Source organism: Amborella trichopoda, chromosome 10, assembly GCF_054954075.1.
Source record: "Amborella trichopoda isolate Santa Cruz 75 chromosome 10, AtrichopodaSantaCruz75HAP2 v2.0, whole genome shotgun sequence".
Classification (NCBI taxonomy): domain Eukaryota; kingdom Viridiplantae; phylum Streptophyta; class Magnoliopsida; order Amborellales; family Amborellaceae; genus Amborella; species Amborella trichopoda.
This window is the reverse complement of record NC_142345.1, coordinates 34958729-35030817: the sequence shown is the minus strand read 5'-3', so window position 1 is coordinate 35030817 and position 72089 is coordinate 34958729. Positions and strand designations below refer to the sequence as shown.

General features: G+C 34.8%; 2 protein-coding genes and 1 long non-coding RNA gene across 3 annotated transcripts; 2 read left to right on the top strand and 1 right to left on the bottom strand.

The window, feature by feature from the left end:
* Window positions 1-29310: 29310 nt before the first annotated feature.
* LOC148780176 (WAT1-related protein At4g08300-like) lies at window positions 29311-33348 on the top strand. Its single transcript, XM_088850382.1, has 6 exons — window positions 29311-29701; window positions 29912-30178; window positions 30299-30554; window positions 30981-31136; window positions 32422-32573; window positions 32782-33348. The coding sequence occupies exons 3-6, from the start codon at window positions 30300-30302 to the stop codon at window positions 33014-33016; spliced, it is 798 nt and encodes a 265-aa protein (XP_088706508.1). The 5' UTR covers window positions 29311-29701; window positions 29912-30178; window position 30299; the 3' UTR covers window positions 33017-33348.
* Window positions 33349-55821: 22473 nt separating this feature from the next.
* Window positions 55822-59001, bottom strand: LOC148780175 (WAT1-related protein At2g37460-like). Its single transcript, XM_088850562.1, has 3 exons — window positions 58825-59001; window positions 56292-56443; window positions 55822-56050 (listed from the first exon to the last, which is right to left on the bottom strand). The coding sequence occupies exons 1-3, from the start codon at window positions 58999-59001 to the stop codon at window positions 55822-55824; spliced, it is 558 nt and encodes a 185-aa protein (XP_088706688.1).
* A 97-nt stretch (window positions 59002-59098) lies between these two features.
* LOC148780174 (uncharacterized) lies at window positions 59099-61921 on the top strand. The gene is made up of 2 exons (XR_016041933.1): window positions 59099-59211; window positions 61744-61921. It is a non-coding gene; the product is annotated as an uncharacterized LOC148780174 (long non-coding RNA).
* The last annotated feature ends 10168 nt before the right edge of the window (window positions 61922-72089 follow it).

Genomic DNA, 72089 nt, shown 5'->3' with positions numbered 1-72089 from the left:
GAAATTTTATAAATCTTTTCCTTTTAAGATCTTTTAAGTGTAGGCCTCACAGGAGATGGATACCCCCTTTGATTGGGGTTTTTAAACTTAATTTTGATGTGATCTCTTTACGAAATCTGGGTCCTACTGGCTTTGGAGGAGTGGTGAGGGATGGAATGGATCAGTTGTCTTTTCTTATGCAGACCCACTGGGAGACAAAACTGCAAATGATGCAGAATTATTGGCTCTCTTATATGGTTTAAAACTCTTTGTGGCAAGGAATTTAGGGTCTTATTGTGTGGTGAAAAGTGATTTTTTGAATGTCATAAAGTGGAGTAAAAAGGAGCAGAAACCACATTGGGAACTTGGGTCCATCTTGTTACAAATTTGGGATATATCTAGACCTTTCATTTTCTCCTTCGTGCATGTCTTCTGTGAGGCCAATGTTGTAGCAGACTTCCTTGCCAAAGGAGGAACTTTTTTAATTGAGACTATCGTCTTAGAGTCAATAATTTCTTTTAATCGTTGATTAATAAAGTTCTGACTTTGTATCAAAAGAAAAAAAACATTTGCAGTTGGTAAGATCAATGTATTGGAAGCGATTTCGTGACACACAACGCAGTCATGTTCGGCCACTGAGCTTCGGCACACTATGTGTATATCGCCATGCATAGAAAATAAAAAAAGTTATTATCACTTGAGTAATTTACGTACGAACATGGTTTGGGGGACTTCATTACTATTTGACGATGTTTTTCTCATAAATTACGAAAAACACTGCCCATTCCCCGTGGTTTTGTTTTTACTTAAGTAGCCCTCTCGTATGGCAATAACATCGCTGGACAAGAGAGCCTCTTTAATAGGCTACGTAGTATCACGTGTGAGTTCGTTGAAGCACCTAACCAAAGTGTTTTTATTTTGTTCGGTCATCCATTGGTTTAATGGGGACTAAGTTGTACAGTAGGACCTCTTTGTTTGAAGGATTGTTATAACATGAAGTTTCTAAACATTCCATATCGAAGGATCCCATTATTAAGGCATTGTTTATTAGAAATTTTTTTCTTTTCCCTTTTTTATTCTTTTTTTTTAAGGTGAAATACGAATCCATGACTCACTTTTTGCATGGTACTAAAGTTTATTATTGAAAGTTCGAAACCATCAAGATCATGCAATAAAAATACGCATAATCAAGACAATCATTTCAAATAAAAACAAGTCAAGGTAGTGCTTAGACTTTACGGAGAGAGGCAATTGGTAAGATGGTCACGTTGTTCCGTACTACCGAACTGAAGAACCATCAGAGTACACACGGAACGCTCCCAGATGAAAAGAAATGGTTCTCTCTCTCTCAAGAATCCACCACTCTCAGCGTCCCTTCACCTCTGCCTCAAACCCATCTATCGGGCCTTGACATGAAACCATAATCATGTTATAACACCCCTTCCAAAGGTGTGCTATTACTCTTTTGCTCACATCATATATGGCCCAACAAAATAGAAACATTTTCATGCGCATAAACGAACTCACATGTAATAGTACGTGGCCTATTAAAGAGGAAGCTTTCTGTCTATTGTTATTATAGGATAGAAAAACAATATCCAAAACAAAAATTGAAAATCTTCTTGGGAGAAGAGTGATTCTTGTAATTTATGAGAAAAATATCACCAAATGATGCCCGTCATACCTAGAAAAGCAACAAAACCATGTTTCTCTTTATCAAGTAATTTATACCATAAAAATAACTTTCACATGAGAAAGTAATTCACATGACAACAGGAAATGGCTTATCGGATTGGGAATTTAGTTCATATATTAGTTCTAGATTTTAGTCTATCTAGAACTAAAATTTTTCTTTTTCTTTTAATTTATCTAATTTTTTTTTTTTCCTTTTTCTTTTAGTACATCTAAAAAGAATTAAGGCCACCAAAAATCACCCCCTCCCCAATTTTTTATTTTTTTAATATTTTCCTGATTTCTTTTAGGTTATTTTTTTAGTTTGTTTTTTCTTTTAGTTTATTTTTATTTTAATTTATTTTATTTTTATATTTTCTAGATCAGCAATCAAAACTAATCACGATAGTATGCCGACATGTGGGGTTAAATGAACCCCACCACATAGCCTTTCATGGGAATTTGGTTTAATCCCCTCTCTATATAGCTAACCCTTCATGGGAATTTGGGTTAATCCCCCCTCTATATTGTAATGATGGTGAGCTTGCTTTTGGAGTACCACATACCATGCACCCATTTAAATGCTTATTTGTCGGAATTCGGAGCACTCACCTTTTTACCTTAGGAGTTTGGGTGAATTTCCTATTATTTTTTTTGTTTTCTTTATTGACACTTGCAACAGTCAAAGTGGGCTCACTTCCTTTTAACTTTCCTTTTTTATGATTTTTTCCTTTGTTTGGATGAGTTTATAACAAAAGAGAAAATAAAAATGAAAAAGGTGGCGGCGTGGTAGGGTTCGTGGTCTAGATAAGGTCCTTTTTCTAGTCTCATTCCAGTAAAATAAAAGAAAGTTCCTCTGCTTTTGTGACTATGGGCCGGGCTTTAGGTAAGCCAGGATTAGGGCAAGAGCTGCCCTGTACTTCCTCAATTTTTTTTTACACGAAAGAGCAAATTAAACAAGAGTAGTAGAAATAGAAGAAGAAGAGGAGGAATTATAGAGAAATTTGTTGACAAGTGAAGCTTCCATGTAAGGCATGCAACCACCCTCGTAAGCACTGACGTTCTCTCGCTTGCATAAGCACCTTCATAGGGAATGACCTCTTCCCGATTCGGTGGAGGGGACCACCTTACACTATGTCTCCTCTCTTCCCTCCGTCCCATAATTATTCACTTACCCTCTTATCTGATTTCTTTTTTTCTTTCTTTTTTTTCCACTAAAGTACGTAGAGCCTGAAGACACTATTCCGTGGACCTAGCCTACAAGTAAAGGTGTGCATGATGGCCTTGATCCACATATATGAAACACACAAGCTCAACAAGGGCTGGGACCGTCACTCCTAAATACACATGAGGGGTAGGGCCATAGTCCTGTGCCCCAAAAAAAAAATTTGAAGCTCGGCCAAGTTCCGGCAATCTTGTCTACAAGGTTCGAAACAAAAAATTGGGCCAGGCAAAGCCAGGCCTTTTATAAATGCAGGTAAATTTTTATTTTAAGAAACATATGAAAAAATTTAGGTATGGAAAGTACACCAGGCCTACCAAAGTCTGGACCGTACCCTCAATCCAAAAACCCTACAGGCCGTGCTGGCCTGTTAACACACGACGCCTCGAGAGGGCCTTATGGGCCCACATGGTGGGGCTTGGACACCCCGTGAGGCCAGGTTGTGGTGGGCTGGGGGGATTGTTCACTTCAGTTGTCATTTTGTCATTTTGTGCATAAAATCAACTGATAATGTAGAGACCCCCCAAGAATACTCTCCAATGTGAATATCGTACGAACCACTATTGACAACGGAGAAAACAAAAAAGCTATTGATTTTTTCATGGGGAGGGGATTATTGTTCACTTTAGTTATCATTTCGTACATAAAATCGGCCCAATAATGCAGAGACGCACCAAGAATGCTCTCCCATGTGAATGTCGCACGAACCACTGTGGATAATGGAGAACGAAAAGCTGTTGATTCGGAAAAAGCATTCACAAAGACGTACTTTCTTTTTACTTAAATGAGAGTAGAAAGCAAGGAACCTGATGTGTACTGTGAAGCCCACCCAGCCGCCACCTTTTTTTACTTTTAATTCTTCTCTTTTGTTATAAAGTCATCCAAACATTGAAAAAAAAAAACGAGAAAAGGGAGACAAAGGAAATTAGCCCACTTTGTCTGTCGCGCATGTCAATAAGAAAACTACCCCGAAATAATAGGAAATTCACCCAAAATCCTAAGGTAAGGGTGAGTGCCCCAAATTCCGACAAAGAAGCACTTAAAGGGATCTAATAGTGTGCATAATATATGGTACTCCCCAAGGAAGCCCACCATCAATACAATATAGAGGGGGCATTAAGCCATATTCCCAAGAAAGACTATGTAGAGGGGCTCATTTAACCGCACATTTCGGCATATTATCGTGATCAATTTGAATTGGTGATTTAAAAAATATATATAAATAATAATAATAATAAATAGGGTAGGAGGGATGACTTTTAGTGGCTTAAAAAAAAATTAGATAAACTAATAAAAAAAATATGAAGGGGGAAGACCAAGCCAGTACTAATTAACTTTTAAAACTAATTTGGTCCCTGCTAATTCCCTCCAAGATACAATTTCCAATTCAGAGTGGAATTATTTTTTCATGTGAAAATTACTTGCATGATGTAAATTGAAACGTGGCTTTGTTGCTTTCTAAGGTATGAAATTGACTAACTTTTTCGCTTTTTCAATCCATGGCCAAATACATGTAGTGCGCTGACGCTGAGTTGCCAAACAATATTGCGGTGTGTCTCACGAAATCGCCTTCAATACATGGCTCTTGCCGACTGCAATTATTCTTGTAGCATTAGGGGTGGCAATGGACCCGTCCATAGTCGGGACCCGACGGGTAGACCCAACGTCGGATTCGCGCATGGGTTCAATTTTTAGATCAGATGGGTCAGATCTGGAATGCTATTTGGATCCGGGTTTGGATCCTTCTCTCACCCGTATCTGTAAATTGTTGGAGATAAACCACTTTACTTTAAACCTATTCGTTTAGGAGTATTAAGGATCGTATACGATAAGAACTCGTAGTCATCTTTGGCTATTAAATGACAAATCATACGCCTTGAAATCTGATGGGGGGTTTTTTGACCTTGTTGTCAATAATATGGGTAAAAGATGGTAAGAAAAAGGGCAAAGAAAAAAAAACTCATAGTCATAGGGTGGCAATGGACCTGACTAGAGCCGAGACCCAATGCGTACGGGTATGGGTCCAATTTTTTGACCCGACAGGTGTTTTGGAACATAATAATATTCGGGTGTTTTGGAACAAAATAATATTCGGGCCTAGGTCTGGGTCCGACCGGACTTGATCTATTGCCACTCCTATGTAGGAACGTCTTTTGAACCTTTCAATTCATGGTTTAGAAATAGGGGTAGCAATGGGTCGGGTCAGACCTAGGTCTGACTCCAGTCCTAGACCCAAAAAATTATTACAGAACCCAGATCCAGATCCAAACCCATACTCGACTAGATCTGAAGTCCTAAGACTCGGACCTGAAGACAAACATATAAGACCCGGACCTTGTTTACGATGTAGATCAAGATGATATTAGACAAGATCCGAACCACAAACTGATTTCAAAAGTGAGTAATAGAGAGTGGGCGTAATATGAGGCCAGATCAACTAAAAAATGAGTATATCTACTCTTAGATCAGTGGCAGTGCCAGCATCAATCAAAAGTGTGAAATACTAAGTAAAATGCAATAAAACTAATTTAATTCTAATAAAATAAACAAACTAAAAAGAAACATACGAAAGAGTAAAAATGTATCGGACCGAGCCAGTTGGCCCGGGGCTCTTGAGGTTTCGAGGTCTCGCCTGTATCAGGACCGGCTGAATTTATGTCATGCGTCCTCTTTGTTTCTCTTCACATTTTGACCACACCTTGGCTTGGTTGGATGGATCTCTTAATCTAAAGGGTAAGTGGCCTAAAGCTAAGGTTTCCTAGGTTTAGGTTTTTCTTAGTTCTCACAATCTCAAAGGTTTCTTTGCGCACAAAAGCTAATACGATCTAAAGAGTCTAACCTAAAATGATCCCGAAATGACATTTTTATAAGGTGAAAATAATCTGAAATGGGTAACAAACCATAACCAAAAGATTTCCTAGTCTGGACTGTTGTTTTGGTGGTCCGAGGCATGGACGACACTAGTAGTGGGACCAAAATAGTCCCAAAAATGATTCAGGATGGCAAGCAGAAACTGCCAATTTGGGGTAGTCGGAGTTGGGTACCCAAAATCTGTTAAAAAATTGGTAGATTCTAGTGGTGTCACCCATGCAAAATATGCTCAAAATTGGCAGACTCCAATCTAGGGTAATTTTTGGGCTGTTGAGATGCTGCTTGCAAAAAATAAGTCGGTTTGGGTCAATTTTGGTTGGGAGACATACGCCACATCTACCCAAAATTTGTAGATTCTTGTTTGGGCTGATTTTGGGGCTGTCGGGATGTTGCTTGCCAAAAATCGATAGATTTGGGTTAGTCTAGGTTGGGCAACACTGGTGGTGTCGCTCATACCAAATCTACTCAGAATCGGTAGATTCTAGTTATGGGAGGATCTACGAGCTCTTGTGATATTGCCTACAAAAATTTGGGTCAAAACGAGATGTTTTGTTATTTTTAATGATTTTTTTTTTCTAAAACAGTGTGTTCTACATGATTCTGGATCATATGGCAGGCATTACAAACTATGGTGGTCTATGGTCTAGGGATCTATGGGGATAGTGTGGTCCTAAAGCTATCCATGGTTTAGAAAACCATTGAATTTACCTGTTTTCCCGATGGGGTGTTTACAGTTGCCCCTTTTTGGGGTTCCCTGTCCTTCGAGGGACAAGTGAGTGTCAAATAAGTAGACACTGCTGACATTTTAATTTACCTGATGTCACGTGAATAGAGGGCACATCAACTTTCCCTCCAAGACAATGCGCTCCCCATTCACCTACCTAGGGCAATTTCATCCTAGGGTTTCGGTGTGAGATATTCTGAAGATTTAAGCAAGTTTGGAACTCTAGATCGATTTTCTGGCCCTATAACTTAAATTCAAAGTTTTTCAATTTTAAATTCTTGAACCTGACATTTTCTTTAATTTCCTTAGGGCTTCTTAAGGTCTTCTATAGGTTTTACTAGTTTAGGAATCAATTCTAAAGAGAGATATGAGGCAACACACGGTAATCGTCATATATAGGTGTCCAAGCACCTTTGTTTTATAAGACGTTTTAGAAAATTTTGAAAATAGGCAGAGTTTTGAAATAGAACCAAGAACGTTTGACGGGTTACTATTTTAACAAAGAAACTAAGGATTTTGAAAACAAAAGACATATAGTGAATCATTTCGAAAAGAAAAAGATATTTTGAAAAACAAACTTTTAGTTAGCAGTTTTAGCTCCTAAGAAATTAAAGACATTTAACATCATGCAGCGATGGATAGATACACCTGACCTTTTACGTCATACAGGGCTAGACAGATACACCGGACCTTTTATGTCATATGGGGCTAGGCCAATCATCAATAAAAGTAGCAAAAAAATTAAAGCCAACATAAGAATGAAATAAGTGTGGTCCCCACATTTTAGAACGTATCAAATAAAAGGGTTCTTTTGAAACATGCATAGAACACTGAAAATGAAGTCTTATCTGTTTTGAAAATTCACAAACTTCACAAGAATGAGAGTTAAGATAGGAAGGGCATTAAAATTTCAGAAACTTTATATGAAGAGATTATAAAGTTTATAAAATTTCCAAATCTCTGATGCCACAATTTATCAATATTGAAATTATCTTGATTAATGACCAAAGTCGTATTTTTCTGATTAAATAAATATAGCCTATGAGACAACCTTCCTTCACCGATCTTCCTTCCCATGGCCCGGTCCTGGAAAATTATAAAGTTGGGAGAAAAAATAATATTGCAATTCTTGCTCTGAGTAATTTTACTAACATATAACAAGTTAGAGAAAAATGATGACATAAACAGAATTTCAGAGTTATGAGACTTAGAGAAGATCTTGGTCGTACCAACACTTTCGACAAGAATCAAGGAACCATTAGCAATGGACACATGGTTTACATTTTCGTTATTTTGGATGTTGGATACACACTGTAAGTTACCAGTCATATAATTTGTAGCTCTTTAGTCTACTATCCAAGAAAAAGTGTCACAGGAAGATATGAAAGCATAAGAGTTACTTGTGTCTGATAATGGTTATAAATGATCCTGCATGGAAGAAAAACCATTGTTGTTACTTGGTTACTGATAATGATTACAACTGTTGTCATGTATTTGAGTGGGTGTGGTCAGAGTGATAGATCTATTGATTGTCCTGCAATTAATGGGCTTTTAAGTGTGGATATAATACTCAAACACCTATCGTTCACATGTCTTATATTGTTGCAGTGATCACATCTAGGATGCTTTCTATTACTATGACCCCTTCCATTATCGCGATAATTGTTAGGGACTCTACCTCCACCACTATTTTGAGGCCTTTTTATTTCATATTTCTCATTATTGACAAAGATGGAAGATTTCTCAACACTTTTTTCAGAGGTTTTGAAATCAAGATTCATGATTTTCTTCCTAGTTATATGTCCAAGTTTAGATTTTCCAAAGCGAGAATGAGAAACAACTTTCGATCAAGCAAGATAATTAAGTCCATTCAAAGGAATAATAGAAATTTCATGATGGAGTTGTTTGAAGAATCTACCATTATAAACAGATAACAAAAAAATAAGATTGAGCTAATTGATAGCAAGGGAAATTAAATAATAGAAGACACCCCAATGAAAACCGATCGAAGATCCCAATGAGAATGACAATTTCTCTTTCTAGAAATTGCCGAGGGTGCATCAATATCACGATCAACTTGAGGGTGCACAGAATGCAACCTTTTGCATCTCAAAGAAAATATTGTTAACTTGAAGGTTCACAAGATGCAACGGATGAGCTACCAAAGACAACTCCACATCAACAAAAAGGTCAACTTGAAGGTGCACAAGACCCAACCTTTTGCATTCCAAAAGAAATCAATTTGCAAATCTCTTTCATTACGTCATGAAGAAGGTAGTTTGCAAAACCTTGTGCTTTTCAAAAGTAATCTTTTGCATTACGTGAGGAAGAAAGCAATTACCAAAACCTTGTGCATTCCAAAAGTCCACATCAAATCAACGTGCTCAAGGTGCACAGCAGTTTGGCAAGTTATTTTCATAAGGTTTCCTTTGGCTTTTGGAAATAATAGTCACGGAAAAATAAATGACCGTAGAAAAAGAGAGAAAGATCCACGATCACCACAAAAAAAAAATCAGAGTATATCGATAGTAGTGATTTCTATATAGGCGTCAAACTCTAATATCATGTTGAAGTTGCAATAAAAGAAATAGAGAAGAGAAGGGAAACATATCAACACAGCATAATGCCCACAAACTCGGACGGTAAATCAGTATTTCATTAATAGGGATTACTCTAGTTTATCAGATATTTATAGAGTTATAATTTTTATTCTTTTAATAAAAAAATCTCATTACAATTTTAATCCCACAAAATAAGAAACTCTCAATATAGGAAACTTTATATCTTGATGCTATAAGCTTCAAGAGAGTAACTACTTACTCACAAGGGAGTTTACTGTATATTTATTAGCTCATTTAAAAACATGCTAGTGATACTTTTTAGATATCAACTTTTGAAGATATAATCTCTACAAAACCATAGAACAATCTCAGCAAAAAACAAAAAAAAAAAAAGTTCTGAAATAAAATCTCTATATACTAGAAAAAAATATTGCTATAAGATTGAATAAAGACAGTCCGATTTTTGAAGGGTTAAATCTAAATGTCACAACTGAATATTCAAAATTTTATTTAAATAATAATGATCTAGTAATTACTATATGGCTCCCAAAATTTTAGACTAAAAAATCAACGTTGCCAAGTGTTTTGGCCGAGGGGGTCGATGTAGATTGTGTTGTATGTGCTCTATAATAAAACTTTGAAGACATGTTTGATTATCCTCTTGTAAAGGAGCACAATGTATGTGCTCTACAATAAAAATTTGAAGACATGTTTGATTATCCTCTTATCCTACCCTGTTAAAAATATAACTAGCATCCTTTCCTCATGACTACCAGCTTTCCTGCAATATGATCATAATATGAACAGTAACATTCGACATCGCCTCAAATGAATTCGAAGATATAGCCAATATTAAGAGAACACAAACCATGTACAGGGACATATACAAAGCTCCATACAAGTTATTTACAATAATTTCCATAAGTTATATTGGAAATAAAGAATCAGTTCTCACCTTGCAAGGTCTAGATAAATGGGATCAGCTTAGAAGCAATCGCAAACTGTGAATAACACAAATCAAAGCAACTGTGAATAACACAAATCAAAGCAAATTGAAAAAGAAAATAGCGAGAAACGCAAGATTAGAGGCCCACTCTAAGCATAAATACCTTACATATTATCTCAAGTAATCCCCCAAAAATTTTGAGTCAATTGAGGAAAGTAAGTTGGAGACACAATAAAGAGTTTTACAGAGAGGAATTTCTTGATATTTTCCCAACTTGGTGCATGCAATGTACACCTTTCTATGTTGTTATATTCTCTCGAAAGAAAAAAACAATATTTCTTTAGTTGCCTTTCCAAAAACTCAGATACCAAAGTATGCACAAATTCATATACCATTTTAAAAGACTTTCAAATTGAATCAAAATGGGGATGAATTCCTAATGTTATAGAACACTAGCAGATAGATGCAAAAAAAAAAAAAAAGACAAACAAAAGAGAGATTAAAAATTTTATTTTATTTTTTTATGGGAATTATTGTAGCCAAGGGATTTAGATAAGGGTTTATCTTCTAATTTGCAAGCAGCCCTTTTGTCTTTAAGGGAAGCTTTGGTTAGATAGGAACGAGGGGTTACATGAGTTATAATTTAGGGATAACCCTCAAGGATTATTTTAGAGATGTTCTTTTAGATTGGGAGGGGTATTTTTTAGGAGGAGGTTTTAACGTGAGATGAGAAGTTATCTTTTCATTGGAAGCCAAATCTTTTAGGACGTGAGACTGTAGTTATAAAAGGAAATTGTATAATGTATTGGAATAGGAAAGTGATTGGAGAATAAGGAAAGTTTTATATTATGCATAGATTTTGGCGTTGGACTCCCTTGTTCGAAAAAATCTGGATTTTATTTTTCTGGTTTATTAATTGTTAGCTGCATCATTTGGCATTACAGCGAAGAAGATCCAGTTATTGCAATGCCACCAAAAACTAAACATGTTATGGAGGATCGCAAAGGATAAATTTTAAAAAATATAACTAAAGTCATGGAAGATGTTTGAAGCGAAGTTCATGAAATGAATCACCAATTGCAACGGTTGCATAACAACCTTCATCATGAAGAAGGTGCTCGTAACCACATAGATTTAGCGTCAATATCCTACAACAAACCGAGGGTACTGATCCCGACCGTAATGAATACATTTATATGAAGGGTACACTTCCCATAGAATGACCACAAGATTTTGGTATTAAAGTCGATCTTCTTGAATTTCATGATAAGCTCCACATTGAGACTTTTATTGATTGTTTAAATTTTGTTCAAAATTATTTTTAATGGAGTGAACTGTCAGAGGAGTACAAAGTTAAACTTATTGTAACCAAGCTCCACGGGTATGCTAAGGCCCGGTGGGAGTTAACCAGTTCTGATTTCATAGTGGAAAGGTAAAAATTAGTCACTAGTAAAATTTTATTTCTGTGGATCATGTTTTTCTTTCAAAAACTCAAAAAATCTTCGACATAATGAAAAAAATATATGGAGGATTGTACTGAGGAATTTTATCGACTAGTAACTCGAAACAACCTCCAAGAGACTGAAGGGCAAAATATTACTCGATATGTAAATGGGTTTCATCCATCCATTAAAAACGATGTCTTTCTATATCAACCATGGACCTTAAGTAGAAACTTTCAAATTGCTTTACAAGTAGAAACCAAATAGCAATGGAACACTTCTAAGCACTTTTTTACCCAGAAAAAAGGTTTTGTGCTAACCAAAATTTAATGAAGAAAAAAATGATAATTGTTATCGATGCAACAAAACAGGACACCGTGCATATGAATGCCCAAAAACAAAAAAGATGGAGTAACACTTGGCTAAGGACGAGGTGAAGTTAAAGAAGAAGGTCAAGTTTCATAAATAATCATGCATCGTGATGAAGGAGATGCACTTCGAATCAAGCTCGAGGTCAAGCTTCTCCTAAGCCAGAAAAGTAATGCAACAAAAAAAAATTCAAATTTTTTATTTTATTTATGGTATGGGTAATGTTGTAGTCAAGGGATTTAGATAGATTTTATTAGGAGGGTTTATCTTCGAATTTGTAGGCAACGTTTTTGTCTTAGTGAAGCATTGATTAGATAGGAAGGTGGGGTTACATGGGATAACTCTCAAGGGTTAACTTTTAGAAATATTCTTTTAAATAAGGAAGGATATTTTTTGGAGGAGGCTTTAACGTGAGATGGCAAGTTATCTTTCATGGGAAACCAAATCTTCAATGATGTGAGGTAGCAGTTATAAAAGGGAATTGTACAATGTAATGAAAAATGAGAGTGATTATAGAATAAGGAAAGTTTCATCTTGATGAAAAGATCTTGGGTGGACTCCGTTGCACGCCCAAAGAGACGGTATAAATTTGTCTCTTTAACTTTATTTTATTTTTCAGTTTATTAATTTTTGACTGCATCATAAATATCATAAAGGAAACTAAAAAGATTAACAAAATGAAAAATAAATAAATGGGTGAAAAATGAGAAAATTGGCAAATACAGAAAAATTGAAAGAGAGACTAAGAGTAGGGATTTGCATCTTTATTTGCAAAAGAACGGCTCATCTTCAAATGCCTGTCATTGCTTTTATCATTTTGCAAAGGGAAATTTATCAAGTGACATACAAAAGATGAAAAATTTAATATCTTAACAATATATTTTATTTTAATTTCAAAATACTTTAAAAAAATTAAATGATATTGAGTTGGAATGGTGATTAGTGCTTAATAATTAATCTCTCATAGATCTTTTGATAAATTGTCCTTTTTAAAAGGAATACTTGTATCAACATTTTCTGATATTACTTCATTATATAAAATTGAAAATATATGGTTGTACGCGTTAAATTTAAGATACAGCATAGACCATGTCATTGACTAACCACTCAAGCCCAAGCCCAATTCCTTTGAGCTCTCGTTTTGGCTAAACAAGTTTAACTTAAGGGTAAGCTTTTGATGCTTCTCCTACTGCATAAAACTTATATAATGCCCCCTATCTAATTCTCCATTTTGAATGGATGGTTGAGGTGGCCTTAGTCACATTGTCACATCTATACAATACTATACTTCTATTTTTTTCTACAAAATATTTTGACAACAAAGTTTGGGCCTCCACTTCTCTCTTAAAGTCATACTTGCAAAAATATATTAAAAAAATATTCACGATAAAATAAAATAACCAAAACACCCATGAAAGTTTCAATTGGTATTTTAGCCATTTATTTTATTCAAAAGTTCTTTTTAATAGTTTTTAGGTGTGTGCCATTGATGAGATGGTATGTACCAAATTCCCTACTCATACAATTTGTAAAAATAACTAAAAATAAAATGCTTAAAGAAGTCAGATCTAGATCAAACAATCAATGGCTGAATCAATCTAAATTGAATGGCTAGATTGGAAGGGAGGACTATATAACTTCTACGTTGTAGGGAAAGTATAGAAACCTTTCACTTAACCTTTTATTTTTTGATGCAACGACTAAGTCCTTATATGGCACGAAATGGAAATTTTTTTTTAAAATGCTATGTAATAACGTACATTATCACTAATAAATGGTATAATGTTTTAAGGGAATGATATTTGAATTCTAGGTTTTGCTAGCTGAACTGAATACTTTGTTTTTCCACCAAAAAGGAAGAGGGAGTAGCTGCTATTTTCACCAATGTGGTGGTGCGGATAACAAAAAGCATCGCTCCGTTCTCTCAAATACTTAGGCCAACTTTGTTCGTACTACAGGAAATTGGTTTTAGGAAGTTTTGAGTTTTCAAAAAATGAGAACTAGTAACTTCTGTTCCCCTTTCTGTTTTTTAGGATGTTTACCTCTCTGCCTTTTTTTTCTTTCCTGGTCTATAACTCTATCTATACTTTCTCTCTGCTATTTTCACCAATGTGGTGGTGCGAATAACAAAAAGCATCGCTCCTTTCTCTCAAATACTTCGGCCAACTTTGGATATATCAAAAGTAAGATTCTTGTATTATGACTAGGGAAACACTAATTCTTGTTTGTTCGTACTACAGGAAATTGGTTTTAGGAAGTTTTGAGTTTTCAAATAATGAGAACTTTTAACTTCTGTCCCCCTTTCTGTTTTTTAGGACGTTTACCTCTCCGCCTTTTTTTTTCTTTCCGTGTCTTTTCTCTCTTGTTAACTCTATCTATACTTTCTCTCTCTAGCTATATATTTTCTTTCCCTAAATCTCCTATATGTAACAATCCCCTTTCTCTCTTTAACTCCAACCTTTTTATCTAACTCCTCCATCTCTAACCATGCATTCTCTATCTGACACTAACACTTTTCTCCCTCTAACCATGTCATTTCTCTCTCAAAATAGCAAATATTTATACTCAATTAGGTAATAAATATAGAGATGAGGAAGATATTCTCTCACACTTTCCAATACCAAGATGGTAATTGTGAGAGAAGAAGTTAGGATTGGATGGCACATGAGGATCTTGGTTGGACGAATTTTTCTTGAGAAAAAATTTCAAGAAAATTTGTGGATTTTCTTTGTTTTCGATAAACTATTATGAATGAGTTGAGAGCGATAGGCATTGTTGAGACCATGCGTCGCATGATGATGCTTGAGACACATTACGATTTGAATTTGATTTTTGAATTCCTCATTTAGTTGTAACAAATTTGATTTCATCCTTTTCTCTAGGATCGACTAAGTCAATCTTCTCTTCTGTAACTCTATTTATTCTGTTTGTATTCGTTGGATGAAGTATGTGATATATTCATTCCGATTGGGCTAGCTGTCCCACTACCCGTCGCTCTGTCACAAGATTTTGTACCTTTCTTAGAAACTGCCCTGTATCTTGGCAAACAGAAAAGCAGTCCACCGTTTCTCATTCATCTGCTGATGCAGAATATCGAGCCATGGCAACAACCACCTGCAAGCTAGTTTGGCTTAAATACCTTCTTCACGACTTGGGCATTACCCACTCACAGCCCATGCTACTACACTGCGATAATCAGGCTGCATTACACATAGCATCCAATCCTGTCTTCCATGAACGCACAAAGCATATCAAATTGGATTGTTATGTTGTTCATGAAAGGTTGCAAGCTAGGGTTATTCGCACTCAGTACCTCCGAACTAATAACCAAAGGGCCGATATATTCACCAAACCGCTTGTAAAAGAGCAGTTCACTAACCTACAATACAAGTTGGGTGTTATCGATCTACACACCAACTTGAGGGGGAGTATTATGATTTGAATTTGAATTTTGAATTCCTCATTTGGTTTTATACAAAAAATAATTTTATCTTAACCAACCGGTAGAACTACAACATGAGCCCCAGTTAAAGGTCACGACCTCCATTCTCACTAACATTTCCAAGAAACTTAAAACTTTTAATTACCAAAAGAAAACTATGAACCCAAAAGCCTATCCGAACCTAGATAAGACTCACCCAAATCCCCCCTACAATTTTGTTAATTACAATCCCAACTTAATAGGAATCCCAAAAATAAAGAAAACTAAATACTACACAAGATTTGCCTTAGAAGTAAAGACAAATCAACAAATCTTCACCTTGGCTTGAGTTCCAATTGAGATTCACATCAATTGTCTTCTCTATTTGCTGCCCCACGGGCTCTTACTTTGACAATACATTAATCAAGTCCAAGTATAACTTGAACTTATATAATAAAACAAGATTTCTTAGCGTATCTACAACATTAATCTTGGTGTCAATCGTCAGTAACAAGATATCATCTTCATCTATTATTTCACTAAGAAACGATAACTAACATAAATGGTCTTCGTCTTTGCATGATATACTTGGTGCTTCCCCTAATGTATTGTACTCTGACTATCACAATAAATAATAGTTACATCTTATCGTAAGCCCAAATTATGAGATACCCAGAGTATTGACGTCGAAATCCCACAAAATTGTGTCGTGGAGTCAAAAGTATTGTGTTATATGAAAAAGTAGCAACGAGATTGGAGTGGAATACTTACTAACTCTTCGAAATGATAAATAAAATGAAATGTATCAATGTGACTATTTATTTTTGGTACAAGGAAGTCACAATAACTATTAATCATTATATGTAAAATTTGGTGGTTGGGATTGTGATGTTGACCATGCACAATGTCCAAAAGAAAATTTAACAAATGTTGCAATACGTTTCGATCTATTAAATATCACATCCAATAGTTAAGAATAATTGTGATCTTCTTGTACTAAAAGTAAATGGTCTCATAATAATATAACCCCTAAATAAAATGATATTTATTTGAGTTCATTCCCTGATTAAATTTTAAAAGAATGAAACACTAAAAGTAATGAAACACTTTCCAAACTTGTCTTCAAAATCCTTAAGTAGAGGCAATTTTGTTAATTTAAGGCACAGTAAATTAAGTGAAATGGGCAATCGGATTGTAAACCAATCCCATAACCTGGCTCTCGGCTCTCACATTTTCCTTACCTATATAAACTTGTCCAAAAAAAGAAAAGAGGCGGCATTTGAGATTGGGTTGCATGCATCCAAATTTTCATGCCTTTTCATTATATGAGCTTATGTGTTTTCTTCCATCGTTTAGAATTTGTACCAAGCAATAAAATTTGCCACATTGAAAAAAAAAAAAAAAGTCCTGAATTTTAAAAGTTGCCATTTCAGATCGTATTCGAGTCATGACGCACAACTTTGACTCTTGATTTTCGAGATTGACCGTAGGGACCATTATGCAAGAATCCTCGAATATTATATCTACTAACTATATGCGAAGGATCATCCTTGTGCCAACGTGAACCTTTGCATCTGGTGGTTTTTTGATGCATGCATTCTTATAGAGGTGACAACGGGCGGGTTGGGTCCGCGTCCAGGTCCAGCCAGACTCGGATCCCTACCAGAGAAAAAATATGGGACACAGATATGAAGTTATTGGATCCGAATCTGACAGGACGTGTTTTGGACCCGACTCAAAAATAAAAAAATATACTTAAATATTATGTTAAACATATACATGTATTATTTAAATATTGTAATATATTATATAATTATGAAAAAAATTTATATAGGATTGCAACCTTACAATGTAGAATTAAATTTGCACCTCAAAAATCCATCAAAAAAGGTTGTTTTAATGTTGAAAAACCCTCTAATTGTTCATGTATAAATATAAAAAAAAAAAAATTAAAAAAAAATAACTGAGTCTCAAAAATAGTACATTTTGCAATACATTATATATAGGCTGTCCGTTTTCATGATTCTCAAATGTTTATAGATTTACTTGATTTTAATCATTTGTGAAGTTTAAAATTTTATAATTACATATAAAAATAGATTTTAGATAATCTTAAGAATTTTTTACATTAAAATTACATGGTATGATCAAAGTTGGAGGTACATGTTAAATTGGATTGTTTAAGGTTGCAACCTTGTAGAAAAAAAATAAGTCTTATAATTATATTTATTTAAATATTATTAAATGTTATCAAATTACTATATATATTAAATATTTTTAAATAATAATATTATTCAGGTTGGATCTGGATCTGATCCACATGAACTTAGACCCGAACCCGGACCCGAATAGTGGTGAGGTCCAATTTTTTGACCTAGGGTTCTGTCGTTGGTTTGAGTAGCCTCGTGTGGACACCTGATGGCGATCCCTTGAGTAGCAATGTCGTTATTATTCTTCCGACAAGGGACTAACATGCGACACTGACATGAGGCTACGCGTATTTATGCAGGAATTCATGTTAGGGAGTATCTCCAAATGTCCTTGTTTAGTGTAGATTGGATTTTCTTCAACAGTGGATAAACATGACCAAAAAGGTAATTTAGTTGAACCTTGATGGTTCAGTTTTTGAACAAACAAATGATTCCATGAATCATGTGAAGCCTAATTTGTAAATTTGGCTAAAGGGAACTTACGAGATTGGGAGGAGAGAAGAAGCCGATCTAAGGGTTATCGACACTACATATTTATGAGGCTAAGGGGGGCCAGAACATCCAAAACTGTTGGGCTCACCCAATCGAGTCGTCTTGCATAGATACGGATGCGTGCAACCGAATTCGAATTTATGGAACACAAAATACAAAAAAAAATGTGTGAATTATTGGAAATCATGCAATAAATATAATAAAATAAATATTAACCATTTCAAGCTACGACCACGGAAGAAAGAAATTAAATTTACTATTAAAAATATTGGTGTAATAATGGTTTCAAAAGTTCTTCCAAAATGCAATCTTTATTAGGTTATTTGACTTATTCTAAAAGGTTTTTTTTCTCTAAGTTTCCTTTCTCTGAAGTTCTCTCTCTTAGAGGCTTTCTTCTCTCTCTCCCTAACTGGCATCTTTCTATCTTCTTCTCTCTAAGACAAAGTTCCTTATGTATCTCTCTCTCCACAAAATAAGAGGCTTTTTTACACAGAATTAGAAGAGATGATGTGCCTCTCTCGCTTTGGGCTTTTATGTTGATATTATTTTAAAAGCCCATGACGATCTCTATCTCTTTCCAATTCGGATAAGATGAAATCTCTTCCCCAACAATCATCACGTGAGGTTCCTATTTACATGAGATGATAATTTGATCGACAAGTCATGTTTTTTACTTTTTAAAACTGCCCCTTCTAACTAAGGCAATTTTTATGGGTGTCCCTCCCACAATGGCACAAGACACCCAACAAAAACTTTATGGAGGTACATAATCGTTCAGATTGAGATGGAGAATGAAGATATATCAGTGTTACCTAACCTCTTGTGGGTACTTTATCAAATTGTTTCGTTTGGGTGGGATGTATAGCACGTTGGAGAGATGGGCGTGGACCTGAAAATTGAGAGAAGAAGGGCACATAAATGGCATGCACTTGAGAATGGGGCTTGAGGGAATGTGTATTGGGCTACTCCATGGGGTGTGAGTGATTCTAATAAGGTTCACATTCAAGTTTTTAACATGTCAAGTGAGAGATGTTGGATTTCAAGGGCATTGACACTCATAGATTGTTGGCTCCAATAGTGGCATAGGACCCAAAAAGGAACTAGACGAGGTGGAGCTTCAGTGTACATCACATACGGACTTGCTTACCCATGGTAACGCACCGCGGCTGTGTAGTATAGAGCACAAAAGAGTGTCTGAGAGTACAAAAACCTCAAAGGGACTTCAACTGCATGTTACAAAAGAGGCTTTTTGGGTAATTGCTCGGTTTGGTTCTTACTAGGAGAGATTACACAAGGAGGTTACCTATGGGAACGAGGGCCTAAGCCTCAACATTGTCACCCCACGGCATATACATATTACAATATTTGGGAAGCCATCATTCTGGGATGTGCCTAGTGAAAGATGTGCACATGGAAGAGAGGATCTTTGTGTCATTGTGCACTGTCATGCATACTCATTCTTGAGGGTGCACCTATGGTCCAACAGACTCTGGATTCCACTGCCTAATGGTTGGCTTGAATGGATCAATCTTGAGCGTTGACTTAAGAATGTGCTTCAAAGAGTTTGTTAAGCTGATTTTAGAACGTGGTCAAGAGTTTCAAAGTAAGCCGAGTGGAGTGCCCTAGAACAATGCTAATCCAAACCCGAGATGCCTTATTTTTGCATTGACATCTTTCCTAGAAGCCCAAACCTTATTATTTTAATAAATAAGGTTTACATATTTTTGGGCTGTGTCTGGTGTCAATACAGGCGCACGAGAACACTAGTGCCACTTTTATGTACATTTTGATTGCTATAAACTTTCTTGACTACCTTTTCAAGTGGGCATTTGTTTTTGCATTGTCTATAAAAGATACCATTTATTTTATGTATAAGGAGGTCACAACTATTCCCACTTATTGGATGAGTCATTAAGTATGAGAAATTTAGTTTTGGACCTTTGTATCTAATCAATTACACTTTTACAACCACCCATTTTAAAATCTAAGAGACAAGAATGATTTTGAACTTCTTATACAAAAGATAAATGACCTATTTGTAGTCAATCTCTTTTCTTTTTTAGTAGAAAAATATCTTCAGGGATTTAAGAGTTGTCTGCACTTTAAAATAGGAGAGTGGTTCGATTTCTCTTACCTAAAGTCATTTTTTTAAATCTTTCACGAATGAGTTCCATTATATCAAAATGTTTTATTACAAGCACTCATAAGACCTTTAATGACCACACTCACCCAACATTATTATATATTCAATATTTTTAAATAATAATACTATTCGGGTTGGATCTGGGTCAGGTCCACATGGGCTCGGACCTGGATCCGAATAGTGGTCAAGCCTAATGAGCTCAGCCAATCAAATAAGAGATTGAGGTAGTCGGAAAATGGGAGTGGCCCGGAGACTGATAATTCTGAATCTAAATGGAGCAATTCAAATGACATCCATCAAGAATTTGGCAACCAATATTGAGGAACCAAGGGGTGATCTATGGACAATTAAAACTAGGTCATCCGCCACACAGGGAAGAGACAGTTGGACATATTCCCAAGGGATAAGAGGAAGCCCCTACATAGCCCTACGATCGGTCTTTAGAAAGGAAGAAAAAACATAAAAAGAAAAGAATGAAAGGAGGTAAAAAGTTTTGCCAAGCTGAAAATTTGAAAGGAATCACGTGTGATAAAAAAAGAAAAAAAATATCCGTTAGGCTGAAAATTTGAAAGGAGTCTCTTGCCATGAATTTCACATACTTAGGCTAAGTGTTTTTTTAAAACTTAGTATTTTTAAATCCAACATAACTCTCTTTATTAAAAGTTTGCCCTTTTTCAAATATTTCTAAATATTTTAAAAAAATAAGGAGTTGGAACATGCCTTGAAAATGATGATACAATTACGTCATGATAAATAGTCTAAATCCAGAATCTGAGAGAATTGTATGAGCCAAAAGTCTATCAACAATAAATAAGGGAAGAGAAATGCCTAAGAAAACAAAACCTTTCCTAAATTTTTCCAATTAAAACCTTCACTTTAAAGCCAACCTCTGGATAAAACCTTAGGAGCCAAAGGTACGATGGAAATTGAATTAGCCAAAAGCATTTCTTCCATATTTCTTTATAGGAAAAATTACAAAAAAAAAAACCCCAGACAAACTATCCTATCCCTGCAAGTTACCCCCAGGTCACCTTTTCTCTCATATTTTTCCCCACAACTACTTTTCTTCGCAAATACCCCCCAATTAAAAAGAAAAAAAGTACAGAAAAATGCCTAAACTACCCTCTCTCTATCTCTTGTCTTTAAACCAAGGCATTCTACCCATCCGATGTTTTACCAAGCATGCCTCTTTCTCTCCTCTTTCTCTCTCTGCGCTAACTTCCCCGAGCTCCCTCTCTCTCTATATCCACACCCTCCTTACCGTGCACGCCTCTCTCTCTCTCTCTGTGCACTGATTTTCCCTGAGCTTCCTCCCTCTCTGTCCCCACGAGCTCCCACCCTCGCTCTCTTCCCAAACCGAGGAAGCCGGAGCTCAATTTTGAAACTAGGTCTCTTCCTCTCTCTACGAAAGATAGCAAGGCTCGAGCTCGCACCAAGGACGCCCAATCGTGATTTTGAGATTATCTTTCAGCCCAAATTAGCCCCATCAAAGGTATGTAACGTCTATTTATTTTTTTGAAAAAGAATATATCATATTTAAAACAGAAAATCACTATAAAATGTAGTATGGTGATTGTTCGTGGAATTTTATTAGGGCTTACTGTGTTGACAATGAAGGGATTAAGTGTATTTGATGGTTGCAAATTTGGAATTTTAGGGCTTAAATGTCATTTGGTAGTTGTAAATTGGCATTTTAGGGCTTAAATGTATTTGGTGGTTGAAATTTGGAGTTTATTTTGTTGTATTGTTTTCTTTGCATCGATTGTTTCTTATTTGATGAGTCATCGCCTTGATGAGCCATTGTTTCTCATTTATTTTATAAGCCATTGTTTTTCTCTTATTTGATGAGCCATTGTATTTCCCTTGGGGTAAAATAGTCCCCAAGTTTTTTGTTGGCATTGTGGCAACTCTTATTCGAACTTATCTGCATTATTGGACATAAAATTTGTGAATCTTACCCTATTTTGTGCATCTCTTTTTAGTATGAATTTCTGGGATTATTTCCTTCCCATGCCTCTATGGATTGATCACTTCAGGCATTCATTGATTTTACTCTTGTCAAATCTTCCATTATTTCCTTCCCATGCCTCTATGTTTATATCCATAAAGTTATTAGTTTTGTATTCAGCTAATCATTGGGTATGATTAATTGTGGGGTGTAAATTATTACATATCTTGTGCAGGACAAAAGAAAATGAGTGATAACAGATTGATTTATAGGATTTTTGGTGGAAAAGTCCAATTAAATGTCGATGGGACTTTGGAATAATATTGGTGGTGATGCATGTACATTTATGATTGAAAGTAGAACTAGGTTATTTGATATGCAAAAATATGTAGTAAAGCGTTTCTCGCTAGATATACAGTTGGTATCATTGAGGTATTTTGTCCAAGGCAATAGAATATTTTTTGTGAATGTATTAATTGACGATGATATTGATGGGAGTGAACAAAGGGATGGAAGTATTTTATGTAATAATAGGGCATTCAAATAGGTCAGACCCCCTCTTAGATCTAATTTGTTGCTCTCTAGTTTTGAACAAAGTAATGCACCAAGGTTGTTCAGTTCTTAGAAAGATGCACTTACCGATACAGGGCAACAATTTGAGTCTCTAGATGACTTCCAATAAGCTCTTAGCAAGTTTGCCATAGCCCACCATTTCACATATCATCTTTATTAAAAATGAGGGGTACCGCATAATGGCAAAATGCAAGGGTGATAAATGCAAATGGGAAATATATGCTTCAAACTTAGCCATGACAAATATTTTTAGCATCAAAACATAGAAACAAGAACATTCATGTAATATTGGGACAAGCAATGATATACAGAGAAGAGCGTCACAAAAATTTATTGCATCTTTAATCAAGGATAAATTAAGTAACACTGCGCATTACAAAGCTAAAGAAATCATGCATAATTTGTTTCGAGGGCTACAAATCCCTATTGCAGGGCTTGACGAGGGAAAGAAACGGCCATCAAATACATATATAGTTCACAAGAGGAGGCATATAACCAGTTAGCTGTATATGTAAATCATGAAATTGAGACAAATCCTGGTAGTTATGCGACGGGACAAATATGACAAGATGGCAGATTTCGTCAAATCTTTATAAGCTTTTATAACTCAATGCATGGCTTCAAAAGTGGATGTCTTCCACTTATATTTCTCGATAGGACATCACTGAAGGCACAATACCTTGGAGCTTTATTTGTTGTCAACTCACTCGATGGGGAAGAACAAATGTTTCTTGTTGCATTACAAATGTTTCTTGTTGCATTCGCTATTATGGATGTCGAAAGTATCGACAATTGGTATGATTTATGTAATCTCTAAAGATTGCTATTAGGACAGGTCATGAAATTACTTTTTTGTCTAATAGACACCCTGGCCTAGTCGATACTGTTTGTCAAGTTTTTTAGAATGCCCATCATGCCTTCTGTGAGCATCATTTAGCAGAGAATTTCAAGAAGGAAACAAAAGACATACCTAATGATATTAAGAAGGCAATTGTTAAATATTTTGTAGGAGCATATAGAGCATATGGACAACAAGAGTATTTTGAGAAGATGAATGAAACTAGGTCAATTTATGAGGACACATTCAAGGGGTTCATGGAAGCATCGTCAGACCGTTGGGCCACATCACACTTCAGGGGTAAACAATAGAATCAAGTAACAACCAATGTGGCTGAGTCATATAACAAGTTGATTCTAGAAGCACGAGACATGCCAATTCTTCAGTGTGTTGACTTGATTAAAAGACAAATCATGAAACTAATGGCCACCCGAAGCTTGGAAGCTGAAACATGGAGTACAACACTTACCCTGCACACGCAAAATGAACTCAGAACTATCATAAAACAATCTCTTTCAGTTACCGTCACTGTATCAAGTGGAGTAGTGTTTGAAGCAAAGGGCGATCACATGAATTATAAGGTAGATATAATTGCACGAGAATGTGAATGTCAGGGTCGGCAAATAACGGGTTTGCTCTACAAACATGTGTAAATGCCTTCAATGGATGAATAGAGATCCCATTGACTATTGTGAAGACTATTTCGCGGTTGAAAAGTTTCGTCAAACATATTCCTCTCCTATCGTGTCAGTTACCTTGATCGATCTATCTGAGCGTATGCATGGAAAACTTCCTCCATATGGAATAAGAGTACTTTCACTTCACTCAAGACGGCCCCCTGGCCGACCTAAAAAGAAGTACATCGAGTCACATAAAGTATCAGTGCGACCTATTCATTGTAGTAGGTACAAAGGAACTGGTCACAACGTGGCAACTTGTAAAGCATCCACTTGAAGGCATTTTTTTCAGTTATCTTCTTTGTTCTGTCTTTTTAATTGTAGCACCCACTTGTGAGAAATTTTGTCAGTACAAATATTTTTGCCAATACATATATTGGATATGTCACTTTTCTCTCTCTTTTTTATTGGATATGCTATTGATTTGTGTTTTCTCTTTTCCTATGAGTATGACTCATCTCTTTCTCGAGTGTTTCCCGTTACCAAATTGCATTTTGACTTCTTATGTATGCTATCTGATATTGTATATGCACTATATTTGAAGCTCATGGTTGGATATCTAGTGAAAGGCTCCAACCTTATACGATGTGTGGCAGATATTAAGGATACCCGTGATAGGTGAGTCTGTAACCGGCATCAGGCTTGAAGACTATGTTGTATTCATCAAGGAGTATCTGGGAGATTGTCCCAAAGACGTCACCCCGATACGTCTCAAACATACATGGTTGAGGAGTCGATTGGATCAAATTACAACTCACGCAACACACACGAGCATGTCTCCTTTATTTAGTCGACACAACTATATTTGTCGAATCATCTAAAGGATCGACGTTATTAATATACTTACAATTGTTTTGAGATTTTGATGAGGCAGGGAAGTATGCATAGGGTTCTGCGGTGCTTCCTTTTTGTATTGTTTGTTGTCTAAGGTCGACAGTGGGGAAAGTAGTTATTTTAGTGGGTCAGCGACCTTACTACAGGTATTTCTCACTCTCTTTATTATTTAATTTTAAAATATTACAATTTCTCACTATCTTTGGCCTCTTACTTTTTACTTCTTCTACAGTGTTGGATCTAAGAGCATTTTCGAGCTCTAGCCACCAAGCCTGCATTGGTCATAAGTCAAGGAACACCTAAGTCTTACAGGTGGAAGAAACAAGCATTCCACAAAAACATCTCATTTGATAACATCTCCTTTGATATGGTTAGTTATTGGCTTATTTGTTTATAATCTAATCGATAATCAATCTGTGGTTAGTTATTTCATAATGTCTCATGCTTATTTTTGTAGGTGAGTTGGCAACCATATGAGGAGTCGCATGAAATCGCAGAGTACTACATATGTCGATCATACCTCATCAGTTTCAATATTGCAGAGTACTATATGCCAGATCGCATGATGCGACAATTTGGAAAGTTGCAAGGTATACCTGTTAAGCCACCCAAGTGGGACAGGAGAGAGAAGGTCGGTTTGCACCCCACAAATTGGACTGTAGAATTGGGTAGGTAGATAAAAGATTGGAAAGCACGAGAACATCATGTTGTTAAGGCAACCGTAGATAAATCTGGTGAAGTACCTACAACAAAGTACATGGCTTAGTACAACATGTTTACGCAAGGAAGAAAAACCACCTTTCTCCCCTCGTCTCAGTCACAATCTCATGTACAAACATCTGCAGGCCAATCCCATGTACAACCCTCAACAGACCAATTGGTATACTATTGATTATATGTTTATTCATATTTATCGGCTTACTATGTCTTAAAATTATGAAAAATATGTCTAATGGTCAATTTTGTTTTTTTATATTCTCTACTTGTAACAATATACTTGTATAGAGTTGCTACAAGCTGCACCTAATAATGAAGTATTAGCTGGGGAATCCAAGCATTATGTACAGGCAGCTCATGATCTGCTAATGAATAGCACTTCTGTAAAAATAGGTGCCGAAGAGACAGCGCGGACTATCGATGGAGATGTGCAAAGTGAAAGTGAAAGAGAATAAGAGGATGATTATGGAGAAGAAGACAATGATGACAGAGAAGAGGATGATGTTGGAGAAGAGGATGGTGAGGCAGAACAAGATGATGATGGAGAAGAGGATGACGAGAGAAGAACAAACAAAAAATATGATCACTTTCAAGTGCCAATGATGCAAGAGGAGTCGAGGTGAAATTTGCGGTGGAGAAATTGACTTTTTTTTATTTGTCTTAGATATGTATATTTTTGTCTTCGAAACATATGTTCAATGAAGGCTATGTTACATAAATGAGAGATCCCTCTTTATCTGTTTTTTCAATTATGAGAAAGTTATCAAGTTAGATATTATATCTTTTTACGCCAATGTAACTTGGTTATCAGATGCGGTTGCTTTCATGCAATGCTAATTGTTGCTTTAGTGATAAGCTTTGAAGCCATCAAAGAGAATTCTAATTGCTTTAAGGCTAACATAAAAAAACCACCAAAGGCTATATAACACCACTACATAGAATGTAAAGCCACCACCTAATGCTAACATATAACACCATCAAAGGCTAACATATAACACCACTAAAGAGAAACACCTAACTCAGATCTAACATACAACACCACAAAAGGCAAAAAGCACCCCAAAAAAAAAAAAAAAAGGTTTTAGAGCCACATAACACTCTGGCAGTCCACAAGCACCAAAAGAACACTCCAGCAGTACAAACTTCTCGCTCCGGCAGTCAAGATTTGGAGCCATAGAAAGCTCCGACAGTCCACATGTTTGCTCTAACGGTCCACCTTTATGATCTAGTACTACGTCCTTACCACTCCGGCAGTCAAGCTTCTAGAACCATAGCGCTCCACCAGTCCATATGCTCGCTCCGGCGGTCCACCTTCACGCCCTAGCACTACGACCTTCTCGCTCTAGTATTCAAGCTTCTGGAGCCACAACGCTATAGCGGTCCATATGCGTGCTCTGACAGTCGACCTTCACGCTCCAGCACTACGTAATTCACGTTCTGGCGATCAAGCTTCTGGACCCACCTCGCTCCGGCCGTCCACATGTTCGCTCCGGCGGTCCACCTTCACGCTCCGGCTTTAAGTTCTTCACGCTCCGACAATCAAGCTTCTAGAGCCACAATGCTCCAGAAGCCCATATGTTTGCTCCGGCCATCCACCTTCATGCTCCGGCACTACGTACTTAACGCTCCAGCAGTCAGGGTTCTGGTACCACAACGATCCGATAGTTTGGTTGTACGCTCCAACGATACTGACAATGCGCTCCAGCAGTAGAGAAGCACGCTCCGGCAGGACACTTTTGGTGCACATCTCTCCGGTGGTTTGTCTACAGGCTTCGGCACTTTTTGATCTCGCTTCGACAAAACGCTAGATTGGGCTCCGGCACTATACCTTCGGGTAAAATTTCGATCCGGCACTATGGGAATGCGCTCCGACAATAAGCAACTTGCGAACGCCAATTAACTTTTTATTGTACGGTAATGGCATTTCTGTCCAAAAAAATCGAATTTTTTACTTTGGGAGGGTTTTTGCGGGGAAAGCTTGTTGAGGGGAAAAAAATGTGAGGAAAAGTTTGGGTGGGGGTAAGTTGAGTAAATAGTGTATTCTAGGGGGGGTTGGGTGGGGGTAAGTTGAGTAAATAGTGTATTCTAGGGGGGGTTTTGTAATTTTCTGTTCTTTCTATCCATGCCTCTCCATATTAAATTGAAAACTAATACCCGGGCCTCAACAAATTAGAGAACGAGTGACAATCATCTCAAAAGTTAAGGACCGGAAAAGCAATTGACAATGGCTAACCATCACCTTGAAATGGTGATTGTCATAAATCAAAACACCGACAACAACATAGTGGTGGTTAAGAGTCAGAGTCTGAATCAGCAACGACTGACCATTGCCTCGAAAGGAGTGGGTTTTGTAATTTATGAGAAAAATGTCATCAAATGATGCTCGTCATATCTAAAAAAACAACAAAATCATGTTTCTATTTATCAATTAATTTATACAACTTTCACAAGAAAAAGTAATTCACATCACACATTTTGAACAGGAGATTGCCTATTGGATTGGAAATCTCCTCTTATTTTTCCTTTTTCTTTTAGTTTATCTAAAACATATTTTAGGCTACCAAATATCACCCCCCACCCTATTTTTTTATTTTTTTTATATTTTCTAGACCACCAATCAAAACTAATCACGATAGTATGCCAACATGTGGGGTTAAATGAACCCCACTACATCGCCTTTCATGGGAATTTGGGTTAATCCCCCCTCTATATTGTAATGATGGTGAGCTCCCTTGTGGAGCACCACATACCATGCACACTATTGTGTCCCTTTAAATGCTTCTTTATCGGTATTTGGAGCACTTACCCTTACCTTAGGAGTTTGGGTGAATTTGCTATTATTTTTTTTGGTTTTTTAATTGGCACGTGCAACAGACAAAGTGGGCTCATTTCCTTTGACTTTCCTTTTTTATAATTGTTTTTTTTATTTGGATGACTTTATAACAAAAGAGAAAATAAAAATAAAAATAAAAAAGGTGACGGCTTAGTAGGGTTCATGGTATAGATCAGGTTCCTTGCTTTCCAGTCTCATTTAAGTCAAATAAAAAAAGGTTCCTCGGTGCTTTTTCCCAATTCAATAGTTTTTCATTCTCCATTGCCCATAGTGGTGTCGGCATTATTGTCTGCCTCCCCACATCGTGCCTCACTGGTGCACGAGCGCTATGGGCCCATAAGGCCTCATCCTGGCGTCGTGTGCCTTTATCGAGTTGGACTAAGGGGTATTCACAGGCGAGCCAGGCCTGCAGGCTTATGGGATTGTGGGCATGGGCTGGGTTTTTGGTAAGCCCGGTGTAATTTCGAAACCTAAATTCTTTCGTACATTTTTTAAAATAATATTTCCTGCATTAATAAAAGGCAGGGTTTGGCCTGGCCCGATTTTTTGTTTCGGACCTTGTAGACAAGATTGCTGACCGGACGCAGGCTGGGCTTGAAAGTTATTTTTTGGGGGCCAGGATTCTGGGCCTCCTTTTCATGTGCATGGAGGCATGGTGGGGCCCAGCCATTAGTTGAGCTTGTGAGATTCATGAGTGTGGATCGCGGCCATCGTGCACACCTTTGCTTGCAGGCTGAATCTGCCTACCACGGAAGAACTAAGGCCTCAGGCTAGAAAAAAAAAAAAAAAAAAAAAAGAAAAGGGAAAGGTAAATAACTATGGGAAAGAAAGAAGAGAGAAGGAGACAATAAGCAAGGTGGTCCCCCTCCCCCGAAACGCCCATGAGGGTGCATAAGCAAGGAGAAAACGTCATTGCCTATGAGGGAGGTTGCATGGCTTATAAAGAAGCATGGGAGCTTCACTTCATAACAAATTTCTCTGTAATTCTTCTTCTTCACCATTTTGTACTGCTCTTGTTTAATTTGCCCTTTCTTGGAAATTTTAGAAGTAAAGGAAAATGAGGAAGTACAGACCAGCTTTTGCCCTAATCATTTTTCAAAGTTGTTTTGCTGTGATGGTTATCCTCACCAAAGTAGCATTTCGGCAAGGGATGAGCCCTACCGTCTTTGTTACGTATAGGCAGTTAATCGCCACCCTCGCAATTGCACCTTTAGCTTACTTCCTAGAAAGGTACTCTCACTCTCTCTCTCAAACTCTCTCTGGATGTAGCACTTACATTTGTTTTCTCACTCTCATTCTTAGAATCATCTCAGCTTACTCCATAGTTCTCTCTCTCTCTCTCTCTCTCTCTCTCTCTCTCTCTCTCTCTCTCTCTCTCTCTCTCTCTCTCTCTCTCTCTCTCTCTCTCTCTCTCTCAATATTATCCTTGGAATTATGCAGGAAAACCAGACCTCCCCTGTGCCTGAAAACAGTGGCTCACATCTTCGTAATTGGACTACTGGGGTGAGCACCTTCAAAGCTCTATTTGTGTTCCTCACATTCATTTCTGACAATCACAAGCATTCATATATCATTATACTTCCATTGCAGGATTCCTCTTCTCCAAATATCATATTTTTATGGGGTTTCTTACACTTCATCGACTTTTGCAGTCGCAATATTGAACCTCCTACCGGCTATTACTTTCGTATTGGCCATTATCATAAGGTACTAGAGACCCTCACTATAATTTAGTCACTAATGTTTTGCTTTTTCTCCTTTAACATGCCAATAACTGGCACTTTGTTACCCTTTCACCTAAAACATTGTAAACTATTCATCTTTTAGAATGGAGAAAGTGAATGCAAGGAATACAAGGGGACAAGCAAAGATTGTGGGTACCATAACTTGTGTTGGAGGTGCCACGATCATGACATTGATTAAAGGTCCTACACTGGGGTTCCTTGATTTTCTCAAGAAACCCACACCTCTTTCCCGTCTCTTGGATACCACTCCAGGCATTACTCCAAAGGACAATTGGACCTTGGGTCCAATTTTAATAATTTTGGCTGTCATTTCATATGGTGCATGGCTGCTTTATCAGGTAATCCCAACATTCTAGTTATTGACTTTTTGGTTTTCCGGGAAAAATATCATTTAAGGTATAGAAATCCTTTATAAAATCATTACAAAATCATTACGAAGTTCAAAGAAAAGAAATCGATAAATATGAGAGCATTACTTTTAAATTTTTTTTTTACTCAGAAACCTACAAAAGTTATCTTCAAATATTGCCCAAATTACCTTTATTCATACTTGAAAACCTTGAAGAAGAAAGGGCATTTTAGGGATCTAACCATGCTTTTGGATATTTTTCCTTTTTTTTATTTGTTTAATGTTGATTTCTTTTTTGTGTCTATGATAATATATATATATATATATATATATATATATATATATATATATATATATATACTTGCATGATTTAAGTTTTTTTTATTAACCATGTCTCTTCCTTGTGACATTTCAGTCCTGGGCTTTTAAGGATTATCCGGCTCAAGCATCCGTCACGGCGATGATGTTAGGGATGGGTACTCTTCAGTCTGCCATACTAGCACTTATCATGAACAAGTCCATTGCGTGGAGAGTGAATTCGAACTTCGAGTTATTCACTTGTGCTTATAGTGTAAGATTACTTCATATGGCCTTATTAAACAAACTCTGGTCGATTTCCTGTATCCTTAGATGAAACGGATTATTATGGCATCTAGATGCAAGCAGCATAACATATCTAAATATGTAGAAGTTCACTTTATCCTCGTTGTTTTTATAATTTTAAGCACAAAATTTACTTTTCAATAAATTCGAATTGGCAATATATGAATATCCTAGTAGATGAGGATAATGATAATGGGGAAAAGAGAAAGTACAAGTAGCACTAACAACATAAAGCCAATAGAACAAAACGAAATAAAATAGAGAAACACCAAGATTTAAATGGTTCATCGCTAATGGGACTGTATCTATAGGTGCACACAGTACATGATTTCACTATTGCCACCTCAAAAGTACTAGTTGGAATTGACATGAGAATTGTTAATTATAGAATCAAACATAAAAAGACCTTATATAGCATCTTAAACTCTAACTCAACCCCAAAGAAACATTTCTATATGTCAAAAATGTTGAGGATTGATGTTTTGTTTGCTGAGGAAATAGATCGGTCAAGCTGGAGTAAAAAAGACGACTCCGGAGGGCCGTCAAAAAGACGATTCGGATATATCCGTATATGGGATTCGATATATCTGGGACTTGATATATATTCGTACAAAGGTATTTCGATAATTTGTACCATATATCTGGGACTTGATATATATATCGTTGCGATTGTGGGTTCATCCAAAAGTTAAGGGTTAAGCAAAAAACGCAGATCTCTTTGTAATTAGATAAAAACAGAGAGGCGTGAGGAAGAGAAAGTATTGTAACCCTATTCTCAATTGCCAGTAAAGAAGCTCTAATCTCCCGTAGACGTAGGTACGTTGCCGAACCACGTATATCTTTACGCTGCGGTTGATTGTCTCTTTTTTTTGTGTTTGTTTCTTCTTTCTTATTTTTTGTGGTATGCTTTTCATTTCTACAAAAAATAGTCCCCTAATAGCCTCCTAACCCTGATAACCAGGGTTAAAGAGCTGAAAGGTTACTTATATACAATATAGATGGTAGAAATTCTATTATTTACAAAAATTCTGTTGCAAATCTGCATTAAAACATTATTTACTTTATTTTCTTTTATTTCTTGTGATTTGGAAATGATAAACACAATTATTCCTATTGTTGTAAATGTTTTAGTAATTATTTACTCTTAGGACAATCTTCACTATTGCATCACTGTTAGGACAATCTTCACTATTGCATCACTCTCAGGACCAACCCACATGTTTTGACGAGTTAATGTTCTCTGTCCAATGCAGGGTATTTTGTGCTCAGGTTTATCATTCTTTTTACTAAGTTGGTCCCTCAAAGAAAAAGGCCCGGTTTATACAGCGGCATTCGCTCCTTTGAGCACAGTAATAGTGGCTACTCTTGAACCCTTAACTCTTCGTGTGGATCTTCACATTGGAAGGTGAGTATATTGTTTTCCTGTGAGTTCTTTTCCTGAATCCCTCGAACTAAATATTTGGTAGAGATCAAATTAACAACAATCCATGGTCATTTACTTCTCAAAGAAAATTCTTGCTAGTGTGCCACAAGAAGCAAACTGTTGCATCGGCACATTTACCATCTCAGTGGAGTTCATGGTTTTAAACGTAGTATGGGTTTTGGTTTTGCAGCGTGGTCGGCATGGTTGTGGTATTTTGCGGGCTTTACATTGTGCTTTGGGGTAGAGCCAAGGATGACAATGGAAAGCAAAAGGTCTTGCCGACTCAAATTCGAGATGAATATTCTCAAACTGTGGAAGAAACTGAGGGGGAAATGAACGTAGTTGAGATGAAGGAAGTGGAAAAGATTGGAAACAAATGCAACATTGGGATTGCAGGACCCATCACTCTGCAAGTGCAACAATAGAAGAACTGAGATTATACATGAGAGAACAAAAAATCTGAACAAAAAAAACCAGCAGTTTGCATCATAGGGTGGTCCGACACCTGAAGAACACAAGGCCATGAGGAGCAACATATTTTGAGCGTTTATTACTTGTTCATTCATTTATGGGAAATCATCAAAATACCCATGTAAGATGAATTATTCAACATTATGGGAAAATCATGAAGATACCCATTTAAGATGAATTATTTAACATTTTGAAATGCCCATAAAAAGGCGTATGATTATGAATTGGAATAGTACCAAAAGTGTAAAATACTCAATAATACATCTCTCATGAGTATTTTATTCAATTTCCCTTCATTTATTAACGTATTTGAGTCCAAAACTGTGATAAATACGTATGAGTTTCCTATTTTGCAAAATCTTTCCATTGTACATAGTAATTCAAATTCCTAAATTGTGCTGATATTGATGAACGAAATTTGCTTAGTTCCCTATTTCGCTTATAACATTCGTGACTTTATAAGATGGTTCTCCAAAATGGATACGACTTTATAAGGTGGTTCTCCAAAATGGATACGAAGTTACTGAGGCAACTGAAGTAGCCAACGACTAACAAATAAAGCTGCAGAAACAAGAACTTTGAAGAAAATTGTAGAAGAAAGAATCAACATGGGGAACCGAGACTTCCGCCTCATACTATATGAACAAAGAGAAGATTTTTATAAGGTTGCAACCTTTAACAATCCAAGGCGCACCTCCAAATTTCATCATAACATGTAAGTTTGGTGAGAAACATTATTAAGATTATCTCAAAATCTATTTTGATATCTAATTATAAAATTTCAAATTCCTAAAATAGTTAAAATTAAGTAGATTTATAAACATGTAAAAATCTTGAAAATAGACGGTCTAGATAATGTATTACAAGATGCACGATTTTCGGGACTCAATTTTTTTTTCTTTTTCATATTCATACGATGATCGTGGTTTTTTCATCATTAAAACAACCTTTTTATATGGATTTTTGAGGTGCATGTGTAATTCTACATTTTAAGGTTGCAACTTTTGTCTCTTTCAGCTCTGCAGTTTCCAAAGCTCTATTCTCTCTCTTGGCAGGCATGGGTTCAAATCTTGAGACGAGACTTCTACAAGGGAAGAGGTTTGTTTGATCCATTTGAAAGACTAGAAAACGCTTATCACTCAATAGTTCTCTGCCCCCATGTAAACCAAAATCTCCAAAGCTTAATTTTACATTGAACCAATTATCTCAATTAATAGTCCGAATTAATAATAGCGAAGAAACCCTAGAAATCTCTGAGAGAACCAATTACCTAATGCTCCGAGCTTGCCCATCGTGTAGATTGAGGGCCTGATTGATAAAGGGCACAGAAGCCCAAATTTTGCACCTTTGTGGATGGAGAGAGGGTAGAATTGAAGGAGGTGAGAGAGAGGGTTCAGATCTACAGATAAAAGGGGGAGGGACAAAGGGCTCTTGCTGGAAAACTTGAGATTCGATGTAAATTTGCTGGATAAACTTAAAGATTCGATCATGGTGCAAAGAGAGCAGAACTCCCTATAGAGCAGTGACTTTCTATATATATATATATATATATATATATATATATATATATATATATATATATATATATATATATATATATATATATATATATATATATATATATATATATATATATATATATATATATATATATATATATATATATATATATATATATATATATACATATATATAGGAGTGGATTCTGTCAGCCCACAGGCTGACTGCTACAATGTTAACCAATGGTCTAGATTCAATCCGACCCGATCTGATGGTTACAATCTCATTTCGTATTTGAATTTTCATTTTTTTTCTATAAATCCAAATCACTTGAATTTTAGGTGTCATTCTTCTCACAAAGTGCACCTAATAAAAATATAAAAAAATAATTTGTAAAATATAAATTGATCAAAATACCCCCGAAATATTTCAAGGGTATTTTGGTCAATTTATATTTTAAGAATTATTTTTTTATATTTTTATTAGATTCTTCTATTTTTGAAGAATAGATGCTCCAACTTTCAACTGATTTGGACTTGTAAAAAATAAATGAAAATTAATTCAAACACGAAATGAGGTTGTGACTGTTAGATCGGCCCAGATTCAATATGGGTCATTAGCTGACACTGTAGCTATCAGCCCACACTGTAGCTACCAGCCCGTGGGCTGACAGGATCTTTTCTATATATATATATAGGAAAAAGCTTGGGTGACCCCACTAGCTCACAGAAGGTATAAGCCCAATTGTCCAGATTGAATCTAGGCCGATCTGACGGCCGAGAGTGCTTGAATTTGATTTTTTTTTTTCTAAATCCAAAGCACTTGAAGTTTTAGGTGAATATTCTTCTCATCAAGCCTTACCTAATATAAAAAACAAGCCGTAAAATTTAAAATGACCAAAATACCCCTAAAACTTTACGTGGGTATTTTGGCCATTTATTTTCATTTAAAATATTTTTGAATATTCACCTATTTTTATCAACACACTTATAAAATTTCAAGTAATTTGGTTTTATAAAAAAAAAATTAAAATTCAAACACTATCGGACAACTGTGATCGTTAGATCGGCACAGATTCAATCTGGCCGTTGGGCTCGTTTTTTCCTGTGCGCTACTAGGCTCACCCTAGCATTTTCCATATATGTATATATATATATATATATATATATATATATATATATATATATATATATATATATATATATAAGTCCTCCAACTCCTATTGACGAAAATGAACAGTGATTATGCCTATGCTCATCACCGTCCAAAGTTCATCGCGCGGTAAGGATTGTTTGATATTGTTTTATTTTTCATTTTTTTTCTATAATTTGAAAAGATCTTAAATTTGGAGCGTGTGTACATCTTAGTGATACACCGAATAAAAATCTGAAAACAATATATCAAAAAATATATATTGACAAAAACACCCTGTAAATTTTCAAGGGTATTTTGATAAATTTATATTTTACAAATTTTTTAATATTTTTATTAAATTCTTCTATTTTTTATAAGCACACGCTTCATATTCCAGATCATTCCGATTTGTAGAAAAAAAATAAAAATTGAACCACTATGGGATAATTGTGACCATGCGATGAACTTTGGACGGTGACGAGCATAGGCAAAATCATTGTTCATTTTCGCCTATAGGTGTTGCGTAGTGTTATATATATATATATATATATATATATATATATATATATATATATATATATATACACACACATATATATATCATAAAAATTAAAAATTAAAAAAAAAAGATTTTTCAAAAACAAAAGGTAGGCAGTTTCGTCTTTTTATTAAAAATAATTTATGAATTTAAAAAAACGGACATTTGTGGAATAACAGAAGGTTTCACGTACTTTCATAATAACGAGAAATATAATGGAAAACAAATCACACATGTAGGACTTGTAGTAACTTTACTCTTTTAAAGGGATTAAAACCCTTTCGTTTAGAGTGAGAAAAGATAGAGAAATTGAGATGCAATTGGGTTTTCTCTTGAGGGCTTAGTATGTTCTGTTTTAGATAGAGAAAGTAAGCAAAAGGCTTGAACTCTATTGTGGGTTTGTTGTGTACCCTGTTTTATTGAGAAAGAGTGTTAAAGAGAACCCATTTTTTTGTATTATTAGTGCCTTGTTTTCTGACTCTGTTTAGAGTGAGCAATAACTACTGGAAATCGATATTTTGAGCTCGATTTCACCTTGTGATCATCCTAAATCATTCAGTAAAGTCTCGCGTCATTCTCTTGTGGATGCAAGTCACGATTTGTGATCGACCACGTTAAATCTTTGTGCTCTGTGGATTGACTGTTGCTAAATTTTTCATTTCATATTCTTGCTTTGATATTGTGTAGTTTTCATTGTTTGTTTATATTGATATGAATGCACAATATTTGTGATTGTTATAAACCCTTGTTGATTTTTGAACAATCGATCGCAGCAATTGCTCACTCTGGGATTCGATATATATCCGTACAAGGGTATTTCGATAATTTGTACCATCTATCTGGGACTCGATATATATTGTTGTGATGGAGGGGTTTTTTAAGGGTAAGGAAAAAACACAGATTTCTTTGTAATCAGAGATAACAGAGAGGTGTGAGGAAGACATCTATTGTAACCCTATTCTCTATTGCTAGTAAAGAAGCTCTCATCTATCGGGGACGTAGGCGCGATACCGAACCTTATATATCTTTGCATTGTGATTGGTTGTCTCTTTTTTTATGTTGGTTTTCTTCTTTTCTTATCTCGTGGATTGTATTTCGTTTCCACAAATTGGTATCAGAGCCTACAAGGTTATTATGCGTTCTTGGGTTTACTACCACGATGACAAGAAAGGGCTCAAGCGTTAAGTATAACATTGAGAGGTTCAGTGGAAAGAACAACTTCAGTCATTGGCGACAAAGGATGAAGGATCTTCTGATGTCGCAAGGTCCAGCTAAGGCTTTGTTAGGGAAATCAAAGAAACCAGCAAAGATGGATGATGAAGAGTGGTAAGAGATGGAGGAAAAGACGGTAAGCGCGATTCGTCTGAATCTATTAGATGACGCCTTACACTATGTGGTGGACCTAGAAACTGCTCCGAAGGTTTGAACAAAACTCGAGAGTATCTACATGACGAAATCTTTGACAAACAAGTTGTTCTTGAAGAAGCAGTTGTATTCTCTTCAGATGGAAGAAGGCACGGATCTGCTTGAACATCTCAGCAAGTTCAACCAGATCATAAGCCAGTTAGCAAGCCTTGAGGTTGAAATCAAGGATGAGGACAAGGCCCTACTTCTCTTGGCTTCGCTTCCAGGATCATACGATCACCTAGTTACAATTCTACTGTACCAGAAGGAAACTCTAGAGACGGGCGAAGTTACTACTACTCTTATGTAAAACGAGACAAGGAAGAAGACTGGCAGTATTAAATCTCAAGGAGAATGTTTCTTTGGAAAACACAAAGAGAGTCATAAAAGGGGCAGATCAAATCAAAGGAGGTTTAGAAGCATAAGTCGGTCAAAATCAAAGGGGAAGGGCAAGTTATTTGCTATTACTGTAAAAAGAAAGGTCATATAAAGAGAGACTGCACGAAAAGAACGGATGATATAAAGAAGATAGAAACAACAAAAACATATGATGAAGCTAGCGTAGCTGATAGCTCTGACGGTGATGATGGAGATCTTCTCTCTATATCTACAGGTAAGAATCAATTTACTTATTTTTGAATTTTAGATTCTAGATGTTCTTTTCATATGTATCCAAATAAAACTGGTTCGAAACATATAAATCATATCGTGTGAGGTCTGTTCTAATGGGGAATAATGCGTTGTGCAATACCATTGGAATAAGATCTATCAAAATCAAGATGTTTGATGGGATAGTACGAATCTTATCAGATGAGCATGTCCCACAATTAAAGAAAACCTTAATATCCTTGGGTGCCCTTGACTCGAATGGTTGAAAGTATACAGCAACAGGGGGAGTCCTCAAGGTTAGTAAGGGATCTATGGTTGTCATGAAAGGTCAGATGGCTGGGAACCTATACAGATTGATAGGGAATACAATTACAGGTGGAGTTTTTGTAACTACATATGTAGAGTCCAGCACAAATAATACAAAATTGTGGCATATGCGTTTAGGGCAAATGAGTGAACGAGGTATGATGAAACTTCATAAAAGGAAATTGTTGAAGGGTGTTTGAGCCTGTAAACTGGATTTTTGTAAGTACTGTGTTTTCTATAAATAGTGCAAGATTAGATTCAGAACCACAGTTCAAACGAGCAAGGATATACTAGACTATGTACACACTGATGTATAGGGTCCTTTACAAATCAAATCCAATGGTGGGGCAGAATACTTCATTACCTTCATTGACGATTACTCAAGAAATGTCTGGGTCTACTTCATGCAACACAAAAGTGAAGAATTCACAAAGTTTAAATAATGGAAAGCAGAGGTAGCAAGGAAGACAAGAAAGAAACTGAAATGTTTGAGATCAAATAATGGAAGGGAGTACAAGTCTAGAGAATTTCAAGAATTCTGTAAAGAAAAAGGGATTGTACGTCACTTTACCACACCAGAAACGTCTCAACAAAATGGTGTGGCTGAGAGGATGAACATGACTCTAAAGGAAAGAACTCGCAGTATGAGATTGAATGCAAATTTAAAAAAACGTTTCTGAGCAGAAGCAATTAATATGGCCTATTTCATCGTTAACAGGTCACCATCTACCACGATTGATTACAAAATTCTAGAGGAGATGTAGACATGAAAGCCGATAGATTACTCTATGCTGAGGATATTCGGATGTCCAGCCTATGTTCATGTGCAAAGTGGGCATACATTCCAAATTAGACTCTAAGTCTAAGCAATGCATCTTTCTCAGTTTTAAGAAGGGAGTGAAGGGATTCAAGCTTTGGGATCCTACTCACATAAGGTTGTGCTTAGCAAGGATGTTGTGTTGATGAATATCATATGGTGAAGTCAATCAACATGCAAGATGACAAAGTGCAAGTAGATGAAAGTGATGGAAAAAGATCGACAGCCCAAGTGGAGCTAGAAGAGTCTGAAACACCAGAAGATGAAAAATCATCTAGCAGCGTACCAAAACAGCAGCAATCACATGGTGAACCCTACAGTCTGGCAAAAGGCAGAAAGAATCGTGTTCACAAAGCCCCTGTGAGATACGGCTTTTAAGACATGGTAGCCTTTGCTCTAACTGTTGGTACTGGGGAAATCGACTCCTTCGAAGATGCTCTTAGTGATGCACAGAGTGATAAATGGATGACAGCCATGATGTAGGAGATGGAGTCTCTGAAAAATAATAAGACTTAGAAGCTTGTCAAGAGGCTCAAGGGAAGGAAAGTAATTGGGTGCAAGTGGATCTTTCGAAAGAAAAAGGCAGCAACAGAAAATGAATGTGAGAGATTCAAGGCTAGGTTCGTAGCAAAGGGCTACGCTCAGAAGGAGGGAGTGGACTACAATGAAATATTATCTCTAATTGTCAAGCACACTTTGATAAGGCTATTACTTGCTTTAATAGCCATATTTGATTTGGAGCTAGAACAGTTTAATGTGAAGACAACGTTTCTTCATGGTGATGTGGAGGAACAAATCTTTATGGAGCAACCTGAAGGCTTCAAGGTGCATGGAAAGGAAGATCAACTTTACTTACTCAAGAGATCGTTTTATGGTCTTAAGCAATCTCCCAGGCAGTGGTACAAGCGCTTCGACTCTTTCATGGTGCGAATTGGCTATTCAAGAAGTGAGTATGATTGTTGTGTTTATCTTAAACTTCTTGATGATAATTCTCATATTCTCATAATGTTTTATGTTGATGACATGCTCATCGCTGTCAAGAATGCATATGACATAACTTCTCTCAAGTCTATGTTGAGTTCTGAGTTTGATATGAAGGATCTAGGGGCTGCTAATATGATTCTTTAGTATGGAGATTCATAGAGATAGAAGTGCAGGTCAACTCTAGGTAACTCAAAAAAGGTATGTTAAAAAGGTGTTGGAGCGTTTCAACATGAAAAATGCCATGTCAGTTAGCACTCCATTAGCGAGTCATTTCAAGTTATCTAAACGGCAGTATCCCACTACGGATGAGGAGATAGAGCAGATGTCTCTGGTGCCTTATGCTAGGGCAGTCGAAAGCCTCATGTATGTTATGGTTTATAGCAGGCCGGATTTATCTCATGTTGTCAATGTTGTTAGTCGATACATGAGTAATCTTGGCAGGGAGCATTGAAATGCAATCAAATGGATTTTCAGATATCTGAGCGGGACAACAGATCTCGGAATTATGTTCAACAGGAAGAGAAACTCTATAAAACTGGTGGGATATGTCGATTCCGACTATGCTAGTGATTTAGACAAGGGAATGTCTGCTACAGGGTATATTTTCACATTAACAGGTGGACTTATTTCATGGAAGGCAATGCTTCAATCCACGATTGCCCTGTCTACGATAGAGGCGGAGTACATGACAGCAATTGAGGCTTCAAAGGAGGCGATATGGTCAATTGGTTTGGCTCGTGAGTTGGGGGTGGAGGGCTGCATTGTGATAGTCAGAGTACCATAAATCTTGCAAAGAATCAAGTGTTTCATACAAGAACAAAACACATTTATGTGAGATATTACAAGATCAGTGAGCTTGTGTCAGAAGGAATCATTCACTTGAAGAAAATTCATACGAATGCAAATATGCTTACAAAGCCAGTCACTACGAAAAGTTCAAGCTTTGCTTGGACTTGCTTAATGTCACTTATTGTTGAGACTGAGGGAAGCAACCCATGGCAGGTCGGGGTGCAGTCACGTAGCTTTATGGACGTACGGGGATGAAGACATCTTCAGGGTGGCTCGGCAGAATTCAAGCAGAGGTGGAGATTGTTGAAGATTGATATCTTGTATTCTGAAGAAATAGATCTGGTAAGGTAGAATCAAAAGGGGACAACTCTGGAGGACTGTTAAAAGCCCAGAGGGCAGTGTTTTTACCATTACATTGCCAAGTAACACAATCATCCAATGTGAATTAGAAGGGAGGAAAGAGAGTAGCTTTATTCCCAAAAATTAAAAGAACAAAGATCAAATTGATACGACATACCAGTTTAATTGAGATGGTACCATGGTGAATTAATACGACATACCAGTTTAGTTAGGATGGTACCATGTTTACCAGAAGATGCAACATAAATAGTCTCAACGATCATTGTAGCCATGCTCGAGTCAATATGTTGCGAAATCAACAGCAGCTGCCGGTAGTGCCCTCTCAAAATCGACCTCCCCAATCAATATCATTCAACCCAAATGATTCTCATAAGTCTGCTTGAGTCAATATGTTGCGAAGTCAACAGCGGCTGCCGTTAGTGCCTACTCTAAATCGACCTCCCCAATCAAATATCATTTGACCCAAAGCATTCTCAAAAGTCCAAACACAAGGGAGGCTCTCACCATTAAAATAGCTCAACTTTTCCAACTCATCCTTCATCCAACTTTTCCATATCATCCTTCATCAAAAGAGCTTTGCTATCTGATAGAGCAAGAGCCCATATGTGAAGCTTGCTGAGTGTTATGAAATATATATTTTATATTTTTATTAGACTTGATGAGAAGAACACATTGGTAAAATTTTAAGTGATTTGGATTTGTTAAAAAAAAATTAAAATTCAAAATCTACCACACATCCGTGATGGTCAAATCGGCCTAAATTCAATCTAGATTGTTTGGCTTATTTTTTTTTGTAAGCCCAATGGCTCATAAGATCATTATCCATATATATATATATATATATATATATATATATATATATATATATATATATATGGAAAACATGTTATGGGCCCAAATGCGTACTACTGCAGTAAACGCCCACGGCCCAAATTGAATCTAGGCCGATCTGACTCTTACAAATATCTGATAGTGTTTAAATTTTAATTTTTTTTTAACAAGTCCAAATCACCTGAAAATTTAGGCATAATTCTCTTCTCATCAAGGCTCACCTAATAAAAATATAAAAATAATATTTCACAAAAAATAAATTGACTAAAATACCCCTGAAAAGTTTTTAGGGTATTTTGGTCAATTTAGTTCATGTTAGATTTTTTTTAATATATTTTTCATAGATTCGCCTATTTTTGAAAAACACACGCTTAAAATTTCAAGTATTTTGAATTTATAAAAAAAAACATTAAAATTCAAATACTATCGGACATCCGTGAGTATCAAATCGGCCACGGAAAGGCCCAGATTCAATCTGGGCCCTTCGCATATGGCCGTACAATAGTGACTGAATTTAAAGAAAAAAATTAAAATTCCAAAACTATCAGGCATTCATGAGTGTCAGATCGTCCACAGCATAACCCAGATTCAATCTGGGCCATTCGCGTATGGGCGTACAGCAGTGACTGAATTTATAGAAAAAAATTAAAATTCAAATACAATCGGACATTCGTGAGTGCCAGATCGGCCACAAAAGGGCCCAGATTCAATCTGGGCCATTAGCCTATAGGTGTACAGTAGTGACTCCATATATATATATATATATATATATATATATATATATATATATATATATATATATATATATATATATATATATATATATATATATAATCTGAATATCGGTAATGCTTATTTGGGAATTCAGGGGACTGCAATTTCCTTGATCGAGAAGGGTATGAACCCCATTCACTGAAATTTAATATCTTTCTTATTTGTAATTTAGAGTATGACACTATTTTTGAATTCTTATGATAATAATGCGTCAAATATATAGAACTCGTCTCAAGCAAAATCATTTCAAACTATTCTCGCATTTTCATGCCGTTAGAGGGGTTCAAATTATTGCACAGATAGTATTTGGCTATGGTAGTTGGGTCTTCTGAGGCATGTATTTTCAATTATGGAGTCTACAATAAACAAGATATTTTTGTACGAAAATTTATCCATAGTTGTGGCTTTTCTAATTGTTGGAGATTGGATGAATAATGGGGTTTGAGGAGAGAGTGGTGGTTGGCTAGAATACTGTGAATAATTGAGAGGACTATTTGGGAGACTAGGAGAATAAGGGATTAGATTTCTACTAGGAGATTGAGCAGTTTGTACACGAACAATATCTAATGATATCTCCATGGGAGCTTTCCTTTTGGATTGTGTAGTATCAGTATTCATAATTTGATTCTCAATAGCTCTATTCTTATTGAATAATATTAAAGGAAAAGATAATGATCTTAACAATTACGAACCATTTTTGAGTGATTATTTTATTTAGTATGTTTACATATGTATTAGTGTCTATCTTTGCCATTTTTGTTCCTGATGACTCAGGATCATTTTTGGGTATATCTATTAATCGGGTAAATTCAATTTCATCTAAATCAGTTATTTCTTTAGTAACCTCATTTTGTAATTCTAATATCTTAATTCTATTTTTGAGGTGATTTATTTCTATTTTTACTTCATTAACTTCTTGTTTTAATTCTGCTATAGTTGGTTCTTTTTGTATTATTTCTTTTTTACTTATTCTTTTCATTATATCAAAAAAGTTATATTCATCTGGAGGTTTTAATAAAGGAGTAGGTTTATTTTTAGATTTTGTAAGATTAATAAACTGAGTTAATATTTCTCGTTTTTCATCAGGTTCATTTATTCTTTCTATGAGATCTAAAATTAATGAATCTTTTTTTGATAACACATTACATGAACATTCCATATCAGAAGAGTTTGAATTTATAAAATTTTCATCTTCTAATTGTCTTATGAGAGAAATATTACTACTACTACTAGTTTCTGTAGATCTTGATGTAGTTTCTGTAGATCTTGATGTAGATTATTTAATTGGATGATATCATATATTTGATTTCTTATATTTTCATCTAATATGATTGCATCTAGTTTTTTCTTAATTTTACATGTATTTTTGTAGTGGCGTACCTTACCACATTTATAGCAGATGGGTATCTTTTTCTTTCCCTTTTTATATTGATTTTTTGATAAGAATTTTTTGATCTATTTTTCTTTCGTCTTTCGTTCATACAATTTTCTTTCCTTCTTTTCTGATCTATATCTTTTATGTTTACTAGATTTGTCTTTATTTTGTTCTATATTATAACCAAATTGTTGACAAAAATCTCCTAATTCTTTTTTCCCAGTCATGTGTTGTTTGTCTAATTGTATCTTTAATTTCATATCTGTGCAGAGGGTTAATCCTTCAGCACATATTTCTGCTGATAATTCTCCTAAAGTATAAGCAGAATATTGAATGATTCCACCATTTTGTTTTTTAATCTAGTTTTGACTTTTTCAGCAAATAAATATGGTAGACCAGCAATAAATTTTTCTTTCCAATGATCGAGATGGTCATCCTCTCTTGTTAAGAGTCTGGAAAAGAAAACATCTTTATACCACTTATAATGGGGTAAGGTTGGGCATCTTAAATTGGAAAGTAAATCCTCTGATCGAGCTTCCATTAAGGCTGTACTCCCCACAAATGAAGGGTTATCGTATAGATGGGGGTATTAACAGCAACACTTTCGGTACATAATATAACTATTTGTTCATTTTTTACAGACCATTGGCGACTATTAGTTAATATTTGATTCTTGATGGTTTCTGGGAAGTGGAAATCCCACCATCGTCTTAACCATCCAGTAAAGCCACACACTATGGCTTTAGCTACTTCCTGATCATGGTTGCCAACCATTTTACAGGCTGAGGCATACATTGTCATATGTTTCATAGTGTATAAGACTTGATTTTCAGACATGCCATCAATATTCCAATTAACTATGGATCTTTCTGAGTAGGAAGTTGTATGAGATATTAAATCTTCTTCAAATTGAATATCAACTGGCGTGAGTCTATGATGGTAAGGTCTAGCAGTGGCTGATTTCCAACTTTTACCATATGCTATTCGCTGGATATGTGGAGTTTTAGATTCTTTAAAGGCTAATGTTGGATGTTGTATAGTATCTTCTATGACTGGTACTTCTTCTTGGAGGGTTAAAGTAGAAGATTCTGGTAATACTTTTATTTTGCCTTTTTGATCTTTTATATCTAGATCAGTTAATTTTGATAGAAGTTGATCCATTAAATTTTTATTGGTTTATCCTATATGGATTTTTTGTTTATTTAATTCAGGAGGACGTTTAGATAATAAAGCTTTTTTAGGTTCTGGAATAGGATTTGGTCTTATCATATTTTCTATTCTCAGAGTTTGCTTTCCTATAGATTGCATACATAAATTGGTATAGTTATTTTGTTCAATAATATGAGGGATTAATTATGTTCGATGAACTATTTCCCCGGTTGTCATTTTATAAGGAGTAGCCCTTGTTTCAAAAACAAGTGAACTTTCTCCTTCTTTGTTGGATCCTTTAATAATAACACTTTTTTCTGGAGGAGGAACACTAGTAATACTAACACCTTCTATTGTATTATATGTTGTATATTGGTTTTCTATTGTATTTATTTTATTTTTTTCAAAGTTTGGAATTGCGACATTTCTTTCTTGTAAAGTATTTCTTAACCATGTAAAAAATCCTATACTACATGTTTTTGTTTTATATAACTTATTATATCTTTTATGGAATAGTTCTATTAATCTGGGTTGAAACCTTTTAAGATACCATTCCCTTATATCTTTATTTTCTTCAGCAAGATAATCATGTTCTATCCATTGTTTGGATACCCTTTCAAAAAGAGTTAATATATGAAAGTCCATTTCTGTATCAGAAAGGTCTGGTTCAGATTTTAGTGTGGGTTGATATTGTGGAATGATTATATCGTCTTTAGTGCGTAATAAGCAATCTTTGGATTCATACTACTCGAAGTAGAATGTCTAGATGATTCAATGTTATTAGATATATTTTTTGAATGTACACTTGTATCTTCCTTTATAACTTGGTTGGGAAATTGGATTTCTATTTTCCCATTTTGATGTTCTATAATTCTATCAGGAATATTACGATTAGGTGCCTTTAAATAGTGATTTTCATTTTCTATATTCCATGATTCAGGTAATATAATATCTGACCATTGTATGGTTTTAGGAATTATTACATTTGATTTTTCAATGTTGGTTTGGAAGAAAGTAGTTTTCCCTTTAGTATCCATTTGGATAGCATTTGGGCATAATGTATTCATTACTTTATAATATATTCTGTATACAATAGTAAGATATTGGGATCCTGGTAGCATGTCAAAACCTTGGGTTTTAAGATTTAATGATAATACTTTTAATATATTGGGATCATTTAATGACATTAAATAATCTGGAAAACAATTAAAATAGATTGGTCCACTACATAAACTTGAATCTATCATTCCTAATAGGGAGTCAGAAAACTTATTATGTCTAGTATCACTTAAGCATATTAAAATTGAATTATTTAGTCCTAATCTAATTAAGGATTTAATGGCTATTTGGATTAATCCTATATGTAGATAATTATAGTTCTTATTTTTATGGACCTGTATTATTTTATCTGACAATAATTGGAAGTTTTCTTGATTACTAGTAACTGATAGGGTTTGTTCTACAGTCTTTAATATAGTAATATTATGAACAGTATAAATAATGAAAAGGGAGCTATATCTATAAGTAACCAGGTAGAGTAAGTATTTTGATAAATTTTAATACTAAATAGAGTTCTGATCAACATAGTAACACATGACTAGTAGAACAACAACTTATAATTTTCATAGATCTTTTATTTCAGAAGAATAATTACAACTGATAACAACTACTGTTTACAAGATAACAACTAACTCTTCATGCCATCTAACTATTACAACTGATAAACTATTACAACTGATAACTAACTGTGTATAACTAACTATTCATACCAACTGATAACAAACTGTTTAAAGTAAGAAGGCTTACATAGTACTGATGCAATAACTGCAAAACGCCTTCCACTCGGATAGGCAATAACTTGGTAGATGAGAATAATTACAATCACACATTACACAACCTCATACTAGAAAATATCATTTACAAGAGAATGAGAAGAGGGCAGGAATTTCTCAAAGAGACAGAGAAAGAGAGAGAGAGACAGAGAGAGAGAGAGAGAGAGAGCTTTCAAGCATTGCTCGCTTGCTAATTCTTGGGGATGAATCTTCCGCAGAGGCTTCTTCCTTTTCATGGGCCTCGGACTCCAAAACTTGATAAACCGGAATGTATAGCGGACTTGTTGTCAGGGACACGTAGGCTTGCTTTAAAGATTCGCTCGAGGCTTGCTGCAACATGTGGACGGCTGGATGGCTAAAGGTAAAGAGAATCTTTTACTTTTACTTTTACTTTTTGGTTTTTGTCATTTAGGGATAGGTGGCATGGTTATGTCGGCAGGGAATATCTCTTGTAACATCAGCATATAAAGGTGGCATCTTCTGTCATATCAGAATATAAAGGTGGCATCTTTTGTCATATCAGGGTTCTGTAGGTATATATCGGTGTATGATTATCGGGTTTTATGGGCTTAGTACAATGATTGTTTCTAGGACATGCCATGAACATACTTATCTTCTTCTGTAGCAGCTTGGGTTTCAGTTGCTATTGCTTCTTCTGTATTCTGAGTTGTTTCTGCTTCCTCTGTGAAGATTTCATATAATTGTTTTTCAAGCTCGGCTCAGGTGGCTTGGGGATTTTGTTTCCTCATATGAGATATATATTCGGACAAATTATTTGGGTTGAAATAAGGTTTAAAAGAAATTGGGATTTGATTGAGTATAATATGATCTGATTCTAGATTGTGGTAAACAAAGACGTCCCACCACTTCACTGAAACTTGTTTTTCCAAGACATGCAATATATTCGTAATTGTTCATATTATTATCAGATATTGCAAAGGACCATTTAAGGATCCATGGTATTTGATATAAAGCAACAAAATATAAATGATAATTTATCATAGGATCTTTTCCATTGTGCTCAATAAATTTTGATTGGGATGTTTGTAAGGTATCCGACATTATTTGGGATAGGGATCTCCAGATTGTGAACCAATTTTGGAACCAGTTCGGGAAAGGCTCGGTTACTAGCATTTTGAATTGGAGGAATCATGTATGGGAATTGTTTTGGTTTTGGATGGTAAGTATTCGATGCCAGGCATCAATATAATCTGAATATCGGTAATGCTTATTTGGGAATTCAGGGGACTGCAATTTCCTTGATCGAGAAGGGTCTAAACCCCATTCACTGAAATTTAATATCTTTCTTATTTGTAATTTAGAGTATGACACTATTTTCGAATTCTTATGATAATAATGCGTCAAATATATAGAACCCGTCTCAACCAAAATCATTTCAAACCATTCTCGCGTTTTCATGCCGTTAGAGGGTTTCAAATTGTTGCACAGATAGTATTTGTCTACGGTATTTGGGTCTTCTGAGGCATGGATATTTTTAATTATGGAGTCTACAATAAACGAGATATTTTCGTACGGAGATTTATCCATAGTTGTGGGTTTTCTTATTGTTGGAGATTGGATGAATAATGGGGTTTGAGGAGAGAATGGTGGTTGGCTAGAATACTGTGGATAATTGAGAGGACTATTTGGGAGACTAGGAGAATAAGGGGTTAGATTTCTACTTGGAGATTGAGCAGTTTGTACAGGAACAATGGGGGCTTTTCCTTTGGATTGTGTAGTATTAGTATTCATAATTTGATTCTCAATAGCTCTATTCTTATTGAATAATATTAAAGGCAAAGATAGTTTTGGTGGATCAAAGTAATTAGTGTTGCCCTCCCTGCAAAAATCCAGCGGGCAAAGATCTGCTTAGTAACCAAATTTTGCACATCTTTTTCAATAATATCTTTAGCAGCTTTGCAATCAGTTCGGATGATAAAATGGGTATTTAAAATATCACTTTGGAATTTAGTAACACAATGTGCAATGGCAAGAAGTTCCTTTTTTATAGTAGAGTAATTATGTTGCGTAGAATTCCATGCTTTAGAAGTATAACGCACTAATTGTTCAGTAGAATTAATACGTTGTTTTAATATACCGCCTAGTCCTAATTCAGAGGCATCGCATTCTATTATTTTTAAAGTATTAGGATGGACTAAAGTTAGGCAAGGTAATTCCTTGGCTTTGAGCTTGATATTTTTCACTGCTTGAGTATGTTCGTTTGTCAATTTAGGAGGATTCTTTTTTAGTCTAGCATACAAGGGTTTAGCATCTAATGCTAGATTTTCATAAAAATCTATAATATAATTTAAGCATCTTAAGAATCTTTGTAATTTAGTTTTGTCCAATATAATATCTGAAAATTTGTCAACAAATTGAATAGATCTTTCAATTGGAATAATTGTTCCATAATGGATATGATATTCTAAAAATCTGATTCTAGTTTGGCATAGATTAATCTTTTTAGTAGAGACTACAAGTCCTACATGTTTGACTGCATTGGTAAAAACATTAATATGTTTGAAGTGTTGATCTATATTTTCAGAAAATAGTAAAACATCATCAATGTATATAATCATGAATTTGTAATATGGATTGAATACTTCATTCATAATTTTTTGAAATTCTGATGTAGCATTTTTTAGTCCAAATGACATTACATTCCACTCGTATTGTCCGAATGGAACATTGAATGCAGTTTTGTATTTGTCTTCTTCTTTAATCTGTATTTGCCAATATCCTGATTTCAAATCAAATGTAGAAAAGATTGTTACATTGGCTAATCTATCTAATAGGTCTTTTTTATTTGGAATTGGACATCGTATCCATTAGAGTACTTTATTTAATGGTTTATAATTTATAACTAATCTTGGAGCACCTCTTTCTTTTTCAGCTTTTTTATTTACATAAAATGCAGCACAACTCCAAGGAGATGTACTTGGTCTTATTAAATTTTTAGCTGGTAATTCTTTTATTTCATTTTGGCAAGTTTCTAATAAAGTGGAATTCATCTGGATAGGTCTTGCCTTAGTTGGTATTTTTGTTTCTTCAAATCCTGGTTCATATGGTAATCCTACTATATGTTTTTTCCTAGCCCAGAAAGCATTTGGTATTTCACTACGTATTTCTTGTTCAATATTTTGTTTAATTTTTTCAATTTGAGTTTGTATTTCTTTCTTCTATAATGCCTGTTCAGTATTTTTATAAAGAATTTCTTCTTTTAATGAATAAAGGAATGATTCTTTATTTTTTATAATTGTTTTAACATTATTAATTTCTTTGAGTTTTGGTTTATCTATAAACTCAAATATTATTTTATTTCCAACAATGGTGGTTTCTATTCCTGTATGAGTTATTAATATTGGATATAATAAAGTAAGGAATGAAACTCCTAATATTACTGCTTGACTTAGTCCTTTATCCATAATAAAAGGGGTAGGAAAACAATGTCCATTATTACAGACTACAGCATTAGATAATTTATATTTAATGAATAATCCACTACCATCAGCTATATTTAATATTTGTGTGGTTTTATCAAAGTATTTTGTTGGTACTAATCCTTCATTAATACAATTTGAATTGGCTCCTGAATCTATGAGCGCTATTGATGGAAAATCGTATTCTTGATTAATAATGATCTTAACAATCGAACCATTTCTGAGTGATTATTTTATTTAGTATGTTTACAGATGTATTAGTGTCTATCTCTGCTATTTTTGTCCCGAGTGACTCACGATGAATTTTGGGTATATCTATTAATCAAGTAAATTCAATTTCATCTGAATCAGTTATTTCTCCAGTAACCTCATTTTGTAATTCTAATATCTTAATTCTATTTTTGAGGTGATTTGTTTCTATTTTTACTTCATTAACTTCTTGTTTTAATTCTACTATAGTTGGTTTTTTTTGTATTATTTCTTTTTGACTTATTCTTTTTATTATATCAGAAAAGTTATATTCATCTAGAGGTCTTAATAAAGGAATCGGTTTATTTTTAGATTTTGTAAGATTAATAAACTAAGTTAATATTTCTCGTTTTTCATCAGGTTCATTTATTCCTTCTATGAGATCTAAAATTAATGAATCTTCTTTTGATAACATATTACAGGAACATTCCATATCAGACAAGCTGGAATTTATAAAATTTTCATCTTCTAATTGTCTTATGAAAGAAATATTACTACTACTGCTAGTTTCTGTAGAACTTGATGTAGATTCTTCATCATTATTTAATTGGATGATATCATATATTTTATTTTTTTTATATTTTCATCTAATATGATTGCATCTAGTTTTTTTTTAATTTTACATGTATTTTTGTAGTGGCCTACCTTACCACATTTATAGTAGATGGGTATCTTTTTCTTTCCCTTTTTATACTGATTTTTTGGTAAGAATTTTTTGATCGATTTTTCTTTCTTCTTTCGTTTATACAATTTTCTTTCCTTCTTTTCTGATCTATATCTTTTATGTTTACTAGCTTTGTCTTTATTTTGTTCTATATTATAACCAAATTGTTGACAAAAATCTCCTAATTCTTTTTCCCAGTCATGTGTTGTTTATCTATTTGTTTCTTTAATTTCATATCTGTGCAGAGGGTTAATCCTTCAGCACATATTTCTGCTGATAATTCTCCTAAAGTATAAGCAGAATATTGAATGATTCCACCATGTTTGTTTTTTAATCTAATTTTGACTTTTTCAGCAAATAAATACGATAGACCAGCAATCAATTTTTCTTTCCAATGATCAAGATGGCTATCCTCTCTTGTTAAGAGTCTGAAAAAGAAGACATCTTTATACCACTTATAATGGGATTAGGTTGGGCATCTTAAATTGGAAAGTAAATCCTCTGATCGAGCTTCCATTAAGGCTGTACTCCCCACAAAGTGAAGGGTTATCGTATAGATGAGGGTATTAACAGTATCACTTTCGGTATATAATATATCTTGTTGTTGTTCATTTTTTACAGACCACTGGCAACTATTAGTTAATATTTGATTCTTTATGGTTTCTGGGAGGTGGAAATCCCACCATCCTCTTAACCATCTAATAAAGCCACTTACTATGGCTTTGGCTACTTCCTGATCATGGTTGCCAACCATTTTACAGGCTGCGGCATACATTGTCATATGTTTCATAGTGTCTAAGACTTGATTTTCAGACATGCCATTAATATTCCAATTTACAATGGATCTTCCTGAGTAGGAAGTTGTATGGAATATTAAATCTTCTTCAAATTGAATATCAACTGGTGTGGGTCTATGATGGTAAGGTCTAGCAGTGGTTGGTTTCCAACCTTTATATATATATATATATATATGGAAATGTCTTCTCAATGCCTATAGACGAAAATGAATAGTGATCTTGCCTATCCTCATTACCGTTCAAATTTCATCGCACAATCATGATTGTTTAGTAGTATTTTATTTTTCCTTTGTTTTTTACAATTCGAAATGACCTGAAATTTGGAGGGTATGTATATCCGACTAAGGCGCATCTAAAAAAAATATAAAAAAGTTATCCGCGTAAAAAAAATTAACCAAAATACCTCTGAAACGTTTCAGAGGTATTTTGATCAATTGTTTTCGCGTAAAATAATTTTTTTATATTTTTTAAAGATTCCCATATTTTTTATGAATATACGCTCCAAATTTCAGATAAATCTGTTTTGTAAAAAAATAAAATAAAAATGAAACACTACCGGACAATCGTGACCGCACGATGAACTTTGGACGATGATGGCGATATGCGAAATCACTGTTCATTTTTACTTATTGACGTTGCGTAGTGTTCATATATATATATATATATATATATATATATATATATATATATATATATATATATATATATATATGGGAAAACATGGGATTAACCCACTAGCTCATATGAACATATAAGCCCAACAGCCTAGATTGAATCTGGGCCGATCTGACGATCACTGATGTCCGGTAGTGTTTGAATTATTGTTTTTTTTTTTTACAAATCCATATCATTTGAAATTTTAGACGTGTGTTCTTCTCATCATTGGTGCGGTTTGTATAGAGCCTAAGCTCTAAACAATCAAATTAGATCCTACTTTCAAATAGTATCGAGAAATGTGGTTTCAATATTGGAAATCTTTGTGATAGCTTCAAAATATATATTTATATTTATTTATAAAGTTTAAAGCTTAAAAAATAGTGCTGATCGACATATCTATGAAAACTTGAAAATCTTGAAAATTTACGGTCCAAAAATGTATTACAAAATACACCATTTTTAAAACTTGAAATTTATGTTTTTATCATGTTAACGCTTCTTGATGTCGAGATGATCAATTTGAAGATATTTAGGTATCAAAACAACCTCGTGGACATTTTTGAATTAGGCTCAAATTTGATAACCTCTTCTTGTGAAATTTTTAAGTTAGGCACTAATTTGATTGTTCAGAGTCTCGGCTCCATATAAACGTTTCCCTCATACAATACCCCCTTCTCTCTAAGCTCACGCAGTAGAGTTTAACCCCTCTCATCCTCTTAGCCTCTTGGCTCTTCAAAGCGACCATGGCCTTGGCATCAAGAGCCCTTCTCTCTCATGCCATCGATCTCAACCCCATGAAAATCGTGTCCCCCATAACAACAGTATGACGAAAAGGCGCCCAAATTTGCTGAGACCCCAAACGAAGAGGAGGGACCCGCCATTAAAGCACTCTGTTCAAGCTCCTCGTGCGCACCCCAAAGGACCACTCTTGATTCACTGCTCTTTGCACACATGGTCGAATCTCTAAGTTTTTCCAGCAAATTTACATCGAATCTCAAGTTTTCCAGCAAAACCTCCTTCGCCCCTCGCCCTTTCTCTCAGTAGATCTGAAACCTTGCTCTCGCCCGCTCCAATTCGACCCTCTCTCCATCCACAACGATGCAAAATTTGGGCTTCTGTCCCCTTTATCAATCAGGCCCTCAATCTACACGATGCGCAAGCTCTGAGCATTGGGTAATTGGTTCTCTCCGAGATTTCTAGGGTTTCTTCGCTACTATTAATTGGGATAATTGGTTCTCTGTAAAATTGAGCTTTGGAGGTTTACACGGGGGCAGAGAAGTAGTGAGCGATAAGCGTTTTCTGGTCTTTCAAATGGATGAAACAAACCTCTTCCCTTGTAGAAGTCTCGTCTCAAGATTTGAACCCATGCCTGCCAAGAGAGAGAGAGAATAGAGGTTCGGAAACTGCAGAGCGGAAGGAGATAAAGGTTGCAACGTTAAAATGTAAAATTACGCATGCACCTTAAATATCCACCAAAAAAGGTTGTTTTAAAGTTGAAAAACCTACTAAGTGATCGTCCTTAAAAGTGGAGAATTATACATGTACCGCAAAAATCCATCTTAAAAGATTGTTTTAATGTTGAAAAAACCACTAATTGATCATCTCGTCATTTGAATATAAACAAAAAAACAAAAAAAATTGAGTCGTGCATCTTACTATACATTGTCTAGACCGACCATGATTTTCACATTTTATAAATCTAATTGATGTTAACTATTTTAGGAGTTTAAATTTTTATAATTAGATATAAAAATAGATTTCAAGATATAATCCTAAGAATGTTTTTCACCAAACTTATATCTTACGATGAAATTTGAAGGTGCACCTTGGATTGTTTATCGTTGCAACCTTATGAAAACCACGACCTTTTGTGAATGAAAATACAAATAATGTGTAGAGAGAGATGACTCTTTTGTGGTTTTTTTTCTTCTCTTTGTTCATATAGTATGTGGCGGAGGTCTCGGTTCCCATGTTTGTTCTTTCTTTTTACAATTTTTTTATAAGTTTTTGGTTCTCTTTAAAAAATGTAGCTTTATTTGCTAGTCGATGGTTACTTCAGATGCACCAATAACTTCGTATCCATTTTGGAGAACCATCTTATAAAGTCACGAATGTTGTAAGCCAAATAGGGAACTAAGAAAATTTTGTTCAACAATATCAACACAATTTGGACTCAAATACATTAATAAATGAAGGGAAATTGAATAAAATACTCATGAGAGATGTATTATTGAGTACTTTACACTTAGTACTATTCCAATTCATAATCATATGCCTTTTTATGGGGCATTTCAAAATGTTAAATAATTCATCTTAAATGGGTATTTTGAAGATTTTCCCACAATGCTAAATAATACATCTTACATGGGTATTTTGATGATTTTCCAATAAATGAATGAACAAGTAATAAAGGCTCAAATGTGTTGCTCATCATGGCCTTGTGTTCTTCAGGTGTTGGACCACCCTATGATGCAAACTGCTGTTTTTTTTTTTTTTTTTTTTTTTTTCAGATTTTTTATTCTCTCCTGTATAATCTCAGTTCTTCTATTGTTACGCTTGCAGGGTGGTGGGTCCTGCAATCCCAATGTTGCATTTGTTTTCAATTTTAACCACTTCCTTTATCTCAACTACATTCATTACCCCCTCAGTTTCTTCCACATTTTGAGAACATTCATCTCGAATTTGAATCGGCAAGATCTTCTGCTCTCCATTGTCATCCTTGGCTCTACCCCAAAGCACAATATAAAGCCCGGAAAATACCACAACCATGCCGACCACGCTGCAAAACCAAAACCCATACTACTTTCAAAATCATGAACTCCACAGAGACGGTTAATGTGCAGACGCAACAGTTTGCTTGTTGTGGCACACTACCAAGAATTTTCTGTTGATCTTTCAAGAAGTAATGCTACCAAACAATTGAGAAGTAAATTGCCAAGGATTGTAGTTAATTCGATCTCTACCAAATATTTAGTTCGAGGGATCCAGGAAAAGAACTTCCAGGAAAACAATATACTTACCTTCCAATGTGAAGATCCACACGAAGAGTTATGGGTTCAAGAATAGCCACTATTGCTGTGCTCAAAGGGGCGAATGCAGCTGTATAAAGAGGGCCTTTTTCTTTGAGGGACCAAGTTAGCAAAAAGAATGACAAACCTGAGCACAAAATACCCTGCATTGCACCAAGAACATTAACTCGTCAAAACATGTGGGTTAGTCCTAAGAGTGATGCAATAGTGAAGATTGTCCTAAGAGTGATGCATTAGTGAAGAACTTGAAAACAACCATGGTGGATTTGACTTGTTTATCTTTTCTCGAAATCTAAATTACTAAAACATTTACAACAATAGGAATAATTATGTTTCTCATTTCCAAATCACAAGAAGCAAAAGAAAATAAAGTAAATACTGTTTTATTGCAGATCTGCAACAAAATTTGTGTAAATAATGGAATTTCTACCATTTATATTGTTGTGTGCTGCTATATAAGTAACCTTTCAGCTCTTTGGCCCTGGTTATCAGTGTCAGGAGGCTATTAGGGGACTATTTTTAGCATATAGAAATGTTTCTTTGGGGTTGAGTAAAAGGTTAAGGTGCTATATAAGCTCTTTATGTGTTTGATTCTGTAATTGACAATTCTCATGTCAATTCCAACTAGTACTTTTGAAGTTGCAATAGTGAAATCATGTACTATGTTCGCATATAGATACAGTCACATTAGCGATGAACAATTTAAATCTTGGTGTTTCTCTATTTTATTTGGTTTTGTTCTATTTGCTTTATGTTGTTAGTGCTACTTGTAATTTCTCCTTTTCCCCATTATCATCATCCTCATCTTCTAGAATATTTTGCAAACCATATGTTGCCAATTCGAATTTAGTGAAAAGTTGTTTTTGTGCTTAAATTATAAAAACAACGAGGATAAAGTGAACCTTCTACATATTTAGAGATGTTATGCAGCCTTGCCGTTTATGAATGCATGAAAATATTACTTTAAAAAATTACACCGGGCTTACCACAAGCCCGGTCCATACCCACAATTCCAAAAGCCTGCATGCCAGGCTCGCTGGTGCATACCCCTTAGCCCAACTCCATAAAGGCACATGACGCCGGGCTTATGGGCAGACAGCGCTCGTTCACCCCGTGAGGCACGATGTGAGGGGGCAGCCAATAATGCCTAGACCCACCAAGAATGGAGAGTAAAAAACTATTGAATTGGGAAAAAGCAGAGGAACCTTCTTTTATTTGACTGAAATGAGACTAGAAAGCAAGGAACCTGATCTATTCCATGAACCCTACCACGCCGCCACTTTTTTTATTTTTATTTTCTCTTTTGTTATAAAGTCATCCAAACAAAGAAAAAAATCATAAAAAAGGAGGGTCAAAAGGAAATGAGCCCACTTTGACAGTTGCACTTGCCAAAAAAACAAACCAAGAAAAATAATAGGAAATTCACCCAAACTCATAAGGTAAGGGTAAATGCTCCAAAATTCCAACAAAGAAGCATTTAAAGGGACACAATAGTGTGCATCGTATGTGGTACTCCAAAAGAGAGCCCACCATCATTACAATATAGAGGGAGGATTAACCCAAATTCCCATCAAGTGCTAACTATATACAGAGGGGATTAACCCAAATTCCCATGAAAGGCTATGTAGTGGGGTTAACCCCACATGTTAGCATACTATCGTCATTAGTTTTGATTGGTGATTTACAAAATGTAAAAAAAAATAAACTAAAAAAAAAAAAAGACTAAAAGAAAGAGGAAAATATAAAATAAAAATTAAAAAATAGGGTAGGGGCTTATTTTTGGTGGCCTAAATTTTTTTTAAGATAAACTAAAAGAAAAAGGAAAATTTTATTTTAGATAAACTAAAAAAAAGAAAAAATTTAGTTATGGATAAACTAAAATCTAGAACTAATTCGGTCTTTGCTGATTCCCAATCCAATTGGCAATTTCCTGTTCAGAATGTGTTATGTGAATTACTTTTTCTTGTGAAAGTTACTTTTATAGTATAAATTACTTAGATAAAGAGAAACATAGCTTTGTTGCTTTTCTAGGTATGACAGGGCATTTGATGAAACTTTTCTCATAAATTACAAAAATCACTTCTCTCTCCAGAGGTTTTTTTTTTTTTTGTATGTTGCCCTCCTGCCTGACAATAACAATGGACAGAAAGACCTCTTCTTTAATAATAGGTCACGTACTATCACACGTGAATTTGTTTATGCACATGAAAGTGTTTCTATTTTGTTGGGCCATATATAGTGCTAACAGGGGAGTAACAACACGTCATTAGTACTATGCAAAAAGTGAGTCATGAATCCCTACTTCACCAAAAAAAAAATTAATGAGAAAAAAAGGAAAAAGAAAAAAATTCTAATGAGCAATGCCTTCATAATGGGATCCTTCAATATGGAATGTTTAGAAACTTCATGTTATAACAATTCTTCTAATAAAGAGGTCCTACTGTAACAACCCAAATTTTTCGTGCTTGATGGGGCATGCGGCAATGTGTGTGCTGCCGTGTGCTGCAGAGTGTGTGTGAGAGACATGTGCAGTAGTGAGAGACAGTAGAGCAACAACACTGCCGAACGCGTTCATGCCACCGAGCGCATTTGTGCCGCCGTTCGCAACAAGGAGTTCATTCCGTCGAGCACAGAGAGTCTTCCATGATTGCTTAATGCCACTTGTGTGCCATGAGGATGCCACTTGCAACTTGTGCGCCATGTGGATGCCTCTTGGTGCCAATTGTTGTTTGCATGCTACCCCTTCCTTTTCCTATTTATTCACCCCTTCACACCCCTCTCAAGTGTTTTCTCTCTCTCTCTCAGCCACATTTTTTCCGTTTAAGTCCTTAGAGCCTCAAGCTTGAGACCCTCTATTGAAAGCTTGACCTTCGAGAAAAACTGTGTAGGGAGCATGGGACCTTTGGTGCATGTAAGTAGATTCATTTTTCATGCTTCTATGCTTTGTGATACATGCTTTTGGTTAGTTTATTCAAGTATGAAATTCAAAATTATGTGTGTGTGATTTTGAATATGAGCATGAATATACAAATGATGAATTTTAAGCTTGATTATTGATACAATTTGGAATATGCATGTGGACGTACGCTGCAAAATTTATGCTAAAAGGAGCCCTGATTTTCAGGGATTTTGCATGATAGATTGAGCATTGAATATATTTCTGATGATTATGAAAATTGAAAACACACACTTATGAATCTAGTATAAGATGAAAAAAGACCTTGTATTAATGCCTATTTTGATTTGGAAGTTATAGTTCATTCTTTTAAGTATGTCAAAAATTCGAAATGAAATTTCAAGAACTGTGCATGTTTTTGTGGTGAAGTTTTTATCGACCAAATCATGTCTGAATGTGCCCAAACCAATTTTAAATAAAAGATGGTGAGTCTACTTCAAAAATGATTTTGGACTCAGGCCGAAATCCCTATGGTTTGGGAATTATGCCCCTGTTTGTATGAGTATGTCACTATTGTGAGTTGTAATGAATTTCCAGAATTGTTGCATGTATTGTATAAAACTGTTTACTGACCAAATGGTGTTCAAATGATCTCAAATTAGTTTTAAATGAAAGATTGATGTGTTTACTTCAAAAATAATTCAGGTGTCAGACCGTAATTCGTTATGGATTGGGAATTGCAAACTTTTTTCTAAGTGTGCCACTATTATAGTTGCGGGAAATTCCATAACCATATACAATTTTTTGTGATGATATGTTGGTTGACCAAAATGCCCCTGTTTTAGCCCAAACTAGTTCAAAATGAAAGATCAGTGAACCTAGCTTGGAGTTGGTTTTGGAACCATGACTATATTCTTTGTGGATGGGGAAACATGCTTGCTTTTCTAAGGGACTGTCACCATTAACTTTTTGTTCTTTCATGAATTATTATGCATGGATGCAACAAGATATGCAGATGAAATGGTGGATACTTATGAATTAGTGAATAATTGACTAAGTATAAGTAAGATTGTAATATGCATACCTATAATATGAAATGGAATATGCATACCTATGATATGAAATGGAATATGCTGATGAATCATTGACTATGTATGGTTGAAATAAATTATTCTTATAAAATAGTGAATGCTATTACTTGTAAAACAGTGAATGCTTATGAGGCATGCTTATGAAATATATGAATGCTTATGAAAGAGTGAATGCTAATGAATGAGTGAATGCTTATGAAATATTGAATGTGCCTGACTCAAATAAAGTAGACTACAAACGTGATGGATCATCCAATTGTAGTATGTTATGATGTGCTAAGTGATATGTGAACTGTATGGTCAACCATGTGATAAGTGCTAAGTGATATGTGACCTGTGCAACCAACCCGGTGATAGGTGCTAAGTGATATGTGATTCATCGACATGCTTTGAGCGTATCGCATAGCTGTATTCTGCTTTGATAAGATTGCTCATGAATTATTGACAATGCATGGTTGAAATAAGAAATCCCTATGAAATAGTGAATGCTTATGAAATATTAAATGTGCATGGTTGTAACAAGACATGCTTATGTGAAAATGAATGAACATAATTTTGAGACATGCTCTGTTATGATATGTGTACATGTTATGATACATATTTCGTTGTTACGTGTGATATATGATCTGACCTGTGTGGTCAGCTATGTGATGTGTGATTTTGATTCACTGGCATGCTTTGAGCGTATTGCATGACCATGATATGAAATGTGATTCTGATTCATTGGCATGCTTTGAGCAAATTGCATGACCATACTGTGATATGTAACTGATTGGCATGCTTTGAGCATATTGTATGTCCATGAGGTGATAAGTGATATGTGATCTAGTGGCATGCTTTGAGCATATTGCATTGCCAACTGGTGCTGGCAGCTTCCCTGGTTTCCTAACGATATGAAGGGAGTTAGGAAGAGTGTGTGATGGGAGGGTCGCACCCCCCAAATTTCTGTATGAAAAGTGAATCGTGTCTTGCAAGGCAAGTGCCTATCAAAAACCCAAAGGCGCACTGGGGACTGTGTGTATTTGTGAAAATGTTATGAAATGGATTATCCCATTTGTCATTGGTTTCCCTCCTGAGTGATGGTAGAAGTCCTAAGAAATGGGATTGGCTTAGCCTGATGAATAGGGCTTCCACTTCGAGAGTAAGCCATTAGGGAGTGAGTTAATATTAATGGTTGTTATTTACCTTAAAATGTTAACTGCCAAGATTTGTATCGTTGTATGATTTGATTGACCCCCGCATCATATCATATATGATTGATCTGATTTGTTAACGCTTCACAATGAACTATGCATGACACACTGATGAATGTGATTATGGCACATGAATCATGTTTTATAAGAACGGTACAAAAGCTTGTACATTGTTGTAAAATGATATTCATAGGCTAGAAAGCATGATGTTTGATCTACTTACTGGTCTTTATAGCTCATTATGTTTGCTTCCAATCTTGTAGATTAATAGCCGCAAGTCGAGGACGTAGGGTGGTGTTCATTACTGGCAGTTGAAGACTAGACCTTGGCGAGATAACTTCCTTTAGATTGTAGGTGTTATAATTGTTGTTTGTGAAGTTGGGCCTTTGATGCCTTAAAAAATTTGTAATATTTGTATATATATATATATATATATATATATATATATATATATATATATATATATATATATATATATATATATATATATATATATATATATATATATATAAAAGTTTGGTTTTAATTTATTCAATTTTTGTTATGGTTCTAGTGGGAGTTTCTGCTTTCTTTTATGGTTTGATTTGATTTCCTTCTTTTCAAGTGTGTTGTGCTCACTCACATCTGAGTGACATTCACTACCTCTAGTCGCAATCCCGTACTCCGTTGTCCTCTGGCATGTATGGCAGGGGTTAGGGGGTGGAGTCGTGACACCTATTGTATGACCAAATGTACAACTTAGTCCCCCATTGACTGAACAAAATAGAAACACTTGGTGTGCTTAAACGAACTCAAACGTGATAGTACATAGCCTATTCAAGAGGCTCTCTTATCTGACATTGTTATTGCCAGACAGGAGGGCAACTAAGGTAAAAAAAAAAAAACCACGGGGAATAGGGGGTGCTTCTTGTAATTGTAATTTATGGGAAAAATGTCGTCAAATGGTAATTGAAGTCCGCCAAACCATGTCCGTACATAAATCACTCAAGTGATAATTACTTTTTTTATTTTCTATGCATGGCCAAATACACGTAGTGCACCGAAGCTCAGTGGTCGAACATCACTTTGTTGTGTGTCACGAAATCGCCTCCAATACATTGCTCTTACCGACTGCAAATGTTGTTGTAGCATCATCTTTTGACCCTTGCAAATTCATTGTTTAGAAATGGGGGTGGAAACAGGTTGGGTCGGGCCAAGACCCACCTCCTGACGTATACCCAAAAAATATTATGAAACCCAGATCGAGACCTAACTCGAACCTAAAAATATAATATGGGACTTGAACCAGACCCAAAAATCAAAATATGTGGTAAAATACATTTCATAAATTTGTTTAATATATACATTCAATATTTAAATATTATAACTAAGAAAATATAGTTATATTGATTTAAATATTATTTAAACATCATATATTAAATCTTATTTAAATATCAACATTATTTGGGTCGGGTTCGGGTCGGGTCTGCATGGACCAGGACCCAGACATGACTAGTATTCAAATCCAAGATTTGGACCCAGAACCGCTCCGGTAGGACCAAATCTCTGCAAATGTTTTACATTAACAAATATCAAACAAAATTGATAGTGGAATATATGGTCTAATAATTGCCAAATATTTTCGATCAAGAACATCCAGATCCCAATCTTCCATTCCAACAGACATGGCCTCCTTACCTCGAGGTGGCCGATCAAATTCTTTTCCAGCAAGATAATCTTCTATCATCATTTTCTATATTGGCCAATTTCTTTGATTTAAATTTTCAAATTCCATTGCCCTTTCTATTTTCAAGAAAAGTTCAACAAATAACCATAATAGCAAAAAACCCTTTCTTCACAGACATAATGAATAACAAACCCTAGTCTTTGATGCCAATTGTTGTGATCGATTGTTGAAAAATCAGCAAAGGGTTTATAACAATCACAACTATTGTGCATTCATATCAATATAAACAAGCAATGAAAACTGCACAATATCAAAGCAAGAATATGAAATGAAAAATCCCGTAACATTCAATCTACAGAGCACAAAGATTTAATGTGGTCGATCACAAATCATGACCTACATTCACAAGAGAATGGCGCGAGACTTTACTGATTGATTTGAGAATATTATAAGGTGAAATCAAACTCAAAATATCGATTTTCAGCAGTCATTGCTCACTCTAAATAGAGCTAAAAAACATGGCACCAAGAACACAAAAAAATAGGTTCTTTTTAACACTTTTTCACAATAAAAAAAGGCACACAACAAACCCACAATGGAGTTCAAGCCTTTTGCTCACTTTCTCTATCTAAAACAGAATATATTACGCCCTCAAGAGAAAGCTCAATTGCTGCTCAATTTCTCTTTATTTTTCTCACTCTAAACAAAGGGGGTTTCAATCCTTTTAAAAGAATAAAGTTACTACAACATCACAACTATTAGATTAGATGTAATCCAATTATCCAAAATAAAAGAGAGAAAGGTAAAATAAAACTCCCACATATATATATATATATATATATATATATATATATATATATATAACACTACTCAACGCCTATAGGCGAAAATGAATAGGTATTTCTTCTATGCTCATCACCATCCAAAGTTTATCGCGCAATCACTGTTGTCCGGTAGTGTTTCAATTTTCATTTTTTTTTCTAAAATTTGGATTAACCTGAAATTTAAAGTGTGTGTTCGTAAAAAATAAGAGAATCTAATAAAAATATTAAACATTTATATTCACAAAATATAAATTTACCAAAATACCTTTGAAAATTTACGGGGATATTTTGATCAATTTATATTTTGCAAAATATTGTTTTCATATTTTTATTTGGTGCACATCACTAAGATGTACACACACTCCAATTTTAAGATCATTCCGATTGATAAAAAAGAAAATTAAAAATGAAACACCACCAAACAATTATGACTGTGCGATGAACTTTGGACGGTGATGATTATATACATATATATATATATATATATATAATTCTTCCCAACGCCTATAGGTGAAAATGAACAGTGACTTTGTCTATCTCCATCATTGTCCAAAGTTCATCGTGCGGTCAAGATTGTCCCGTAGTGTGTTATTTTTCATTTTTTTTTTCTACAAATCGGAATGATTGAAAATTTGGAGTGTGAATTCCTAAAAATAGGGTAATTTTTGAAAAATATGAAAAAATATTTTACATAAAAAACTTGACCAAAATACCCCGAAACGTTTCGGGGGTATTTTGGTTAATTTTTTTTTGCGGATAATGTTTTTTATATTTTTATTAGATGTGCCCTAGTAAGATGTACATATCTTCCAAATTTCAGGTCATTGCAATTTATTAAAAAAAAAAAAAAGAAATAAAACACTACTGGACAATCGTGACTACGCGATGAAATTTAGACGGTGATGAACGTAGGTGAAATCACTATTCATTTTCGCCTATAGGCATTAGGTAGAATTTTTCATATATATATATATGAAAAATACTATGCAATTCCTATAGGCGAAAATAAATAGTGATTTTGCCTACCCCCATCTTCGTCCAAAGTTCATCATGAAATCACAATTATCAGGTAGTATTTTATTTTTTATTTTTTTTTATAAATTAGAATGACTTAAAATTTGGAGTGTATATTTATAAAAAATAGGGAAATTTTATAAAAATATAAAAAAAATATTTTACTTGAAAAAAATTGACCAAAATACCCTCCAAAAGTTTTGGTGGTATTTTGATCAATATTTTCTTTTTGCGGATAGTTTTTTTTTTATATTTTTATTAGTTGTACCTCAATAATATGTACATACTTTCTAAATATGAGGTCATTTTAATTTGTAGAAAAAAATGAAAAATAAAAACTACTGGACAATCGTGACCGTGTGATGAAATTTGGACAGTGATGAGGGTAGGTGAAATCACTATTCATTTTCATCTATAGGTGTTGGGACGAACTTTCCATATATATATATATAAAATACTACACAACGCCTATAGGCAAAAATGAATAATGATTTCGCCTACACCCATCATCGTCCAAAGTTCATCGCGATGTCACGTTTGTTTGGTAGTATTTTCTTTTTCATGTTTTTTCTACAAATCAGAATGACCTGAAATTTAGAGTGTGTATTTATAAAAAATAGGAGAATCTTCTAAAAATATAAAAAAAATATTTTACATGAAAATAATTCACCAAAATAACCCCAAAAGGTTTTGGGGGTATTTTGGTCATTTTTTCCACGGATAAATGTCTTTTAGGTTTTTATTAGTAATGATCCTATAGGACCCTCCCCCAACCATGCGTGTAGGACCCCATAGGATCACCAGTAAAATTGGCATAGATCTCTAGAAAAGTTATCACATGGGTGTGGGATTCGTCCTTTCTAAAAATCCATGTCAATTTTAATGGTGATCTTTTGAGGTCCTACACACATGGGTGGGAGAGGATCATATATGAACAATCAAAGCAAAGCGCACCTTCGTGTGGAGAAATATGTTTTCAATATTGAAAATGTTTGTGATAGCTTTAAAATATATTTTCATCTTTAATTATAAAATTTAAAAAAATTTACACAAATATTCGTTATAATTTATGTTATTATAAAAAAACCTAAAATTGTATGTTAATACACAGGCGTCCGTTGTTTCAACTTCATAACAATTTTTTTAAAAAATAAACGAAACTACCTATTTTAGATTTTTGAAAATCTGAAATTTTTCAATTTCATTTTTTGAAAACCGAATTTATATTTTTTTAATTATTGAATCTATCTACTTCTCACCCCATGCGTTACTCTCTATCTCATTTTCTTGTTGAGTCCAATCTAGTTTATGAGCGACAAAAGCGCTTTGAAAAAAGTTAGATTTTTCAAAAGGCTTGGGGTGATCACAATAGACAAGCAAGTATTTCTAAAAAAATTGGTCCAGACTCCATACCGTGATCTCAATAGAAGACAAAACCAGGTGTTTTTACCATTACATTGCCGAGTAACACAATCATCCAATGTGAATTAGAAGGGAGGAGAGAGAAGTTTTATTCCCAAAAAGGAAAGAAGAAACATACGACAGACGAGTTTTAGTTGAGATGGTACGAGTTTTATTTGAGATGGTACCATGCTCACAAGAAGATGCAGTGTAAATAGTCTCAATCTATGGTTTAAAAAATGGATCGGTGTTCTGGATTGAGCATTCCAAAAACTCATCGGTGAATCATTGAATCAGATCGAGAATAGGTCGGATTGAGCTTTAAAAAAAATACAAAAAAATTATTCAAATCCATTATAAATGTTTTCTTTTAGGAATCCAATAAGAAATGAGGGTATTACATTATTAACTTTAATTTTTTCTTCATCAATTTATGAATATTGATATGTTCTTTTCCTGTACAAACTTATCTTAACCATTAAATTTACATCACATAAAAGAAAAATCATAGAATTATCATGGATAAAGTATATAATTATACATGGACTACAATAAAGAGTAACCTAAATCGATGAAAAAATGCGACTAAAATCGTGAATTGGTGGAAAACCCTAGTTTGCCAAAAAAACCCAAATTATTACAACCTAACTAATTATAATCCAAAATTATTACAACCTAACTAACTATAATATTATATACTGAAATTAAAATTTTTGTTGTACATTTAAAAATTATTTTATCATACAAATAATAACAAATCCAAAATATTTTGTAATATTATCTAATTTAAAATATATTATGGACAACTGTAAAAAAATTATTACATTACATGATTTATAATGTAAAAATTAATAAATAAGATAAAATATTTGGTTATCAATGTAGAAATTATTAAAATATGTACCGATTTACGAAATAACACTTTAATTTTTCAAAAATGTAATATTTTAGGTCTCTAGAATAAATTTAGTAAAATAGATTGTTTGTAGAAAATAATTTATAGCATTTGGGACATCAAGGAAGAAATTACAACAAAAGAAATAGATAGCTTTTTATATTATTTACAACAAAAGTAACAAAAATAATTTATAGCGCTTGGGACATCAAAGAAGAAATTACAACAAAAGAAATACAATACATAGCACCCAAGGCAAAAAGATTCAACCTTGGGACAAAAAAGAATAAATTGGATGTGATAACCGTCAACACCACCTTGCCAAATGTGATATAATGTTTCCTATTAATTGTACATATTCAAATTCGGTCTTCCTTTAATGATGTTTGTGGGAACAATCCCACATCGAATGATCGGTATTGCAGTTTCCTCTATAAATAACAATGTAATAACTTATAAAGTATATGCGTAAAACTGTTGAGGAATCGCAATGTGTGACGTACCACATGTAATTGTTTCACCGCGGGTGCACGTGTAGAATCGAAAATTGGTGATGTCAGAACCCGCCTGTTTATGATGTCACATTCAATATCAATTTGACCCAAATCATTGAGTTTTATGAAATATGGTTTGCAAAAGGTAGAGAGAGAGAGCTTATATATATATATATATATATATATATATATATATATATATATATATATATATATATATATATATATATATATATATATATATATATATATATATATATATATATATATGTAAAAAAAAAAAACGAAAGTTTTGGTAATCTTTAGAGCAAACTTTTGAGCAACCCTTTAGAGCAAATAAAATCCATGAGATAAAAAATTTATTTCTTTTGAAAATAAAAGAATGTGCTATAATTAGATCGCATATGAGTGAATTTAATTCAATTTCTACACAATTGAGGTCTTTGAAAGTGAATTTGGATAAAAAAGTTTTATGTTTGTTTTTGTTGAGTTGTTTGCCTGTTAGTTGGGAAACCTTAGTTACCAATGTGACTAATATATTAGGCAACAAATTTAATTTAAAAGATGTTGTAGTTTCATAGTTAAATGAAGAGACTAGAAAGACATCCACACAAATGCTTGCTGAATCAAATCAAGCATTGGCAACAAGGAATAGAGAAAGATCACAATATAGAGACCAACCCTATTGATTAGTAGGGGTAAATCTCATAGGAAAGGCATTTCCAAGTCATAAGGCAAGAAGGTTACTTGTTAGTATTGCAAAAAACCTGGTCACACAAAGAAATATTGTTATACTTTGAAGAATTAACAAAAGGCTAAAGGCAAAGATAGCCATGCTGAAGCAAGTACAATTTCAAATGTTGAAGATGTGATCACTTTAGTATTACCTACAGAACATTGTCTTTTACAGATACTTGGGTTTTAGACTTTGGTGCTTCATTTCATGTTTGCCCAGAAAGGTCATATTTTTCATCATACGCATATGTGGATGGTGGCTTGCTTTATCTTGGTGATCATCGAGCTTGCAAAATTATGGGCATTGAAAATGTTGTTATCAAGCAATCAAATAGAAAGAATCACACATTGAGAAATGTGAGGCATGTTCTTGAGTTAAAGAAAAATCTCATTTCAGTCGGGCAGTTAGATGACTCTGGTTTCATAAAGACTTTTGGAAATAGTCATGGAAGATTTCAAGAAGTTGTATGGCAACGTTAAAAAGGAAAAAAGATGAGACTCTCTATACTCTTCATGGCACAGTTCAAAAGAATGATGCTACAGAGAAGATCATTATTGTAGCTAGTAATCATAAGGATATACAGATTTGGCATAGCCGTTTGGGTCATCTCAGTGAGAATGGTATGAAGGTATTGCAAACTCAAAATCTTATTCATATTTCTAAGCATTCATTTTTTTATTTTTGTGTTCATTGTGCCATTGGTAAGCATCGTAGAGTTAGTTTTAAGAGAAATGAATCTCATAGAAACAATAAAGCATTAGAATTGATATATTTTGATGTTTGTGGCCCTCTTAATATTAAATCTCTTGGTGGAGCTTCTTATTTTGTCACTTTTTTTTATGATTATTCTAGATATTGTTGGTCGTATCCATTGACATCTAAAGATCAAGTTTTTGAAGTTTTCAAGGTTTTTAAAACTAAGGTTGAAAAAGAAACAGAGAAATGTATAAAATGCTTGTAAACTGATAATGATTGTGAATATTGCTCGAATGCTTTTGATATGTTTTGTAAAGAGAATGACATTCATAGAGTAAGGACTGTTCCTAAGACACCACAACAAAATGATGTTATTGAGAGGATGAATATGACCATCACTAAAAATGTAAGAAGCATATTATCACAGTCTGGTCTTGATAAGCAATTTAGGGTTAAAGATGCTAGTACAACTGTATATTTGATCAATAAGTCTCCCAGTGCACTCTTGAATAGTAAAATACCTGAAATTCTATGGAGAGGTAAAACTTAGTCATATGAACATTTGGGTGTGAAGCTTATGTTCAAGTGCCTAGTGACAAAGGAGTCAAGATGGATGCCAAGTCAAGAAGAGGTGCTTTTCTTGGGTATGGTGGTGATGATAAAGGTTATAGGATTTCGGATCCTATTGCAAAGAAGACTATCAGAAGTCGGGATGCTATCTTTAACGAGAATATAATGTTTAATTTATTTCTTGCATTCGATTTATAGTTGTATTCATCTACTTTGCATTTCACCAATTGAGTACACGATCTTGGATGGGATCTCTGCATTTGGGATTCCCGATTCCACAAGCTAAGGGGTTCTCGAGATCCCTACAATGATCACCAATTTGAAAGAGATTTGACCTTTATATTCTTTAACCCATCCTCTATTAGTCTTCAAAATTTGAACTTTGTATGATGAGATTATGTTGGGTTTGGTTTGAACGAGTTCCAACAGCAGCTAGTTAGCTCATTGGTGTTATAGCTCATGATGAACTTCTAGGATAGAAGCGAGATAGGTGTCTTGTGTGGATAGGCTTATGCTCAATTTCCACATTCATTGGAAACAATACTTGTTAATCATGCTTAACATCCCTTACCTAAAAGAATTCATTGTGCTTTGGTGATATCATATCCTTAAGATGATCGGATATTTAGGAAAGGGGCCGGGTCGTAGTAGTAGCACCCCCATACCTAATTATTGTATTGTGGTTTTCAATCCTGCTACACCACCCATTGACATCTTCAAAAAAGCTAACTCTCTAATCTATATTAATATGAATGCACAATAGTTGTGATTGTTATAAATTCTTGCTGCTTTTTCAACAATCGATCCCAACAATTGGTATCAGAGACTAGGGTTTGTTCTTCATTGTGCCTATGAAGAAATGGCTTTTTGCTATTGTGGTTACTTGCTAAACGTTTCTTGAAAATGGAAAGGGCAATGGAATTTGAAAAATTAAATCGAAGTAATTGGCCAATATGGAAAATGATGATAGAAGATTATCTTGATGGAAAAGAATTTGATCGGCCACTTCGAGGTAAGGAGGCCATGTCTGTTGGAATGGAAGATTGGAAATTGGATGTTCTTGATCGAAAATATTTGGCAATTATTAGACCATATATTTCACCATCAATTTTATTTGATGTTTGTTAATGTAAAACATTTGCAGAGCGTTGGTCCTAGCGGAGCGTTTCTGAGTCCAAATCTTGGATCTAAACACTAGTCACGTTTGGGTCTTGGTCCATGTAGACCCGGACCAGACCCAAATAATGTTGATATTTAAATAATATTTAATATATGATATTTAAATATTATTTAAATCAATAAACCTATATCTTCTTAGTTATAATATTTAAATATTGCATGTATATATTAACAAATTTATGAAATGTATTTAACTGCATATTTTGATTTTTGGGTCTGGTTCAGGTCCCACATTATATTTTTAGGTTTGAGTCCAGGTCTGGATCTGGGTCTCATAATACTTTTTTGGGTATTGGTATGGAGGTGGGTCTTGGCCCGACCCGACCCGTTTCCACCCCCATTTCTAAATGATGAATTTGCAAATGTCAAGTGTGAGATAGGAGCAATGGTAGACGAAAGAACTTTGGAGAGAGAGAGAAAGGGAGGAAACATATCTAGATTGAGTACCAGCATGCCAGAATACAAGTTTTGATTTGCAGTCTTTAAAGACATGTATCACGACAAAGATAGATGGGGAGGTTGTAGAGAGGCAAGCTGAGATGAGTTTTGGGTGACGAAGAAAATTGTAGACAGAGGAGAGGATGGTTTTGTGTGGAGATTCCGGTGATGGAGATTATAAGGATGATGGTTTTATGGCGCCCGTGGTATCAGTTCAGATTGATCCGTCATGAAGATTGCTTTTGGATGCTCGTTTTCCTGTTGTGGGATCCTTCTCCCCACTCTCAAATGCATCTTTGGTTTGAATGATTGGGCCAAAAGGGGTTGGGGTTCAACTGATGCACCGAAGGTTAAAGTAATGGCGGATAATAAGATTTTCTTCCTTCTGCGTAGTAAAAAGGATGCTAGTAGGGCTTTAGAAAATTGCTTTGTCAGAATTCGGGGCAAGCTCTTATCTCTAGATCTCTGGAAACCTTCTTCTCATCTTTCTTACATTCCAAAGGAGAGCTTGTGGATCAGATTGTCAGGTATTCCACTCCATGCTTGGTCGATGGATACATGTCGAATAGTGACTAATTGCTGTGGTGAGTTTTGCGACACTGATAAGACTTCCCTTCAAGGAGTTGACTTTAGTTTTGTGAGGGTCCATATTTGGAAATGGAAGGGAGCCTCTGTTCCCAATAGGGTTAGACTTTT

What these genes read in the sequence shown, in the direction of transcription:
- LOC148780176 (XM_088850382.1), top strand. Translation starts at nt 30,300, where the DNA reads ATGGAGAAAGTGAATGCAAGGAATACAAGGGGACAAGCAAAGATTGTG. An exon ending in GTGCATGGCTGCTTTATCAG is followed by an intron (nt 30,555 to 30,980) that starts GTAATCCCAACA and finishes GTGACATTTCAG; the next exon opens with TCCTGGGCTTTTAAGGATTA. An exon ending in TATTCACTTGTGCTTATAGT is followed by an intron (nt 31,137 to 32,421) that starts GTAAGATTACTT and finishes TGTCCAATGCAG; the next exon opens with GGTATTTTGTGCTCAGGTTT.
- LOC148780175 (XM_088850562.1), bottom strand. Translation starts at nt 59,001, where the DNA reads ATGGCGCACAAGTTGCAAGTGGCATCCTCATGGCACACAAGTGGCATT. An exon ending in TGTCTCTCACTACTGCACAT is followed by an intron (nt 56,444 to 58,824) that starts GTCTCTCACACA and finishes GGTGCAATGCAG; the next exon opens with GGTATTTTGTGCTCAGGTTT. An exon ending in GTGGATCTTCACATTGGAAG is followed by an intron (nt 56,051 to 56,291) that starts GTAAGTATATTG and finishes TTGGTTTTGCAG; the next exon opens with CGTGGTCGGCATGGTTGTGG.